Here is a 72,089-nt window from a genome sequence, read left to right on the forward strand (position 1 = left end):
GTCGTACATATACATCTATTCCCATATCCCTTCCCTCTTGCGTCTCCTTCCCTCCCACCTTCCCTATCCCACCCCTCCAGGCAGTCACAAAGCACCGAGCTGATCTCCCTGTGCTCTGCGGCTGCTTCCCACTAGCTATCTACCTTATGTTTGGTAGTGTATATATGTCCATGCCGCTCTTTCGCTTTGTCACAGCTTACCCTTCCCCCTCCCCATATCCTCAAGTCCATTCTCTAATAGGTCTGTGTCTTTATTCCTGTTTTACCCCTAGGTTCTTCATGACTTTTTTTTTTTTCTTAAATTCCATATATATGTGTTACCATATGGTATTTGTCTTTCTCTTTCTGACTTACTTCACTCTGTATGACAGGCTCTAGGTCCATCCACCTCACTACAAATAATTCAATTTCGTTTCTTTTTATGGCTGAGTAATATTCCATTGTATATATGTGCCACATCTTCTTTATCCATTCATCTGATGATGGACACTTAGGTTGTTTCCATCTCCTGGCTATTGTAAATAGAGCTGCAATGAACATTTTCGTACATGACTCTTTTTGAATTATGGTTTTCTCAGGGTATATGCCCAGTAGTGGGATTTCTGGGTCATATGGTAGTTCTATTTGTAGTTTTTTAAGGAACCTCCGTACTGTTCTCCATAGTGGCTGTACCAATTCACACTCCCGCCAGCAGTGCAAGAGTGTTCCCTTTTCTCCACACCCTCTCCAGCATTTATTGTTTCTAGATTTTTTGACGATGGCCATTCTGACTGGTGTGAGATGATATCTCATTGTAGTTTTGATTTGCATTTCTCTAATGACTGATGATGTTGAGCATTCTTTCATGTGTTTGTTGGCACTGACTGTAGTTTTTTAACATGAACGAGTGATCACATGGGATTAAATATTTAATTGTAGTTTTGAAGAATAAAGTTATTAAATTTGAGGTAGCGGATTTTATTGACTCCTTTATCTTTTTCATTTTAATTCAAGTCTTGTACTGTCTTACTAGGCTGTCTTTTAAAGTTATACCAAGAATTAGAAGCAAATATTGTTTCAGTAACCTATGATCTGGAGTGTGAAGGGACTTGCCTAGGTTATTCTGAAAATACCAGTTCACAATCAGAAAATAACAGGTAGGACTTCCCTGGTGGTGCAGTGGTTGAGAATCTGCCTGCCAATGCAGGGGACACAGGTTCGAGCCCTGGTCTGGGAAGATCCCACATGCCGTGCAGCAGCTAAGCCCACGCACCACAACTACTGACCCTGCGCTCTAGAGCCCGCGAGCCACAACTACTGAGCCTGTGTGCCACGACTACTGAGCCTGCGTGCCTGGAGCCCGTACTCCACCACAAGAGAAGCCACCACAGTGAGAAGCCTGCGCACCGCAACAAAGAGTAGCCCCCGCTCGCCGCAACTAGAGAAAGCCCGCGTGCAGCAATGAAGACCCAACGCAGCCAAAAATAAATACATAAAATAAAATAAATTTAAAAAAGAAAAGAAAAGAACAGGTAACACTTTTGTTAGTGGCAGATTAGATTCGAGTTCACTGGAAGAATCATTCTGCCAGCAGCAGGACAGCTGGAGCCTCTCTTTGATCAGTTCTAAAACATTTCTTTAAACCCAAGAACCATAGACCATGAACTCTGCTGACACCTGGCTAAGTTTCGGTTAGGGAACTAAATGAAGTGATTGGATTTAATTACATGTTCTTGATCTTAATCTGTGATTCCAAAACTGTGACTCCAAATAAACAGGTGCTTACATTCATGTTGATTATCAGCTTAAAAAATTGATGTTGGTTATCAGTTTAAAAATACGCCGGACGGACTTTTAGTCCTAGAGGACAGCCATGGGGACATTTGTTAATTCCTCTTTACTTGTCTGACATTTGTGGTTCTCCCTGTTCCACTCTCTAGTTTGTTTTTTTTTTTAATTTATTTTATTGAAGTATAGTTGATTTACAATGTTGTGTTAATTTCTGCTGTACAGCAAAGTGATTCAGTTATACACATATATATACCTTTTTCATATTCTTTTCCATTATGGCTCATCACAGGTTACTGAATAGAGTTCCCTGTGCTACAGTAAGACCTTGTTGTTTATCCATTCCATATATAATAGTTTGCATCTACTAACCCCACACTCCCAATCCATCCCTCCCCCGCACCCGTACTCTCTAGTTTTAACTCTAGCATTCTTTTTCTCAGTCCCTGTATGCAGCAGAGACGGGAAAGTCAAAAAGGTTACTCTTGTGAACACACAGCAAGGGACACAGCACCTGTCTGTTCCTGGGTTTGGTGAGTCTGGCCTGGGCAGTTGAGGTGCATTCTTCTGTGATGAGCTCTGTGCAGCGTGCGCCTGAGGAGACCCGTCCTGCCCTCATCACTTGTTGGCATGAGGATACAGCCTCGCAGAATATGTGCTAGCGTGATGGCAGTCATGCTCATCTCTAAAGGGAAGCCCATTCTTACCAAAGGGTATGTTCCCAGAGAGTGGATCCTGTCAGTGGAAATAATCAATAAACAATCAATCGTCAGAATAGAAAAGAGTTTTATTTGAGCCAAACTGAGGACTAGCCGGAAGCCCGCTTCCCAGGTGACTCTGAGAAACTGCTGTGCAGAAGCAGGGTTTCCAGCACAGTTTTATATCTTGTCAGAACAGAGAACATGAAACTAGTCAGGGTTACATTTCTTCAAGGTTTCAGAAAAAGAACATTCCAGCCAGTACCCAGCAAGTCAGCATGGCCTTGGCCCTTGGGAAGGGAGTCTTAGCCTCAAAGGAGGACCAGCATTGGCATCCCAGGAAGAGAGGCATTTAATCTCTGTTTTTAACACGGACATCCTTTACTTTTAATCAATGTGTCCTCTTCTCTAATAATTAAAACAGATGTCCAGTGTATGTTTGATAGGCCACAGTCTATTTTAGTCAGCATAAAATTCAATGTAACTCATGGGAAAGCCAGAATGACTTCCCTGTATCTCAGTCTGTGAACATTTCTTTTTATCAATCCTCTCTGCGTTTTATAGTTTTATAGTTTGGGCACTGTCAGTACTTTGACTCCCTGTAACTCCCAGCTTTCTTGGGCGCGAGCTGAAGGAAGGCAGAGGCAGGTGTGTACCCACTAAGCCTAGCACAGTGCCTGGCACCTGCTCGACCCTCAGAATGTCCTTCTGGAGTGAACAGATGAGTGACTCACTGAAGGAATGGCGTTGTACTGGGCCCAGGTGTCCTCAGTGATTGGCAGGAGAGTAAGCTTGCCAAAGAACAGAAGAGCCGATGAGGTCTGTGGCCTTAGAATTAAAAGTGTAATAATAATAGTGACTAGAGTGTGTTGAGATCTTTCCCTACGTGCCGGGCACTAGGAACATTACGTCATTTAATTTTCGTCACCACCGTCTGCCCTAAATTCTGATCTGCCTTTCACCGATGAGGAAACTGAGGCTTTGATAGAAGAAGTAACTTGCCCGAGGTGACAGATCCATCCCTTGCTGGTTGTCCAGAACTAGAACACAAATCAAAATGAAGTGGCCCCTATGGGGATCAGGCCACTGCCCTTGACATCATCATCAGATGTTCTGACTGTCATGGAAAAAGTCACAGATGAACCAGGGCCCCTCGAGGACATCAAAGTCACAATTCCAGTACCTTCTCTACACCATTCCTGTTCTAGTGCTACCAAACTGAGATAGGAGAGGCTCTTCATCTAAAACAGGGGGAGAGAGAGGGGGGGAGAGAGAGAGAGAGAGAGAGAGAGAGAGAGAGAGAGTGTGTGTGTGTGTGTGTGTGTGAAAGCTTTCCTTAGGTAGGTTATTTTTGGAACAGTGTTAAGTGTTGGACTCACAGGCAGGCCTGTGGTCATGCTGAGCCATCAACACAGTGATGTATTGTTAACAGAAACAGGGAAGTTAGGAGAAGGAGGTAGATTGGTAGGTTGATCTTATGACAACAAAACCTTGTCAAAACCTTGTTGTGTTGTTTTGTTTAGCAGTGAAGTTTGAGGTGATGGTGGGACGTTTAAGCATACATTTCCAGAAAGGCTTTGGCACTATGGATTGGCCCTGGTGAAAGAGGCCAATTTTGAAATGCAAATTTTAGATATGTCTCCATAGAGGTGACAGTTGAAGATGTGGAAGTATGTGATGTCTTCAAAGTATTAGTATCAAGAGAAAGCAGATTATAAAGGATATGCAAATGGAGGATAAGCATCATTAGAATTAAAGGACAGTGATAATCATTTTTCTGGTCCCATTCATCAATAACGCAAAAGTGGTAAAAATTTTGTAGTTAAAATCCTACTCTCTTCCCTGATGTCAATTAGTTGTTCCTGAAAATGAATTGAAAGATGTTAGATTTTTACATTAAAAAAACTCACTGAAATTTTTCATTTGAGAGATTTTTTAGTAGATTAGAAAATTATGTTTCTAGGTTTTCGTAATGAAAACTTTTATAGACAACAAGCATTGTTTTCAGTAACAAAATAATAATATCAATACATTTCCTAAAATCCATTTTGTGAAATAGTTACCTGATAAAGTATCATCTTTACTTTGAAGGGACAAATCAAGAAAGAAGAGGGTGTGTGTGTGTGTGTATATGTGTCTCTGTGTGTTTTAATATCTGTTAGGTAGCTTACTATCGATATAATTTGTCATCATGAAAAATGTCAGCCCGTTTGAAACAGCTTTCTTTTCTTATAAAAGAAAAATATATCTAGAATATACTTAAATTTCCAATGGTTGGATAATGTTCTAAACATTAGAGTTAAATACTTAATAGAATCCATGCATGCAATAAGATAACTATGAAGATTATAAAAGCAGAAAATATTTGTAATACAACTGAAACATTCTACCCAAAATGTGTATGTTATTATGGCAACCATATAAAGTCTGTTTCTGAATGTTGAATCCTTGGAAGGTAATATAAAAAATAATTACTTCAGGATGATATTATTTTTTTAATTGAAAAGACGACTTAACATTATAAACATGGAAAAAAGAAGCCAATGCAAGTTGGTTAAGAAAACAGGATCCAAAGTATTTACTGGTTAAAAAGAAAATATGTTAAAATTATTTATTCAAGCTCAATAATGTTTATTTGTTTAATACAAACATATGGAGTGCCTAGTAAGTACCAGGGGCTGTGCTAATGATACACAGACAAAAAAGCACAATCTTTTCCATCATTGAAATTGTATTGCTTTAATTTACGACATATAATAATGATTCTTTCAAAAATTGCCCTGTAGTTCACAGTTCCTCTTTCTGACACTCTGATTCCCTAAAACTCAAGTTTCAATCTCTTGCAGACAGCCTCTCTCATTGTTATCTTCGGCTTGGTAGCCTGGTATTTGCTTTCTAGTAAGACAGACTGAAATAGACACCAGAGACACAGTACTTACTCTACGTGTAATCTCATGTTGAGTTAAACAGCATTTGAATGTTGCCAGTGAGCCAGTGGCTTGTTGGGGTTTCTTCTACACCCTGTCCTGCTTCCCAGAAAGGAAACATATCCGTGGGTGTTTTAGGGGAGGAGTGTGTCCGTTTGCAGGTAAGAGAGAACCTGAGTAACGTGAACTTAAATGAACAGAGGTGGTTTGGTCTCTCCAGGTTAAGTCTGGAGACTGATTTGTTCAGGGCCTGTATTTCTGGGATCTCTTGGCCTTTTCCTGATGCTTGTTGTCTCATAGTGGAAAGACGGCCCCTGCACCTCCAGCCCTCACACCAAGGTTCCAAGCGAGAAGAGGGAGGAAGGGCAGGGACAAAGGGCCCTGGTATTGATCCATTAGCTTCAGCGGGAGAGCAGAGCCTCGTGCAGAAGCTCCACCCATTGGACTTTGACCCCCAGCTTAGCAGTGGGCTCTGGGTCAGTGACTTCCCAGCTGCAAGGGTGGCTGGGAACACAGGGCTTTCACTTTCTAGTCTTCACAGGAGAGGTAGTGAATAGCTTGGAGTAACTAGTCCATCGCCTGTCATTTACATCCTCTTTATGAGAATATAATGCCTAGTGAGTCCAACAGTGTGGTATTAGTTAAAGAACTTGCCATGGAATGATAGATCTTCGAGGTACCCTACTCTATTGCTTGGAAGTTCCTGTGTCTTTGACCCAGAAAAGATCATCAGACCTTTCTTCCCTTTTTATTTGGAAGGAGGAGTTGTCTTCGGGCCCCCTACCCCTCCTAGTCTAGTCCAGCCCCTCCTCTGTAAGTCTCATCAGGTTATAAGAAAATCTGTCCTCTTTCCTCTGCCTGCCTTTGATTTCTTCCCTGTGACAGACATAAAAGGCCCTGATCAGCCTTACATCTGCCTCAGGTCAGAAGAAAGAAAACTGTGTATTTGAAGTGTGAAAGGAGGTGAAATGAAGAACTGTTACATCCAATGCCTAAAGTCTTTGAAAGTTCTATGAAGTTACTTTATATTTTTTGCAGGAGGCCACATCTAGGGCAAAGAAAGAAAAGTTAACACGCTTGAATGAAACAACTGAGCAGTGCCTATTACTGTTTAGCTCTTTTCTTATTTAATCCTCTCAACCTGTGAAAAAAGATTCTGGGTCCATTTTACAGATTTGGAAACTAAGGCCAAAAGAGAAGCTTAGTAATATCTCCAAGGCTACTCGACTGACAGGGCCAGGGTTAAAACCAGGACAGTCTAACTCTAAAATACATACTTTTCTTTTTTTCCAGTTTTTCTTGTTGTCTGCCATCTGTGCTTGGTCTTTTTTTTTTTTTTTTAATTGAAGTATAGCTGATTTACAATGTTGTGTTAGTTTCAGGTGTACAGCAAAGTGACTCAAGATATACATATATGTGTGTGTGTGTGTGTGTGTGTGTGTATGTATTATATATATAATATATATGTATTCTTTTTCAGATTCTTTTCCCATATAGGTTATTACAAAATATTGAGTAGAGTTCCCTGTGCTATATACTAGGTCCTTGCTGTTTATGTATTTTATATATAGATGTATGTATGTGTTACTTCATAATTTATCCCTCCCCACCACCTTTCCCTTTCCCCTTTGGTAACCATAAGTTTTCTATGTCCGAGTCTCTTCCTGTTTTATACATAAGTTCATTTGTATCATTTTTTTTAGATTCCACATAAAAGTGATATCATAAGATATTTGTCTCTGTTTGACTTACTTCACTTAGTATGATAATCTCTAGATCCATCCATGTTGCTGCAAATGGCATTATTTCATTCTTTTTTTGTGCTTTGTCTTTACACTTGGTTTCCCCCAATTGCTCACATTAAATCTCAGTTAGAAAAAAAAACAAGCCCTATCTTATTCAAATTGATAATGTCTTTATTTACTAGGGACTCCCAAGGTCCCAGGGTACAGCCTCTGCTGTGTTCACCCCGGAATTCAAACATGATTAGACATGTCTGGAAGCGTCTGGAAGAATCTGGCAGGGCCTGCTTAATTACATAAGTTAACTGGCAGCCTTCTGGGAAAGAACTAATCCTACGCGAAGAGAGAGTGGAGAAGTGCAAGTTTACTTGCACTCAGTGCCTGAGAATAGGGGGTAAGTGTAAGTCAAGTGCAGTATAATTTAGTTAGCCTGGCCTCTGATCCAGTCCCTAGGGATTCCTGGAGTCAGGAGGTTGCCAGTGAAAGCTACTAGTGTCTTCACTAAGATTTGCATGGGTCATTGAGTGTTCATGCTACATCAGCAGATTGAGCAGGACCAGCCCAGACAGCTTATCACCGGGGCCGGTTCATCAGGGCTTGGGTCTTCAGCAGATCTGGGTCCTGCAGGGCCCCAGAGTTGAAAGGGTAAAGGTTTTTTGTCTTAGTCCATTAGGGCTGCTATAAGAAAATACCACAGACTGGGTGGCTCAAAAACAACAGGAATTTCTCACAGTTCTGGAGGCTGGAAGTCCAAGATCAGGGTGCCAGCATGGTTGGGTGCTGGGGAAACCCCAATTCTGGGTAGCAGACCGCAGTCTTCTGGCTGTGTCCTCGCATTGTGGACGGGAGCAAGACAGCTCCTGGGCCTCTTCCATGAGATCACTCCACCCTCATCACTTAATTACCTCTCATTAACCTCACCTTCTGATGCCATCACCTTGGGGGGTAGGTTTCAACATAGGGGTTTTGGGGTGACACATTCAGGCCATAGCACTTAGCAACACAGTGGCCAAGAAGGCTGCTTCGGAGCACATGTGAGAAGCTCACTTCAGAGCTCCTGGAAAGATTGGGGGGAAAGTGGTAGGGGGTGATAGAATTCTATGGTAGCAGTTGGAAGCAGGGTCGGGGAAGTACCAACATATTTGCTTGATTTTCATTTATCATCAATTTGCAGATACATCAACAATCTCATAAAAAAAACATTTGGGCAAAACAAAATACTACATTATGCACTTGCAGGTTTTAAAATTAACTGACAGTAGCCTTTGTTTAAACATAGAATCACATCCAACTGCCTACTTCAATGTCAGTGTCAGTTTTAGAAGGGACGTCTTTTTCGCATTCGGGGTCCAAAGACTCTTCTGAATTATTTAGGGTGTTTACTGTTTCATGTAACATCATAGACACACTCCTTTTTAAATTCATACAGCTTTAGTATTCACTGAGAAGTATTGGTGTTTGATCTACATTCCTGTTTGGCTAAGCTTCAGTTACATTTGTTCCTAAATTAAATTATCAATTTAGTTTGACCTCTTGAATATCAGCTGGAAAACTTTGATGTTCAGCAGTGGGGTAATAATTCTTTTTTTTTTTTTTTTTTTGCCGTACGCGGGCCTCTCACTGTTGTGGCCTCTCCCGTCGTGGAGCACAGGCTCAGCGGCCATGGCTCACGGGCCCAGCCGCTCCGCGGCACGTGGGATCTTCCCGGACCGGGGCACGAACCCGTGTCCCCTGCATCGGCAGGCGGACTCTCAACCACTGCGCCCCCAGGGAAGCCCCTGGGGTAATAATTCTTTAATCATCCACTCAGTTAATATTTTCTGAGAGCCTCCTGTACGCCGGGCCCTGTGCTTACGGAGCTGATACTCTAGAGCGAGAGGTGAGCATAAAAACAAGTAAACAGATAAATAAAATTGTAATAAATTTAACTAATAAAACTTCAGCTTAGGTGGCAAGAGAGGGCTCTCCAAGGAGGCGGCACTTGAGATATCTCATCCTCATGATGAAAGAATCAGCACTGCTGTTACACTAGTCCTTGTACTTGTGAAAAGCCTGGCTGTTCATTAACAGCCGTTTACTAAGTGTCTGCACTGTGCCAGATACCATTCTAGACCCCAGGGATCCAGCAGTGAGCAGAACAGCAGACAAAAATCCCCTGCCCCAGGGGCTTTGGCCTGTGCCGAATTTGTGTTCTAGTAGGACGAGGTGGACAAACAAATGTGTAAAACGACAGTATGTCAGATGCTATGTGCTATGGTAAAATCAAGCCTGAAAGGGAATAGGGAGTTTTGGGGGAGGGAGGCTGGTAAAAGTGTAAAATCGCATAGTCAGGGAAGGCCTCACTGAGAAAGTGAGCTTTGAGCCGGAAATGAAGATCTGTGATCTAGCGTAGAGTTGGCAAACTTTTTCTGAAAAGGGCGGTTGTTAAATACTTTAGGCTTTGGGAACGGTACAGCCTCTGTTACAATGGCTCAATTATGCTAATTTCTCTAGGACGAAAGCGTCCGGGGAGAACATGTAAATGAACGGATGTAATTGTCTTCCAATGCAACTTTACTTATGGACACTGAAATTTGTATCTCATAGAATCTTTATATGTCATGAAATACTATCATTCTTTTGATTTTTTCCCCCAACCATTTAAAAAGATAAAGATTATATTTGGCTGTGGGCCATAAAAACACAGTTAATGGGGCTAGAACTGGCCCGTGGGCCTCCCTGAGATAGAGCCCAAGAGATCCCCTTAATTGCTTTGGATGACGTGTAATGGTGTACGTTTGAAAGATAAGGTGGAATGCAACTCATGCTTTTGCAGGTATCCGCCTGTTTTAGGTGCAACAGCTTTGCTGTTGCTTCACAAAGAAAAGAATGAAAATTCGTCTGTTTATCCAGCTTTTTTTTGTTGTTGTTGTTGTCTTACAGCTTTTATTTCTAGGCTCTGCTGTGCAATAATAGCTTTTATTTTCAATCCATCATACTACAGTATTGCCGAAGACATTTTATGTAGCAGTTAAGAGTTTTCCAGGTAGCATTGCATTGGGATGCAAGCCGTAGAAAAGTTGCTAAAAAGTGGCTTAACTAATTAGGGGTTTTATTTGTCTAATAAGGTTTAGAGTGGGCTGCACAAGACTCGTGTGGCAGCTGTAAGATGTCATCAAGAACCCAGGTTCCTGTCATTCTGCTTGACCACCGCCATTCTTGCATATGGTGTTGTTTTTCACAATTGCCAAGTGCTTTCTGCACCTCCGGGCACCACGGGTGCATTTCTGCAAGAGAGAAGGGAGAAGGGTCACCAAGTGCAAAATGGGCTTTGTCTTTTCATTCATTCGGTGGGGGCTTCCCAAGGAGCACACGCCCCACATCTCACTGGCCAGCACTGTGTTCTGTGATCACCCGTAGCTGCAGAGGAGTTGGGTCAACAAGTTTTTGTAGCTGAGCACATTGCTTTCTAAAACAAAATCAGGCTTCGGTTATTAAGAAAGAAAGGGAGATGGGCTACTGGATAAATAGCGTTATCTGCCATGGCTTCTAAGTGTGTTTGAAGAAAACAGTCACGTGAGTTACAGGTACCGTCACCCATGGCTAAATTGACATGGGTGAAGGCCTTGACTGTCGCCCCACAATTTACTTCTCTTCCACAAATTTCTCTCCCCAAACTTCTTTTGATATTGATTGCAAGGTGCGTTTTGTTTCAGAACGGTTGAAACGTAAATAAAACTCTTTGTGTCAAGGAAGTGACGTTATATGTTATTGTTATCTGAACCCTGGGTTTATGCCGGCCGTGCAGTGCCCTTGACGGCTTCCTCTTGTCACGAGGAAAGCCCTTCCCGTGACCTATGACCCCGGCTTCTCCCAGGCCCCACCTCCTGCGCTGCCCTGTCCCTGCCGCTCATCCCTGGGCTTCCACAGTTCCAGCCGCGTTCACCTGGGAGATCTCAAAACAGCCCTGCTGCCGTTACTCATCTTCCTTCCTGAGGCTAATGTCACAAACATCCCCTTGAAACTTCCTTCTCTGGAGTACAATTTCTCCCCTTTGTTTATCTGGGTGACCTGCTATCATATTAATTTTCTGTGGCCTTAGCTCTTTTTTTTTTTAATTTTTAAAAATTTTGAACATGTGCTAAAATTATTTCTAAACTTCAACAAAAGCAAAGCAAAATATGATAATTTGTTTCACCTTGTCTCAAAAAAGTGAACTTTTCCCTGACACTGCATTCTGAAAGATTTTTTTTAATGTGATGTCAAATAACAAATTCAACAATAATAATTAAGATGTTTTACAGCACTGTTATGTGCCAGGCAATAAATATTGTAAGCTACACGTAATTTATCTATAACCTTCACAATATTCCAGTGAAGCAGGTAATACTATTATTCCCATTTTAAAGATGGAAAAACTGACGCATAGAGAGATTAAGTAGCTTGCTCAAACTCTCCCAGTAAATAAGTGGGGGAACAAGGATTTGTAGCTCTTTTTTTTTTTTCTTTTCTTTTTAATCATCTGGCCTTTCTTCTAAGTGTAAGGAGTCAGGGAGGCCAGCAAGTAACGAAACACTCCAAGTCCAGCTTCATGTCCTGCTGATGTATACGAAATGCCCCTGGTCTCTATGGCCATGGACTCCTGCCCCCCTCCAGGTTGTTTTCTATGGGAGGCTTTCTTTCTCTCTTAAATTTCTTCTCTTTAATCTTTTGAATGTTGACACATTCACACTTTTCCAAAAGGTTTACACACATAGAGTGAAAACTCTTGCTCTCACTTTGTCCCCATCCTCCAGTTCCCACCCCCGCCAGGCAACCGTTTTTGTTAGTTTCTTATATAAACCTTCAAGCATTTTTCTAAAAAATGAAAATACAAGTAAATACAAAAGTGTTCCTATTTTTCTCCATTTTTTTTAAAATGTGCCTAGTTTACACACAGTTCTGCTCTTTTTTTTTTTTTTTTTTCCCATGTATACATCTTGGGGACCTTTTCGTAGCAGTGTTAACAGTACTTACAGAATTTCTCCTTTTTTCTTTTTAAGCTGCATAGTATTAAAGTGATCTCTTTGAAACACAAAGCTGGTCGTGCCTCTCCTGCTTTCCTCTTAAAATACAGATATAATTACTTACATTTCACACCTCATGCTACCATCAGCCATAACCAGTGTTGGTGAGGAACTGTGCTTTGCTTCCTGAGCATTGATAGGGTATAATGATGCATTTGAATTTTTTTCTTAAAACAGCGACCCTTTTTCCCCAGTTTTATTAAGATATAATTGACATACAACACTTGTATAAGTTTAAGGTGTACAGCATAATGATTTGATGTATGTATATATTGTGAATTGATTACCACAATTAGTTAACATCCATCACCTCACGTCATTTGAATTTTAATATTCTACGATGTAACTTTCAAATATTGGCTATAAGGAGGAGGGGTGTTGAGACATGGACACTCTTAGACTAATGGTAATGTAAATTGAGGTGGCCTTGATGAAAGACAGTTTTACCCTGAGTCCTTCAGGAGTCTGAGAAATATCTCTGCCCTTTCACCTGGGTTTCATTCACAGGGCTTTGTCCTAAAGTAGTCTTGAGCGATACCATCAAAGATATATAAAGATGATATTATTTCTAGTGGTGAAACCTACAAGCATGCTAAGTATTCAACAATAGAGTAATAGTTAACTGTATATCTACATGATGGAATTGCCAGGAAGATACTAAAATTCATACTTCTGAAAAATTTTCAATGACAGAGGGCAGCGCTCATGATACATTTATTGTTCAGTGAAAGGGGCAAGGTGCAGTTGTTTACCAGGTGTGATTGTGTGAAAGGAAAGACCAGGTGAGCGGTAGGGGATTATAGTCCAGCAATAAATACCCTGTTTATGTGTGTGTGTGTGTATGTGTGTGTGTGTGTCCCTATGTGTTTATGGCCAGGAGGTGGGGGGAGTAAAGAAGCTGTGTACATGTCTTGATTTATCCTCATATTGAGCCTTTAAGTACCCGCATTTTGGAGTCGTGGTGGATGTTATATGTCTGTACATTATATATGGAAAACCAAGGTTTGACTATGGATAAGTTTCATTTTTGATCATGCTCAGGAACAATTGAAAGGTGCTGGGTATGTAGAGCTCCAAATATGGATATTAAATCCAGACCCTTTCCTCTATTTAAATTTTGGCAGTGGCTGTCTGGATAGTAGGGTTGTAGGTAACTTTTTGTTTGCTTTACAAAGGCCAGTGGGGACCCACTAAAGAAGGATTTTAGGACAGTGACATGATTGTCTTGATAAGAACGCACACTAGGACTTGGATCAAAATAGGTGAACGCCTTCAGCCTCAGGGTCGATAAACTCTACCTGGTAGAGTTGTAAGGGGAGATTAAGTAGGATGGATGATACTTTTTTGCACACCGAAGTTACAAAATAATATATATTCTGAAATTCTATGAGTGAGGAGAAAAAGTTAACTTTTTCAGACATGAGAAATAGCTTAATTCAAGAAATGGAGATAATATCATTTTCAACTTGGATTTACAACCATACAGTAATTCTCTCCTTTTATAATATTATTGTGCTTAAAAGATGTCTTTTTTTTTCTTTTTTTTTTTTTGCGTTACGTGGGCCTCTCACTGCTGTGGCCTCTCCCGTTGCGGAGCACAGGCTCCGGACGCGCAGGCTCAGCGGCCATGGCTCACGGGCCCAGCTGCTCCGCAGCACGTGGGATCTTCCCGGACCGGGGCACGAACCCGCGTCCCCTGCATCGGCAGGCGGACTCTCAACCACTGCGCCACCAGGGAAGCCCGATGTCCTTTCTTGCCAGCCTTTTATTTCTGTCCATACTAACTATGCCGTCTGGTCATTAGTCATTCACAGACTTGAACCCAGTGATCAGAGACACATGTCCCTGAGGCTTTTGGGGAGCCATCGGATTGAGGTGGGGTGGAGGGGATTGGCTGGGACAATCTGTCTGTGAAGGTTTGTTCTTCAGCATTTTATTTTCTTTGTCCAGAGGTCTTTCTAGCTGCTTCACTTCTCAAAATGATTCTTTTCTTTGGCCATTATAACATTTACTTCACCGCTTAAGTTTGTTTTTTTTTTTGCAGATTTCCCAAGATCGTTTAGAAAAAGCACACTTGTTTTCTCATGTTTTACATGCCGTGGTTAAGATACCTGAATACTGTCACCGCATCTCAATGAGTTAATCCGTACCTTCCATTAAGAAGGTTGGTAACATCTGGAAAACCCGCAGATGTGTTTGCAGCTCTTCAAGAGCGTACCTGACCCCTAGTGACTGGAGAAGGAAACGTGCACCATCAGGGGAAAAAGAAGGGTTAAGACAGAGAGTTCACAGTAGGATGGTGCTTGTTGTTTACTCTCACCTTGGAAGTGGAGAACACTTTACTCCTGTGAATTGATGAAAGGATGCTTTCCTGACAGTGGCTACAGCTGTGGAATATCTGAAAGAGGCTGCTGAGGGGAATAAAAATGTTGCCTCTCCCAGGAATCAATGAAGTGTTGACATCTCAGATGGGCTCTCTGTGGTTTTCAATTGGTTGGGGACAGAGAGGGCTTTCGTGACTGTACATGTCAACTTCTGGGGCTGGGAGTGGGTAGTGATAGCCCCCTGAGAACTAAGTGAATCTCCCACCTCAGACCTCGTCTGTCCCTCCCAGACTGGCGGAGTTGTGCCCCAGAATTCTTGGAGAAATCACTGTGTCAGCACTTGCTGAGGCGTCTGCTGGAGGATCACCAGGGAGTGGACAGCATGTGCCGTCTGCAAAAATCACCTCTTTTTTTGGCTCAGTGGCCTCTGACGATGAGCACTCACATCGAGTTCAAATCGGAAATATTTCCACTGGGTTTTGGAGGAGCATTTCTCCTTATGTGTTTGTCTTCTGTCTGCAGATAAAGAAGCAGCAGCAGGATGTGGTTAGGTTTCTGGAAGCCAACAAGATAGAGTTTGAGGAGGTGGACATCACGATGTCGGAAGAGCAGAGGCAGTGGATGTACACGAACGTCCCCCCGGAGAAGAAGCCCGCCCAGGGCAACCCTCTGCCGCCGCAGATATTTAATGGGAACCGGTACTGTGGAGTAAGTAGCAAGTGATTGTTATCTCATCATTTCTTTGCCTGATTCAAAACAGTCGTCTGGAGAGCAGTTGGGTGTTTTTCAACGCAGACTGACCTCCTTACCTAGTACCTAGTCAGTTCCACCAACAGTGTGAATTCGAGAGGGTGTATGAGTCCAAGGTCACAGACTATGCCTTCCTGTTTGTTGTGGGAAAAGGGGGTGGGAAGGGAAGCCGCGTATGTGTGTGTTTACTGTGTTCTATATATATATTTTTTTTTTTGCGGTACACGGGCCTCTCACTGCTGTGGCCTCTCCCGTTGCGGAGCACAGGCTCCGGACGCGCAGGCTCAGCGGCCATGGCTCACGGGCCCAGCCGCTCCGCGGCATGTGGGATCTTCCTGGACCGGGGCACGAACCCACGTCCCCTGCATCGGCAGGCGGGCTCTCAACCGCTGCGCCACCAGGGAAGCCCTGTGTTCTACATTTTAAAGCGTATTTTTTTATTAATACATATTGGGGGGCAGAGGGGAAGAGGTCATTATTCTTGAATATTTATCTCTCTATAGTGTAAAAAAACTGCTAATGGCTGATTATAAACCAGAGTTTCACTTTTTTATGATCATGAGCCAGATGGATCACGATGAACGACTAAAATACATCAGATGCCTTCCTGCTGCATGTGGCATTGAGAAGATGAAGGCACTTTCGACTAATTATTTTCCTTCTCACCTCTTCGGTTTAGAAAAAAAAGTGAGAAATGTCTCCCTAATGAGTAGTTAGGATTTGCTTTCTGCCATAGCTTTAAGTATGTAAGTCAGTGTTTATTTTGAGACCTGAACTGCAGTTCTTTAAGGGTGGCCAGGAGAAGGGGAAGGGGCTACAATGCACAGGTGCTCAAGGTGAAATAAATAACCTGGTGCTCGTTAGGGTGGAGAAAAGGGATAACGGTGCTTTTGGTGGCTGGAAAGGAAACAGTTCTCCAAGAACATGAGGGAGAATGAAATGCTGGAACATAAATCCATAAAGATTGTGCCCAGTGTTTTTACATGTCATGAAGAGAAAACCGAACCCGGCACTAGACACAGGTTTGAGTTCTAGTACTACTTTATGTTGGCTTGACACCTTTGGAAAGTCACTTATCTCTTTATATCTCAATTTTCTCATCTTTAGCAAAGGACGATAATATCTATCTCACTTCCCAGGATATTTGTCACTGTTTCTAAAGTACTCCTAAAACTCTATACCCACCCAAACTGCCATTCAACTGTAAGACCAGAATAAAGGCATTTTCACAGCCGCAAAGTCTGAGGAACAGAGAACCAGTGGATTTTTGTTTTAAGTTTTCTAGCACTGTTTGACTCATAGCTTTATTTTGAACTGTACAGCTCACACACATTTTCATCTATGATCTTATTTTGGTCTGCAGGCACAAAAGGACATTTTCTAGACGCTGTAATCATGAATGGGATACACTCTTGGTAACCATATACTTTCCCCAATATGAGATCGTGATGTAAAAACATTGCGCAACAATAATAACCTTTATTCTTATCTAATAATGCAGCCTATTTCTTGTCGAAGCTGCTTCTGCAGACACTGAGGTTTGACCATCCTCTGCTCTTGACTTCCCTCTCCATTTCTCTACCCACGTCCTGCATACATGGTTCAGGGCTGTTGACATCTCCCAAGTTTATTTTAAAAGTGGAGTTGTTGCTGGTTTTTTTTTTAATCCTTGTTGTTTCATAGACCTCTCAAGAGGAAGGAGGCAGAAACATGTTTGCTCTATCACCATAAAAGCCGAAGTCTTCAGAGCCCTTTGAGGAGAGGAATGTATTCAATGAATAAAAAAGAACGTGATGTGAAATAAAGTTAATTCCTTCCCTTTCTTTCCACCTCTTTATGACTTTCTAAATCTCTGTGTATCTTTGCCCTATAGAGTCTATGGAGGTTTTTTCAGGTAGACTGGGAGCTGGCTAGAGGCTTCCATATTGATTAAACTGTGCCAGATAAATGGCTGCTCGAGCAGTGTCAGTCCCATGGCAGTATGACCGCAGTGGTGGTGTATTCCTTCTGTCTTTATAGTCTGTTCTGGCAGGAGTTTTGAAGACAGTGTCTGCTCTTACCAAGGTCAAATAAATTCGACTTGGGCAAAAGCAAAAACATTTGAGGGCAATGAACCATGGCCTCGTGCGTCCCACCTGCTTCTGTGCACCTTGCATTGCCCGGTAATAGTTTATGAGTGGTCGTATCTGGTCAGATAACCTGTGGAAACCTGCCATATTGCAAGTGACAGGATCCAGTAAGCATGAAGATTCTCCTGTTTCCTGGAATTGGCTGGAAACTTATTACTTTGTTTTAAACTGGATGAGCTAGGCATGTGAGACATACACAGCTGCTAAGCTGCTTGCTAACCAGTGTGGACAACTGCCTTCTCTCTCTCCTTTAGCACATGAAAATCCTGCCTATTGGGAGGAATTCCCCACCAAATGGAAGCTCCCTGGCATGTCCAATCAGTTCTTCCCACCCCAGATTTGGACACTGAGGAAATGATGCCAAAACACAGCATCAGTTGGAGGTGGCTCAGTGAGTGTCCAGGGGTGATGGAGCCAGGCAGAGCCTGGTGGCTGGACACCACATGGCTGGTGTCCTAAAGAGGCTGATCCTGGGGTGTGGCCTAGGTGTGTTCTTGGTTCCCCAGACATGGAAGTTCCTCCTGTTTTCTAAACTGGTCCTCCAGGCTTAATGTGGATTCTGTGAGCTCCCCGCTATACCTTCATACATTCTTTTCCTTTTAAGTTGCCAGTGTCTGTTTCAGTTGTCTGTAGGCAAGAACCCTTATTGGGGCAGACTGGTTGTCCTTGCTGTTTCCCTGAAGTGTCCTACTATAAGCACGATTCTTCTCTGGAAATGGGTTCCTAAAGGTCAACATCCCAATGCCTATAGGCTTTTCTCATTTTAGAAAGCTCAGATCCTCACATTCAAGGTTTAAACTCTGTTCTCTCTCTCTGTGGAGCTGGCATGTGTGGAATGCACTAGAAATAAAAACACACATATCTACACAAAAGGAAAACATTTCCTCCCATTTCTTTTCTACCTCCCCATTCAGAAGAAAAAAAAAATTGGATTTCTTTATATTTTTTCTTATTTTTTATTGAAATTTTTTTATTGTGATAAAAACATACATCATAAAATGTATCATCTTAACCACAATTAAGTGTACAGTTGAGTAACGTTAAGTGTATTCACATTGCTGTAAAACAGGTTCCCAGAACTTTTTCATCTTGCAGAACTGAGACTCTATACCCATTAAATAACTCCTGTTTGTCCCCTCCCCCCATCCCCCGATAACCATCGTTCTGCTTTCTATATCTATGAATTTGACTACTTTAGAGACCTCATAAAAGTGAAATCATGTAGTATTTGTCCTTTGTTTTATTTGTTTTGTTTTTGTTTTTTGGCCACGCTGTGAGGCATTCGGGATCTTAGTTCCCCAACTAGGGATCGAACCCGTGCCCCCTGCAGTGGAAGCGCAGAGTCTTAACCACTGGACCGCAGGGGAGTCCCAGTATTTGTCCTTTGTGACTATCTTACTTCACTTGGCATCATGCCCTCAAGGTTCATCCATCTTGTATGTCTTAGTCCATTAAGGCTGCTATAACGAAATACCACAGACTGGGTAACTTACAAACAATAGAAATTTATTTCTCAGAGTTAAGTCTAAGATCAGGGTTATACTAGGGTTGGGTTCTGGTGAAGGCCCTCTTCTAGGTTGCAGATTGCCAACTTCCTGTAGTATCCTCACGTGGTGAAGGGGGCAAGGGAGCTCTCTCAGTCTTTTTTTTTTGGCTGCGTTGGGTCTTCATTGCTGTGCGCGGCGTTTCTCTAGTTGCAGCGAGCAAGGGCTACTCTTCGTTGTGGTGGACGGGCTTCTCCTTGCGGGGGCTTCTCTTGTTGCAGCGCACGGGCTCTAGGCACATGGGCTTCAGTAGTTGTGACTCATGGGCTCAGGAGTTGTGGCTTGTGGGTCCTAGAGCACAGGCTCAGTAGTTGTGGCACACTGGCTTAGTTGCTCCACAGCATGCGGGATCTTCCTGGACCAGGGATCGAACCTGTGTCCCCTGCATTGGCAGGTGGTTTCTTAATCACTGCGCCACCAGGAAAGTCCCAGACCTCTTTTATAAAAGGCATTAATCTCATCCGCGAGGGCTCTGCTGTCGTGACCTACTCTCCTCCCAAAGGTCTTTGGGCATCTGCATTTCAATGTATGAATTTTGGGGGGATACAAACATCTAGCCTATAGCATTGAAGCATGTGACAAGATTTCCTTCCTTTTTAAGATCTCCATTGTATGTATGTATCACATTTTGTTTTTCCACTCATCCATTGATGGACTCTGGGTTGCCTCTACCCCTTGGCTATTGTGAATAGTGCTGCTGTGAACATGAGTTTGCAAATATCTCTTCAAGATCCTGTTTTCAATTCTTGGGGATATGTACATATTAGTGGGATTACTGCATCATGTGGTAGTTCTACTGTTAATTTTTCGAGGAACTGCTGTATTGTTTTCCATAGTGGTTACACCATTTTATAAACCCATCAATAATGTACAAGAGTTCTAACTTCTCCACATCCCTGCCAACACTTGTTATTTTCTGTTTTTGTTTTGTTTTGAGAGTAGCTATGCTAATGGGCATGAGGTGATATCTCACTGTGGCTTTGATTTGCATTTCTTTGATGATTAGTGTTGTTGAGCTTGTATATAATCTTTGAGAAATGTCTATTCAAGTCCTTTGCCCAGTTTTCAATTGGGTTATTTGGCTTTTTGCTGTTGAGTTGTAAGAGTTCTTTGTATATTATGAATACTAACCTCTTATCACATATGTATTTTGCAGGTATTTTCTCCCATTCTTAGGTTGCCTTTCACTCTGTTGATTATATCTCTTGATGAACAAGAGTTTTTAAGTTTAATGTAGTCCCATTTGTCTGTCTTTGTTTTTGTTGCATGTGCCTTTGAAGTCATATCCAGGAAATCATTGCTTGCCAAATACAGTGTTATGAAGCTTTTCCCCTAGGTTTTCTTATAGCAATTTTGTAGTTTGGGGTCTTAAGTTTAGGTCTTTAATTCAGTTTTAGTTAATTTTTATGTATGGTATAAGATAAGGGTCCAACTTCATTCTTTTGAGTGTGGATATCTAGGTTTCCTGTTAGCATTTGTTGATGAGACGGTGCTTTCCCCATTGAGTGGTCTTAGCACCGTTGTTCATGATCATTTGACCATATATGTGAGCATTTATATTTTTTTGGACTCTATTCTGTTACACTGGTCTGTGCCAGTACCACAGTTTTTATTCCTGTCGCTTTGTAATATGTTTTGAAATCAGGAAACATGATTTCTTTAACTTGTCCTTCTTCAAACTTGTTTTGGCTATTTGAGGTCCCTTGAGATTCTGTATGAATTTTAGGAGGTTTTTCTTTTCTATTTCTGCAAAAAATGCCGTTAGGATTTTGATAGGGAATATGTTGGATCTTTAGATTGCTTTGAGTAGCGTTGACATCACAACAATATTAAGTCTTCCAGTCTATGAACATGGGTGTCTTTTCATTTTTTGTGTCTCCGTTCATTTCTTTCAGCAATGTTCTGTAGTTTTTAGTGTACAAGCCTTTTACCTCCTTGGTTAGGTTTATTCCTAAGTTTTGTGGGCGTTTTTGGTGCTATTGTAAATAGAACTATTTTCCTAATTTCCTTTTCCAATCATGTATTATTAGTGTATAGAGACACAAGTGATTTTTATGTGTTGTTTTTTTGTCCTGCAACTTTGCTGGATGAATTTATTAATTCTTTCATTTTATTAAAAAAAAAAACTTGTAGTTAGAAATGGGAATGCAGCCAAATTTTATTTGACTGGGGTCACATTAGCCAGTTTGTGGATTTGCCATCAAGGGGGAAGAACACAATGACCATTCAGATAATCAAGATGAGCTGGTGCATGTTTGGCCAAGGATGCCAATACTTAGAACTGGGCTCTGGGTGAAGGTGGGGAGAGAGGTGAAGTGAGGTAGGATATGTGGCTGGAGATACTCATGTAAAGTCCTGTCTAATGAAGAGAGGACAGTTCAGCTGAGAGACAGAGGGCAGACTTTTATAGAAAAGTAACCATTTGATTATTTTCCAGGAGGCAACTTACAAAATTATTTATATTTTAAAACTGTTGAATTACTTTTTTTTGCACTTTTAGATGATACTTGTAGAATGTTAAATTTGTGCCCAAGCATTGGGTGTATTGCTAGCCAAATAAGATTACATTAAAGCTACTGACTAGTTTTGTTTAAGTAATGATTTGGGGGCCAGCTATGGCAGCCTTTCCCCATATTACCTAGGTTAATGGAGCCTGAAAGTAGACGACAGACAGGTTAAGACTAATCTTCATGAGGCACAGAAAAGCTAAATGACCAGCAGTGGTTCTTTGTAGAGTATCCTCTCCTTTTCTTTCTTAGGTATGAAAGGAAACAAGGAGATGTGTTAGCATTTTCTAACCACTGGTAGGGGTTCAGAAGCACACCACAAGAATACCTAAATGTATGCAGTTGTATTGTTCCCAAGTGCAGTGTTTATGTAAGACTCTTGAGAAGATTGTCTCTGGATGATATATTTTAAGTGTGTTTGGGGATCTTTTGTGAAGCTGAAGAACCAACTCCCTTAATTATTAGTTTTACAAATCCCTGCCTCATACATATAATTTTATTTTTAAGAAGATTACACACAGGGCTTCCCTGGTGGCACAGTGGTTGAGAGTCTGCCTGCCGATGCAGGGGACACGGGTTCGTGTCCCGGTCAGGGAAGGTCCCACATGCCGTGGAGCGGCTGGGCCCGTGAGCCATGGCCGCTGAGCCTGCGCGTCCGGAGCCTGTGCTCCACAACGGGAGAGGCCACAACAGTGAGAGGCCCGCGTACCGCAAAAAAAAAACAAAAAACAAAAAAGATTACACACACAACACACACACATACATACACATACCCTTGGTATCTGCAGGGGATTGGTTCCAGGACTCTCCACGACTACCAAAATTCACAAATGATCATAGTGTACATACCATTTTGTGCCCTGCTTTGTTCTCCCAACAAAAATAGCTTCCATGTCATTGTAAACTAATTTTTTAGAGGTTGCCTCTTATTTCCCTGGGTGGATTATTAGAAGTAACTTAATCATCACCCACCTATGTTGAAGTCCAACTGTCTGCAGTAATTAATAGAACTTTGTTTAGAGTCCATAAGAAAAAGGAAAGTTAAAGTCAAAATTTTTCATTTTCCACAGGAGATGTGGTCTGTCTCTAAAGTAGGGATGTTATTTATGTAGGTTCAAGGCAAAGCCCTGAAAGTCACCCGACACACATTTTCCTCATCTCCATACTCCCTTGGTCACCAAATCCTGTAATTTTTACCTCCTACATAATTCTCTCCTGTTTCTCTTTCAAAGCTCAATTCAAACGAGCCTTGCCATTGACTCTCTCTAATTAACTAGGACTCTGGTTATTCCTCCCCCTCCCCCTCCCCCTCCCCCATGCCCAGCAAACCTGCGTGTCATTACTCCTATTATGACCTTTAGTTCACAGAATTTCTTTTCATGTCTTTGCCTTCAGCTGGTCTCTGAGTTCCCTGTACTCACCCTCAGCAGGGTACGTGGCATATTTGTCTTAGTATCTGGTACCTATCAGAAAGCTGGGAACACAGAACATACTTAACGAAAATTGGTTCTAGAAGTGGCTGAATAGCTCCACACATTTTCAGCCAAGCAGGTAGCTAACCCATTCTCTTGGGTCTCGCCTTGTCAAGGTTCTGAGCATTTCCATTCCTGTTTATTAATAAAACTCAAAGCCAGATCTCTCAAAAGCAAGCTTATTGAAGCTTCTTCTAAATTTTACAATGAAATCTCTTTGGTATATCACCTCTATTAGAAGCTTACCTACCCCACAGGTAGAATTTTCTCAGGAAACTTGTGATCTGAATTTGAAAATCTGTATTCTGAGGTTTTCTGTCTAAAAGATCAGTTATCTAATCAAGGAGAATCTTCTCCTTCAGATGTTTTACTATACGTGATCTCATGCGGCATCCTCACAGATACTAGGAAAGGGTGGTGGGGAAGGGAGATATCAGTTCTCTTTATCGCTGATTGCTGGATGCCCAGAAGCATAGCAATTCAATTAGATATTCTTTGCAGTCTTATCTCTTCTATATAACCCTAATTTTTATTCTTCTGTCTATAAATGTTTAATCTCCCATTTTCACTTTACTGAGATGTTTGTCTCAGTATTCCACAGTGATGAATCCCTAGGACATGTCTTTCATGAAAACTATGGTTTGTGTTCTGAATATTGAAATATTCAATATTTCAGTATTCGTCCAGACAATTTCAGGGCACCCCAGTTGCATGTTTAGCCGTGTATCTTAACTAATATCCAAACTGGCAGTTTCCCCTTTGTTAAAATTTTCCTCTTTTCTGAGCCTTACACAGTTTAAGTTAATGAAAAGAAAACAAAACTGTTAAAACACTAAGGCCATGTTAATATCAATGTTAACACAATAAAGTCTGTTGACGGGAGGGTACAAAGTGAAAAGTCAGTCTCCCCCAGATTCCCAAGATGTAGCCTCTTTTATGAGTTTCTGCTTTGTGGTTTTAAGTTACCACCACTCTGTGTTTCATAGACTAATATCTATATTCCTTGATTTTTTTTTATTTTTTTATTTTTTGCGGTATGCGGGCCTCTCACTGTTGTGGCCTCTCCCATTGTGGAGCACAGGCTCCGGACGCGCAGGTTCAGCGGCCATGGCTCACGGGCCCAGCCGCTCCACGGCATGTGGGGTCTTCCCAGACCGGGGCACAAGCCAGCGTCCCCTGCATCGGCAGGCAGACTCTCAACCACTGCGCCACCAGGGAAGCCCTATATTCCTTGATTTTAAATTAGACAGTATTTACTTTTTTCTTTGGAAGATGGGAAACTTGCATTCTTATAGCTTCCCTCATTTCTCCCCCGTTTTGACTTACACACATGTGCACGCACACACTGCATTGCTAAAGTTTATAACAATCACATACTCATCTGTAGTTATAATAACTATTGTATACTCTGTAAATATACCACATTTATATTGTTATAAACATATAAATATTCTCTACAGAACTGTTTAGGTGTGTGAGTGGTCACAGAGGAAGGTGTATAATCCTATTTTACTAAATTCCCATGGCTTGAAGAACGACACAAATATTTATGAGATTTTTCTTAATTGATTTTAGCCTTTTCACTTACTCCTCTGAGTATTTCTTAAACTTTCATTGCTGGTTGCTTTTCCTGTGTTTAGCACAAAATTGTTTCCCATCCGATTTCAGTGGGTGCTTGGGTAGGTGTATTTGCTTGCTCCGCCATCTTGTATCAGAATGGTCAGAAGTGTTAAATGTGTTAGGAATTTTAAATCTTCAGCTTTGGACTTATTCGCATTTTTGGTATTTGGCCTAAAAATTGCTGAATGAAGCTGTTTTAGACAGCTACATCTTATATATCCTACCAGGATTGGAGCTGTCAAATATTTTTTCCTTCTCTATTAAGATTTCACAAAATGGAATATAGCATTCATGGTCCTTAACCACTGAATCAAAAAATTCTGCTCAGAGGCTACCCTCAGGCTTGAAAGAAATTTCAGGAAGAAGGAGTCTCTGCCCATTTGCAGCAGCAGCAGTAGCTCTTGTAGTCTTAGGAAGAATTTTTTTTTTTTTAATTTCTCCTTTGGGGTAAACCAACTTTGCTTTGGCTCATTTAGAAGTGCTTGCTGCCACCATTTCCTTGTGGGCCACGTGTTGTTTTTGTTCCCTGCAACCTTCTGTTTGGAAAGGCCCTTGGCATGTAGAAATAATTTGGGTCTGTCACTTGTTATCGACTTAGTGTGGGAAGCGATACAGCTTTTCAGAGTGGCTACTGTGGGTTTTCCTCGCCGTTCTCTGAGGGAACGCTAAAAGGGCAAAGAACTTTAAGGCCTTTGTCTCAAATGCTTGTCCAGTCCATAATAGTCTAACCGTAGTGAACGGGTGATGTCCTTAAGTAAGCTCTCTGAAAGAATGAGACTGCTGTGAGCTCTACCTGTTGTAGATTTTATCATGAGCTTATAAATGTCTCTAACATTGGTTTTCACTTAAACGCAAACAGAAGTATAGGTAATGGAAGCTTTTTTTTTCTTTTTCTTTTTAACAGCTGTTTAGCTTGCTTTATTCTTCTTAAAATTGTAGCATTTAGATAAATATTCCATTAGTAACAGTGCTCAGTTATGCTGATATCTTTATAACCCAGAATTTTTTCTTTTCATTTGGCACTAGAAACAAAGTGAATTTTTCAGCCTTTGTTTTAAATATAGTTAAAAATATTCCAGCTTCTGAAACTGAATGATTTTTTTTTTCTTGAATATGCTTTATGTATTTGTACTCTCCTCCAAAGGTGATTTTAACTGATCGTTATATTTTATAGTCACAGGAGGTTGATTGTCTTACAATGTGCCATTTGCAGACATGTATTTGCAAACACTTCAGAGAGTGTCTTTGACTATAAGGAATTCAGCAAGCCTATTTAGAAACTTTATAGTGAGTTTTAAAAATACAGCGACCGGCTTTGCACCTGCACCTGAGCTCGGGCGTGCGCAGGCCGAGCGGGGAGGCCCTCAACACTCATGTCCTTTTGTTGTCCTTCCACACCACTCGGACCATAAAACTCTCCTGTTTTACTGCAAAAAAAAAAAAAAAAAAAAAAATACAGTGCTTTTAACTTTTGCAGTATGAGTTCTAGTGTGGTTTGTTTCTTTTAAAATATAAGCCTGATAAGTGAAATGAATTTGATAAGAAAGCAGATCTTTCTCTTTTACTGGGGAATGTCTAAGGCCAGAATATAAGAGAACTTTCTATCTTAATAGAAAGTGATTTTAAGATTTCTAATACTATTTTACTTATATTATTTCACATCATAGTATTTAGTTTATTACCTCTAAAAGAGGGTATTCAGAACTTCTAGATTTTAAATTATCAATCATCTACTCTTTGCCTCAACATGACAAAGAAGATGATTTAACTTCTTACAATTTGAGATTCATCAGGCCATTCAAAAGCTTTTGTATGTCAGAAAGTAAATTTTTTACATAATTCTTTAAATCGGTAAGCAATAGAGTAGAAATAGGATTTAATCAGATTACATTATTAGCATGAGATTACCTAAAACATGGCATGTCGGTCATTAATTAGCAGACACAACTCATCACCCAGTTTACCTGGTGTGTGTCAGGTACTATTCTCACGTTGACTTTTAAAAATGATTTCCTTTAAATTATTCTGCTTTTAAAGTTAATTACCAAATTTTATGTTTGTCACTTTGGGAGTTAATTACCTTGGGTGACAATTTCTAAACTGTTGGGAGCATCCAGTTTAATATTCGGTAAGAAGTCCCCCAGCCGTGGTGATGTGGCACTGAGTTAAAGGTTCATAAACTAAAAATAGTGGTTATAACTTTTATGACAGAAATACAGTTCAAGAGAATTTTTTATACAAATTATAAATGTTGCCATTCTGAGATTTCTTAATATCTGACATTTCTAAATACCTTTGTTGGTGACTAAAGCCCAGTGCCAGTCTTCTGAGAGGTCCAGCTTGTGGGGTGGAAGGAAGAGCATGAATTGCGATTTAGACCCATTATGTTTAATAGTCTATTATGCACAGTTAGTTGCTTACCTGGAACCAGAATAGAGAGGAGAATCAGAGCTAGGGATCTGAGTTTAATTAGAGCCGTGGCTGCGATTGAGATTCCCTAGGGAAAGAATTTAGACCGAGTAGTGGCAGAATATGGTGTAGAGAGAAACAGGTACACCAGTTTTCATATGGTGGATATCTAAAAGGGTAACTGTAGCTTAGCTCTCTTCCTCTTGTTACCACATTGAACATAAGCAACAAACGATCAGATAGAGAAAGTGTGGGTCAAACAGGGTTATTTCTTGAGCCCAGGTCAATGAAATGCTACTCAATTATTTGGAACTGTCTTTGTTACAAAGAATATTGGTAACAACATTTTCAGTTCATGGGATTTTGCCTAAAATTCTACATCAAATTGAGACATAGTTTTTCTTATTAAAAGTTATACAATTTTCCATACATTTCTATGAAACCTGTAATACCTAGAGTCGGTCGGAACCTCTAACTGCCCCATTGAGATCGTCTTCACTCAGTGTCTCATACAGTTTCTCAAACTTAACATTTTAAAACTCAGCTCCAACCTTACCCTCAAACCTACTTTTTCTCTGGTCTTTCCCATCAAGTCACAAAGCTCAGAGCTGCTTTAGATTTTTTTTCCCAAAAATTTTTAATTGAGGTATAGTTTTTACAATATTACATGTTTCAGGTGTACAACGTAGTGATTCACAATTTTTAAAGGTTATACTCCATTTATAGCTATTATAAAATATTGGCTATATTCCCTGTGCTGTATGATATATCCTTGTAACTTATTTATTTTATAATAGTAGCTTGTACCTCTTTATCCCCTCCCCCTACCTTACCCCTCCCCCTTCCCTCTCCCCACTGGTAACAACTAGTTTCTTCTCTATGTCTGTGAGTCTGTTTCTTTTTTGCTATAATCACTAGTTTGTTTTATTTTTTAGATTCCACATATAAGTGATATCATACAGTATTTGTCTTTCTCTGTCTTATTTCATTAAGCATAATACCCTGCAAGTCCAATGGAAAAGATGTCATTCTTTTTTATGGCTGAGTAGTATTCCATTGTGTGTACATACATCTTCTTTATCCCTTCATCTGTTGGTATGGACACTTAAGTTGCTGCCATGTCTTGCCTATTGTAAACAGTGCTGCAATGAACATTGGGGTGCATTAATCTTTTTGAATTAATGTTTTCGTTTTCTTCGGATATATACCCAGGAGTGGAATTGCTGGATGATATGGTAGTTCTATTTTTAGTTTTTTGAGGAATCTTCATACTGTTCTGCACAGTGGTTGCACTAATTTACATTCCCACAACATGAGGGCTCCCTTTTCTCCACACCCTGGACCACATTTGTTATTTGTGGTCTTTTAGATGATAGCCATTCTGACAGGTGTGAGATGATCTCTCACTGTGGTTTCCATTTGCATTTCCCTGATGATCAGCGACGTTGGACATCTTTTCATGTGTCTGTTGGCCATCTGTATGTCTTCTTTGGAGAAAGTTTTATTCAGGTCTTCTGGCCACTTTTTAATTGGGCTGTTTGTTTTTTGATGATGAGTTGTACGAGAGCTGCTTTAATTCTTAATTCTCCCTAACCCTCTACATCAATTACACAATTGAGTATGATCAATCCTCCTCCAAAATATACGTCCAGTCTGTCCTGTCCTGTATTTATGACAGGGGCTCTGGTTCAGGCTGCCTCTGTCTCTTACCTGAACTCCCCCAGTGCACTCCTAACCCTTGTCCCTGCTCCTCTTCTTGCTGCCCTCTCTCTGAGCCATTCCCCACGCAGGCAACGCGGAGATTTTCTTAAAGGAAATAGGTCATTCTACTCCCTTGCTCAGAACCCGTCCGTGATTTCCTTTTGTACTTAAGATAAAATTCAAAATCGTTGGGCTTCCCTGGTGGCGCAGTGGTTGAGAGTCCGCCTGCCGATGCAGGGGACACGGGTTCGTGCCCCGATCCCGGAGGATCCCACGTGCTGCGGAGCGGCTGGGCCCGCGAGCCATGGCCGCGGAGCCTGTGTGTCCGGAGCCTGTGCTCCGCAACGGGAGAGGCCACAGCAGTGAGGGGCCCGCGTACAGCAAAAAAAAAAAAAAAAAAAAAAAAAATTCAAAATCGTTGTTTTGGTTTAGAGTCTGGTACATGCTGATCCCGGTCACATCTGCCAGCTTCGCTCTTCCCCGGTGCTGTTTCCTGTCTCAAAGGCTCCTATCCCAACCCCTTACTTGGCCAATTCTATTCATTCTTCACATTTCAGCCTAAATGCCATTTTCCAAGGAGGTATTTGCTGAGGGTCCCCCTTCAGATGTGTTGCTTCTTCTCGGCATGGTCAAGGAAGGCCTCCCTTTGCAGGTGACTGGCATCAGGGCTGACCCGAAATGACAGCAGGAGTGACTGCTACAAGATCTACAGAAGGAGCAGTGCCTTCAAGGCCTGAGGCTGAGATGACCGGGAATTGCAATCAAGCTGCCTTCAAACCACACGAGGCTCAACAATTCAAAGATTTTTCTTCAGCTGAGGCCTGCTTTGCAGGAAGCAGATCTCCACTCTTAAGTCATCAACTCTCATTTAGATCCCTAAACAGGTTTCAAAAGTATTTGTAATGCCATTGACCCAGCTCAGCAGTGGGTTTGTGAGGGCTCTGACTGATACGCTGGGTGCCCCATACCTGGTTTCCTCTTGGGCAAGAAGCATCATAGCATACAAAAAGCATTGATTTCGGGCTTCCCTGGTGGTGCAGTGGTTGGGAGTCCGCCTGCCGATGAAGGGGACATGGGTTCGTGCCCCGGTCCGGGAAGATCCCACATGCCGCGGAGCGGCTGGGCCCGTGAGCCATGGCCGCTGAGCCTCCGCGTTCAGAGCCTGTGCTCCGCAATGGGAGAGGCCACAACAGTGAGAGGCCCGCGTACCACAGAAAAAAAAAAAAAAAGCATTGATTTCAACACCAATGAAACTTGGGCCCAAATCTCAGCTTTGTTACATATCGGCCGTCAAACTTGGGTACCATATTTCTTTGCTCTGAGCTAGTCTCTAACCTGGTGGGCGGTGGTTGGGATTAAACAATGTGCTGATGACCTGGCACTAAGCACAAAGCAGTTGCCTACAGATGATTCTGATCTTTGTCTGCCCGTGATATTTACCCTCTGCCTAAAGTTATCCAGGGGATTTCTCTCAAATTTTAAGACTGCTTCACATCAACTTAGCAACTATGTACAATAGTATTACACATGCAAGCTTTTGAAAAGAAAACAACTGATGAACATATTGGCCAGAATTCCTTAATGGCTTCTCTCCTGAAAGAAGGAAGAGAAAAGTGATTCTGTGAGGTAAAGATAAATGTTATAGAGAATATAGTTTCCTCTAGTTTTTATTTGATCTTTTTATTCTCTCTGATCTGAAGACAGTCTCAAGGAATGTGGAAAACTTCAAAAGCAGAATAGAAGCACTCAACTTTGACACATGGAGACCTTTATGGCTTTTCTGTTTACACAGTGATTTTTTTTTTTTTTTAAGCCCTAGATAACAAAGTATCAAGAGTGGAATTGGGAGGCAGCCTTCCAGATTGAAATGCTTAAGTAAAACCTTAGGTCACAGTGATTCCACACAAATAAATGTTAGTTTGACACTCCAGGGAGCATGTTCTGATTTGATTTCTGTCCTCAATGTTTTACATTTTAATCCTGTCACAGATTTTGGATTAAAAAGTTGTTACCTTTATCATCATGCTCAAATGTTGAGGCTCAAACAGAGCAAATCCAGTAAATTTATGTAGCTTTTCCCTGGCCTGGATGGAGTAGTGGTACATTTTTTATTTACATAGAGACTTTGTCAGCAGCACCAAATACAAAGACAATTGTTTGCTTTTGTTTATTTTCTCCTTCTCTTTTTTCTAGGATTATGACAGTTTCTTTGAATCCAAGGAAAGCAACACAGTCTTTTCATTCTTAGGCCTGAAATCACAGTTGGCATCAAAGGTAGGTCAATCTTTTCTTGTTTTAAAATGTATCTTTCTTGGGGCTTCCTGGTGACGCAGTGGTTGAGAGTCCGCCTGCCGATGCCGGGGACACGGGTTCATGCCCTGGTCCGGGAGGATCCCATATGCCGCGGAGCGGCTAGGCCCGTGAGCCATGGCCGCTGAGCCTGCGTGTCCAGAACCTGTGCTCCGCAACGGGAGAGGCCACAGCAGTGAGAGGCCCGCGTACCGCAAAAAAAAATTTAAAAATAGATTAAATAAAATGTATCTTTCTTGAGTTGTTCTTAGGGATTGAGGTTTAAGGAGTCCATATCTAGTCTCCTAAATTTTCAGCTTTTGCTTTCTCAAATGCACAGTTAGGACTGCTCAGGGTAAAGACGCACAAGGAAGCCAGGTTTTTTTCTTTCCCATTTTCAATTGTTGCTGTATAGTAGAGTTTATCTTTATTTAAAATTCAGTTTATTTATAATTTATATCTCCTTCTTCCAAGAAAAATTTAAGGTAGCAAAAAATAGTAGGTGCTTTTTATTTTAAAGTGCAAGTTCACATTACTTTACATTTTTTGAAATAGAATCAAAGCCACGTTTTTAAGGTCGTCTGCAATTTAAGTCATTTACATTGGAAGGGACATGGTTTGCAATAATAAATGGTCAACCTTGAAAAAAAGGGCAATTCCTAAACTAATCAGAGTGTTTTTGAAGCCACTTTATTATGTGATATGTCTTTTAGCAAATGTAAAAGGCTCAAACTTTTCTAATATTTAGAGCTATAGATGATATATATTATGGTAACTTTGTGAAGCACATGGATTCACTTTCAAAATAAAAACTAACATTTCTTTATTAAATAAGGCAGTATTTTGATTGTTATTCCCACTTCAGAAATACTGTTTTTTTCTGATTATGAAAGTAGCCTAGGCTCATTTAGAAAAATTGGGAAAATGCAAAAAAGTATAAAGTAGAAAATAAAAAGTCACCAGAGAAAACCACATAAACATTTTTGGTGTATTTCCTTGCAATCTTTATATACATAGCAATTGAGGTTTTGACTGTATTTCAAATTGAGACTGAATTCTAAAGCTTCTGTTTGTAACACTGAATTGAAATGAAGGTACATTGCTGGGAACTTTGATATCTGTAAGTAATAGGTCTTTTGAGGCTACCCAGGATTTGTGCCATTTCTGGAACACTTGTGGGAGGAAGGCAGAGACTATCAATAATAAAAATGATACAGCAACACCTGTAGTTCCTCGCCGATGTGAAATCATGCTTTATTATACATCAGTAAGTCCACAGATGCTTGTGGGTGGTTTCTGTGCACATGTTTTAAACAGAGACAAAACCCACACAGAAAACCCTTAAAGGCTCTTAAAACTATCTTTATAAAGATGGGACATTGGAATACTTAGGAAAATGAAAGTATTTTTGTAACATGTTTCATGCAAAGACATGTAAACCATCCAGATTTATCTTCAAAGAACTGGAAAAAACTGGGGTAGGAGCAGTCTAACGGATGCATAAATCCAGCGGACACCAGCGTCTGTGCAAAAACCTTTGAAAAATACTGTGTGCTTTTGCCATCTTGGTTCTCATTTTCCCTGAAGATGTAGGTTCCTTTGAGAGGCTTCGGGCTGACCTTTGTACTCTTTGAAAATATTTATTCTCTTAGAAATTTCTCAGGAAACCTATGACCTGTAGAATGTGCATTCTCACATGACTTAACGGTCATGGGATTGGAGTTGGTTTTGATGCCATTGAGGTTTGCTTGATTGCAGGAGGCCATTGCATGGTCAGTGAGGGCGCTGACCTCCATTCAGCCATTCAGCCCCCCGCTTTCAGGCACCTGAGTCAGTCAGACATGGGCAGGGGCCCACAGAACCAGAGTGGAAGGCCACAGTGCCAGTGTGTGTTCCATCCCCTTTTGTGAGCCATTCGGGGTCTTAAGGGTTAATAGCAACTCATACTTCTCTTCCATAGGAAAGAAGTGCAAATATCTTTTTTTTTTTTTTTTTTTTTTTGCGGTACGCGGGCCTCTCACTGTTTTGGCCTCTCCCGTTGCGGAGCACAGGCTCCGGACGCGCAGGCTCAGCAGCCACGGCTCACGGGCCCAGCCGCTCCGCGGCATGTGGGATCCTCCCGGACCGGGGCACGAACCCGTGTCCCCTGCATCGGCAGGCGGACTCTCAACCACTGCGCCACCAGGGAAGCCCTGCAAATATCTTTAAGAGCAAGTCAGCATTTCCCCCCTTTCTAGTTATTCATTTTGTACCTTGGTAGTAATTCATTATACAGTCTACCCTCTAAGGCCGAGACGGAGCATTCACGGGTGTAATGTACCAAAAGATGGAGCCCCCTTTCCTGTCTCCTTTCCTACCCTCTCTGCAGTACACACACGCAAGACCAGGCGAGCAAGCCCGCCAGGGGTCATATAAAGACTCCATTAGCATCTAATTGCTGTCACACAGTGAGGGGAGAGAAGGTCCGTAGGAAAAGAACATTCCCAGACCCAATTCTAGACCCTGGGCAGTTCTCCAAAGTGGACGGGGCAGAGGAAGGTAGGAGGTCACAGAATGGCGGCCTGCAGGCCACATTGGCTCTGGATGTGTTTGTCCTGCACAGACTTTTTTTAAAAGACTTCAGGTGGGTTGCTGATATTTAAAATACAGATTGCCCACTTTTCTCCAGAATTTGAATTGTTGCAGCCTTGGTGGGGGGTGGAGGGGGTCCCACATCCTCCTGTGGCCGGCTGGAGCCCACCGTGGTACCTACCGAAAAGAAAAGAAGGCCTTTTCACCAATACTTTTCAGGTAGAAAATCATCAGTTTTCTTATCATAATAGATTCAAAGCAGAGCCTGAAATGGCAGTTTCTGCTTTCGGATCCCTGCCATTCAGGGGTGATATTGAAAATATGCAACCACCAGTAAACCTTGAGCGCTGACCAGCCGGGGAGCAGGTCTCAGAGGCCCACTCCCAGCCGATGCCAGGGGTCAGCCATCCAGTGGCTGGATCATGGTAGCACTTGGGGGAGAGTGGTATCAGCTATTTACCAATAGGTATGGCCATTCCAGTGCCGTTCTTCCCCTCAGGTCACCCTCCGCAGGGCCCCTGAGTAAGGTAACCCCCGGCCACACCACTCACCCAGGTGTGAGTAGACCAGTACCTCAGAGGAGTTTCCTCAGTTGTTGAAAACATGTGGCTTTCTTTCCACTTTTATATTTGGCAGGTCAGGTGGGTGTGACTTAACTCTGGGCTCTGATCCCTAAACCCAGGATATATTTGCTCTTATCCATCACGTGGCGGTGATTTATTGTGATTTCCAACATCTCTGTTCCTGACATTTAAAACATCACCGCCAGGGTGAAATTTCTTGCCCGCACAATGCAATAACCGGCTTTTTTTTTTTTTTTTTTTTTAATAAACAGGCAGAACCTTAGCGAAGACAAGCGGAAGAGGACGGAGATGCATTTTTGGAGCGCCCCTGGTACTCAGCGCACACCTGCTTACCTAATGCATCACTGTGACAGAAGCCACATGCATTATCAGTAACTTTGCTTGCCGTGGAAAAGGTGTTTTGGGAAGACATGGGTCCAATGGGATTGCATGAGTGCTTGAAACCAAATCAGGACCGTGGTGGGTTTTTCCCTTGTTTTCAGAATTGCCTGCAGTTGCCTCACTCACCCGGAGGTACTGTCACCTGTTAACAGGTGTGCCTCCTGAACAACTGAATGATAAGCAGGTGGCACCATCAGAGAGAAAATAACTGGATCTGCCCTGGGTTGTAGTTGAGGCCAGGATTGCTCAGACCTGCTTCTCTTCAGGCTGCCTAGGTGGTGTCCTTGAAATTAGTCTGCCAGGCTATTAGAATATTTTGATCAGAAAGAAAAAAAGCAATGTTGGTTGACAAAGGGCTAAAGATCTTTGCTGCAGATTCACAAGCATCACTATTCCAGTGCTTTGTCATAACTGTAGAAAAAGTTAGATGTTCTAGCCTCCTTTTGGTAATGGAAATTCTTACCCCCATAAATCCTCCAAGCCCCTACAGATGTTTCCAGAAATCACTGTTGCAACAATGTGTGATCAGGACCAAGTGACAGGGATGAAAAGAATTGCTATTTTGAAAAATACATGCTTCTTTATCTCTTACAAAGGAAAAGTTTCACCTAATGTGTAAGATGACTTAAAAGATACATTTAAAGAGGTGCACTGATAGTTAATTTATAGGGACATTATCTGACTCATACCTGAAGGCATTTCAGCTCTAGCAACTTATTATGCGTAAGTGCACATATATTTTTAAACGCAGCTCCCCTAACTAATAGCTGCCTATATATTTTGCAAAGGGATTGTATTTTTCGAGAAAGGAAGATCTCGGTTAGATATATTTTGTGACCCCTTGATGAGGCATATTAAAAGATACTAATATTGCTGCACAGTTTAATTTTTTTTCCTGTTACTTTTCACTGGTCCTCTGACTCTGCCAGCTCATATTTCTGGCCAATGCACAGTTCCGGATTTTCACAGTAACATAGATACATGTTCTCATTCCATATATGAACACCAGTGATTTTCAGAACAGAGCACATACAAGAAAGGGGCTGTCAGAGACTCACTCTGAATTGTACTTGGCATGTGAAATCTCTCCTTCCTTTGGTGTGGATGCTGATAAACACTGAACCTGTCTACTTCGTTAGGGCAGAGGCTCCTTTTCTGCATCCTTGTCCCTGCTCACATTTTTTTAGAGTGTTTAGTTGCCAAACCTGGGAATAGTCTTGAATAGAATAAATTCAGAGGGCTGCCTAAGATATTCTGCTATTCTCAGTGTCCTGATGGTGGACCTGCCCTTTAGATTCTGAGCAGGAAGTTTGTAAGAAGTGGAAAGAAAAGAAGAATTTAGTCCCTGTCACCTGGGTTCTCTCTCCCTCCAACTTGCTAAATGTGGACTATTCTAAAGAACTTCTTGAATGCTAAAGCCGACATCCCAGCCTGAGATTTGCATCCAGGACTACAACCAGAAGAAAAGCATGCCGCTGATTCCTACATGACTGGAACAGATACATAATCCACAATTTTCTCTGCAAGGAAAGCTGCTGTAAAATCATGGCTATGACTGTTTAGTTGGCATTAAATACGATCCAGGTCAAATTCCACTTGATAAATCCCAGGGACTATCCAGGAAATTGTTTTGAACTGGATATCGTGTTAAAGTCTAAGAAGACTTAGAATTTCTTTTTAAGATACAGCAATTTTTAAAAAGTTAATGTTGCAGAGGTCTAACTTACACTTTGTCAACTCTTGCCAGTGAGTACCAAGAAGCAACTTGGTAAGATTGAGTCTTGGGGTTGTAGGATCAATACAATACTTGCTAGACCAAGAAAGCTACTCAGAATTATTTGTCTCAAAACCTCTGAATTACTCTGGTTGTAGTAGGCCCTGTATGGTTGTCCTAAACAGACTAGATGAATAGGAGTGCTAAATTATTTACCACAGACCATCTACCCCACCCCACTTTTTTTTTTTTTTTTTGGAGCAGCAAAGAAATAGGAGAGACCAGCTTCACCTGGTATTGTACTTGTTATGAGCAAGCTAGAAGCACATTGTGCGGCATTTCCCTCAGTACCCAGGCTCTGCAGAGTCCTAAGGTATTGCCCTCTGGGACCACACCGTGTTCAGAGAATATTGTGTCCTTACTTGTGTTTTACCAGCTGAATTCCAAACCTGTAATGGTTTTCTTCATCCCTTCTTTAACTAGCTGCCTTTAGATCTGAATAATCACAGTCTTAAAAATCTAGGAAAGAAGTGGATGGGAATTGCAGGCATAGATGTAATATCAAAAGCATTTTAAGACAGAATTTTTATTTCCTATAGTAGGCTTGTTGGGGCAAAGAAAATGTGCTGCTAAAAATCAAATTATGCCGTTTTAAAATGAGATAAAATACAGAGTGCCATCCTGCTAGGTATATGCAGACCAAAAGAAAATTTAGTTGGGGAAGTACTTGTTTTTCCACATTCTGGTATTCTATTAAAATCAAAGAGGAGAAAAGGAAGATTTTTTTTTCTCTCAGGCTCTAATATATTTCAGATTTGTTTCTGTTTTATAGATGTATTCAACACTCCCACATAGATTGTTTTTATATTACATGAATTTAATAATGAACTAAACTTATTTTTGTCCTTTGTTGTTGAAGGGTACCAAAGCCTCTTTCTGGTTTGTTTTGTTTTGTTTTTTAATTCGATTTTGCTGTATAGGGTTTTGCTTTTTCTAGAAATGCTCACATCTTTTCTAAAGTGTCAGAGCCCACTTTGATCTGCAAAATTCTTGTGTTCAGATTTCAATTTGTATACATTTGTCTCTAAAGGCATTGGTGAAATCTCAGATTTTATATTCAGCATGAAAGAGGAATAAATTACAGAAAACACATATTCTGAAAATGGAGTGCTTGTTCCCGACCATTTCTTACACCTTTTCTAATTTTGTTTCTGTGTTCGGTTGAAACCTTGTTGTTTAGTTGGGATGCTGTATTTCTGCTCCCATCATGAACCCCATACCTGAAAGCTGCAGATGTCGTTGTAAAAATGCAGATGGATCATTTGAGCCCTTGAGGAGACACACTTGTGGTTGTGTGTGTGTGTGCGTGTGTGTGTGTATATGTGTGTGTGTGTGTGTTGGAGGTGACTGCAGAATCATCTCAGATAGTGACCAGGACAAAGGATAGCGTTAAATCACTCATCCCCTGGTTGGCTCAAATAGATGACGGTGGCTTCCTGAGTACAATGAAGGCATGGGCTGTGGATTCCCTTCCCTAATTTCGTGCAGGAGAAAAGTACAGTGTAGCCACAACCCTTAATAGCAGGGCCGCCTTCGCTGCAGTCACCTCTGAAGGCAGAAGACGTTTCTGAAAGCAGCGTCTGAGGTTCAAGCCCATCGCTGAACTATTTCTAACTTAAACACCAAGATGAGGGAGGCTGAAGGAGGAGATAAAGAGAACAGGCTGTCAGTTTCCAGAAATGCACTAAACTGTGAAGCCAAAGAAGCCAAGTGATCCCCGCCCACTTGTAACCCAGATTTTCAAAGTTTTCCTAGTTTTCTAGAAACGCGGGCCAGGCTAGTTTGGTCATCCCATTAATCAGCATGGGTTGAAGCCCTAGAATGTGACAGGGACTGTCTGAGCAGGACAATAGTCTCTACCCTCAAGGAGGAGAGAAACGGAGAAGCATTAGCAGCAGTGGCAGTGGCAGTGACTTGAGAAACAGGTCAGTTCACAGTGTTCCAAGCGATGGTTCGTCATCTGAAACGTGATGTATAGTCTTTTTCTTTGTATGTTTCAACCAGTCCAATTTTTAAAATTATTTCATACGTGCAACGGAATAAATACGTACACACACACGTATATAATATATACACTGACATATAAAGAAAAATAAACAAACCCCCGTGTGTCTGCCACCAGCTGCCTGCCTTCCTTTGGGGCTCTGCGTGCTCCCTCCCTGACCCTGTCTCGTCCCTGTTTGATAGCGGGAGCCCCTCCTGAACGCCATGTTGATCGTAGCCTTCCTGTCCTTTATTATTTTACCTTTGTGTACATATCCTTAAAAACTAATAAATGGAATTAAACTCTATTCTTCTGTCACCTTCTTTCTTTGGTCATTGCATTTGGGCATAATCATTTTGAAACACGTGCCCTAGCTTGTTTATTTTCACTGCTAAGTATTATTTTGTTGTATATCACACTTTTTCCCTTCTCCTGTTGCTGAATGTGGAAATACATCTTTCTTTGAAATAGAGAAAGGAAATGTTGCTACAGACATTCTTTTATGTGATTTCTGGTGCACATGCACAAGTAGATGTATACCTTGAGTAGAATTGCTGTGTCACACATGCAATAAAGCACATCATCAACCTCAACAGATACAGCCAAATTGTTTTCCAAAGTAATGGTACCAACTGACACTCCACTGGTGTACTAGAACTTCTGGTACTCTCAGTGTTCACCAACATTTAAGATCATCAGACTCCAAGTTTTGTCAAGCTGAGGTGTGTATCTGGTTGTGGTTTCATTTTGCATATATTTGTTTACTAATAAGATGAACGTGTTTTTACTATGGGAATTACTGTTTCTTCCTGGAAACCCCCCCTCGTGTCTTTTACCATATTTTCTATGGTGGTGTGTTTTCAATTATTAATTTTTAAAAGTTCTTTATACTTAACCTTTTCCTGGTTAATGCTCACCTATTAGAGAGAAACCATATTTGGAGTGAAAATCCTCTGAAACTATTTCCAGAATTATGAAAAAAAGCATGTGAAACTTTATTCTACTTGGAGAAAATAAACACAGATATTGTGTGTTTTTACTGTATGCTAATTTTCACCTTGTCAGCGTATCAGCCAAGAGAAGATACACCTTGGAAACCTCTCTATGCTCTCAAAGGGTCCCTTCTTTGAAGAGATTTCAAGGCTCATCAATTCCAGTTATTTGGTAGGAAATTAATGTCATGATTTGGTTTTCTGCTACAGAATGAAACCAGAAGGAAATCTTTATATAGACTGCATGTTTATATATGCACATTTCCTTACTATGTTAACATAGAATAGGCTTACAACAGTAGGCCAAAATGATGTTATACTTAAAAGGACATTTAAAAAATGATTAATTTGCAGGACACAGTTTTGAGAGCATTAGCCCGCTGTGGCCCCCTTTGCCTGGCAAAGCAATAAAGCTGTTCTTTTCTACTTCACCACCCGCCCCCCGCATAATGATTTATTTGAGTTATAGGAGACTGGATTGAACCTATACTCATAATTAACTAATTCTTAATCTGAATGAAATGTGACCATCATGTGACTATAACCCAGTATGTTGTGGTAGTAGCATGTTTTCATGTGTGTAAACTGGTTGGCAGGTATAAGAACAGGAAACTACAATGCAGTCTTCTTTTCTGAGGCCCCTGCTAATCAGGGGACAGCATTTTTAATAGACCAAGGACCCTGACATTTGAAAGCATATTAACTGAAAACTTGGTACTGCTTATAATGAACGGCACAAAGATGTAGACCTTTTTATTAAAACAGCGGTCCATACTCCTGCAATATACATCCTTTGGGGTTCTATAATGATAAAACTCACTGTAACCAAACTTTCCACTAAAAAAGCTCTAGTGCAAATATCTATCATCATTAATGTAATGGAAATGAAAGCTCTGTAGTACAGAACAGCGCTGCTCAGCGTGGTGCCAGCAAGCCACATAGAATTATTGGACACTTGAAACGTGGCTCATTGACTTTGTGATGTGCCATGAGTGTGACATATGTTCCAGATTTTGAAGACTTGGTATGAAAACTGTAAACTATCAATTTTTATATTGGTTATGTTTTAAGTGATAATATTTTGGATATATTGGGTTAAATTAAATATTAAAAACTAATTTTGTCTTTTTTTAATGTGGCCACTAGAAAATTTTCAGTTACATATATGGCTTGAGTTATAGTTCTCTTGGACAGTTCTGTTCTGTTCCCGCCTCTTTACCTGAATTTCCAGTAGAGAAAGAAATACCTTTAAATGCTTTTTTGGATTTTGGCAAAATATCTCCTTTTTTTATTTGTTATCTGAAAGGAAATGTGAACCTCTTCTGGAATATAATTTTCTAATACTGATGCCAAGGACAAATGCTTTATCTCATTTTGCTTTTTGTCCCCCTAGCTTGAAGCATTTTTGTCGTGAAGGGGGAGAGTGTTTTTTTCCTGGAATAAAAAGAGTAGTGTGTGTGCCTTGTAACATGGGACATCTCTCTGTGTCCAGCCTCTCGTTCCTGTATTGTCACGTAAAGTTGATGTCCCCTGTTGAATCGGTCCACGCCTGTGAACTAAGTCATGGTGGCCTTTATCTGTTTTTTCTTTTTTTTAAAAAAAGAGGGGGCTTCCCTGGTGGCGCAGTGGTTGAGAGTCCGCCTGCCGATGCAGGGGACACGGGTTCGTGCCCCGGTCCAGGAAGATCCCAAATGCCGCGGAGCGGCTGGGCCCGTGAGCCATGGCCGCTGAGCCTGCGCGTCCGGAGCCTGTGCTCCGCAACGGGAGAGGCCACAGCAGTGAGAGGCCCGCGTACCGCAAAAAAAAAAAAAAAAAAAAGAGGGACTTTAATGAGTCACACAGGTACCATCTATAATCTGCAGAACAGTGATGAATATTAATAGGATTTTGTCATAGATTTCCTAAAATGTTAGTTCTCTGTATCTGTAAAACTCATTTGAGCTCGAAAGAATATATGCATAATATGCTTTTAAAAGTTTCATTCTGGTCTCGTCAAAGATTAAAACAGAATGTGAATATTAAGGGGAAATAGCTTCCTTTCCCTGCCCAGGGTTTTTAACCATTTTCTTTTTGCTACTCTCTTAGCAAAATAGTTTGGGGGGAAAACCTGTATTATTTTTATCATAAAAACAATTGGTGGCAACAGTACTCATTAAGTGGTAGAATGTTTCTTTGAATCATTTAGTTTGGGACCCTTCCCTGAAATAAAAGAGTGATTGTAGTATAGCCTTTGCCAACCAAGAGATGCCAGCCATCTGTGTTTCCTGTAGCTGCTTTTGCATGCTGCTTTGGGGCTCTTTATTTGTCATTTTAATGAGCTACCACACCTAGGAAGGATTTAGCCTTTGGGAATGGGTGGAACAACTTGAGATAAATGATAGACACATTTTTCATGCTAATTTGATTTAGCTTATTGATATTATTTTCCCATCTGTTCAGTTGGGATGATATTTTTCTCTTAATTTTCTCCCTGTCAATCCATTTCATGTCGTGTGCTAATATTATCACTAGGTTAAAAGACATGGGCTCTAGGACCGTCCACAGCTAGACTCAGAGATGACTCTGAGATCAAGAGCTGGGGCAGAAACACCACCAGTTCAGCACTGACACTGTTTCCCTAGTCCAGACTCGTCCTTTTCTCTCTCCCTGCCTGTCTTTCGGGATAAACCACTCTTACACAATCCGCTCCTAGCCACATCCTAACCAACATGTACAGGGGGAACAGGGTGATGAGAACAGCAATACTATTCCTCTCCAGATTGGCAACCAGAAGGACCCCGGCTGCTTCTTCCCGTCCTGTACTGTTCTACAGGCCTAAGACATATTTATTCTACTGGATCCCAGTCATAAATGAAAAACCAAACACTGACCTGTTTCCCATCCTAGTCATAAGTTGGCTGGGCAAACAGAACGTTTAGCGGTTACATATTTAGCAGGTAAAATGACCACAGCATTCAGACTTGTGGGCAGTCTCTGAACGACGACAGCAAGAAACCAGTTCCCTACCGTTGACTCATTTAGGGACCAGGCTGCCTCTTAGACCATCCAGAGTGACCCAGTTCTCTAGGGCCAGCTTGACCCGATCCCCAAAATGTAAACAGTTATATCTTCAGTGAGGATGGACAGGTATTACTGGAATCAGGTAGTGCAGACAAAATGACAAGTGGATGAAAGGGGAATTTGGGTGATGGAAGTGCCTACCCAGGGAGACAGCTATCTTCCTAAAAATGGGTCATTTTAACAGAGCATGGATTTTAAGTTTTCTCCAGTGTTACTGAAAACTGTTTATTAGTCATTCTCACTGGGAAGGAACAGAGAATCCTGGACTAGTCATCAGATGGCCCTTTACTGGGTAGTATTTTCAATATGCTATTGTTATAATGTACATTTTAATTTTCTGCTGGTTGGAACAGCATCCTTTGTGTGGTGACATAAGTCACCGAATAAGCTGTCCAGCCAAAGCCCAAGAACTCTATGCTAATAAGTCGTGGGTTTTTTTTGTTTGTTTTGTTCTTTGTACGTTGGTTTGTATCTTTTACCTTTTAAACCTCTGAGAGAGTACAGAATAACCCTTTCCTATTTCAGCAATGGCATAATCACCAATCACCAGTTAAACCCAAATATGATGTTATAAAAACCAGATCCATATCTCTTATCTTGTATTAAGACCATCGTGTGGGGCTTTTTGATAACTACACTGGTACCTGTATTGATATTTACATTTGTGTGATGTAGTATTCTTTGTACCTTACCCATGAGCATAAATGTGTACTGTTGAGTATCTCAGAAGCTGATTTTTTTGGGTGTTTCTTATCTTATACTATTTGGTCTGGGTCAGCTTTGTATGAAGAGAGAGGAGTTCCTTATATGTCCTCTTTTTACTTCGATACAGTAAATTTGTTAGATAAAAGCTGACCCTACAGTCAAATGAAATATATGGTTTGTTAGTGTGTGTTCAGTAGTCTATTTGATAGATAATTATATGGCCATGTACTGAAAAGTCTAGTTTTTTTCTTATGGTATCACTGGTAACTTTGATGCCTTCTGTCTTTTCTGCTGACAACTACTGGTTGCTAAGTGGGAAACGTGTTGTATTAGACTGTGACCAATCAGGAGATACACACCCCATGGTGATTTAAACAGGGGAAGTTAAATATCAAGAATTATTAAACTTTGATGAAAGGGTAACTCCCAGATATAAGAAAACTATATTTTACCCTGGGGCTGAAGGGGAATACCCAAGGAAGGACAAACTTGGGAGGAAGGGTGGCTGGGTTTCAGAACTTGTTGTAGTTACAGCCTACTGGCTGGCTGAGAGGTTCACGGTTCCCCCTGGGCGGGGCTGCTCTACGGTTGCTTGGCAACAGGAAACAAACCCCACCCCACCCTCCCGACCCCCACCCCGGAGTGTAGGCGGGGCCAGGTGAGCCCTGGCCAGCAGGTGCTTGCAGATGGAGATGAGGTGCCAGGCCTGAAGCATGTGTGTCTATGTCAAGGGCGCTTGCAGGGAGGTTGGTCATCACCAGCCAGAGCTACAAGGTCCCCGAGGCACCAGGTGTTCTGGGAGCCCGAGTTAAAGCAGCACCATCAGACCGGAGTATCCCCTTGGTCCTGCAGTGTCCCTCCAGCACCCTCTACTGAGGACGCAACATCGTGCTCACTGTGCAGGAAAGATGCTTAAAGGAGTGCTGTCCATCATTACGGAACATGCGTTGGCGCATGAATTTGGAGCTAAGACCCAATAAAGTGATAGCTGCCACATATCATAAAAGGATTCTCTTAGTGACTTTTCATCTGGAATTAGCCTTGTACTTTAAGAGCAAAGGATGATCCACGTTTTGTGAAGTGTAGGTAGTTTAAGTGAAAACTTGCAGTACAAGCAGTACTGATGCCTGGCTAACAAGTATCCATTGTGGGAAGCTAGCAACTAAGTTGCTAACTAAGCTGGTGAGTGTCTTGTCACAAACATAAACGTTAGGGGAAGATGCAAAGCTCAGGATGTCACCTTGACTTCCAGTCAGCCTTACTTTGTGTTTCTCAGTTTTATAAAGCTTGAAATTTAAAGGAAAAAGCATAATGCTGAGGAATGTATTTAAAGCTTCTAGAAATGACTCTTCATGTAATCTGTTCCTTAGAGGATATTCACCAACCTGTTTTTAGAGCATTGTTCTTAGCCTAGCACTGGAATTTCTCTTGAATTCCCAAACAATAAATACCAAGAACCAAATACTTCCATAAAGAACAGACCCATTAGCTCTTTTTGTTTTTAATTTACTCCTGTGGCAAACAGAAAATTGAAAAAAAAAAAACCCTGTGAAGTCTGACCTATTTACTCACCCTAAAAGATCTACCTCTAATGGAAAACAAGGCAGAAAAGCTTATTAGGAAACGGTAGGCGCCAGATCCAATTAAATCCAGTGATTAGGTGCTTTCCCAGACCCTCAGTCTATGGTGGCTAGTGATTAAACGGATGGGTAAATGAAGAGATGGATGATCCAGCCAGCGAGCCTTCTTTATTAACTTTTAAGTGAGCTTGAAGTGAAAGAAAAATTAATTTTACTGAGAAAGTAATTGGCTTCACAAGATGACTAGTCCAGGATTCTCTGTTCCTTCCCAGTGCCTTTCTCGGCTTGCTGCTGGAATGCTTGTTTTCTGTTTTGATTTGTCAACGGCATCTGAGGCGTTTGTGTGCCATCAGGACATGTTTACTAAATCAAGAGTAACAAATAGATATTCAGAGTACCAGCGCCCTTCTGGACTTTGTTGGGAATAGAAAAGTAACTTCTAGCGTGGCTCTGTCATTTCAGGAGCCTATGGTGTTGATGTCACTGTGGTGCCACCAAGCCCACTTGTAGAAAAGGTTTCTGTGGCTCAGAGGAGCCGCCCCCGACAGCCTCTGCACCCTTTTAATTCTTAGTTTCTATGGTGTGGATTTCACAGGTGTCTGTAAATCAGTGGTAACACTGGTGTTAGTTCCGGTAGTTAATTACCCTGACCCACAAGCCCAGACTTGTCAACTGTTAATATGTATGCCAGGGAGGTCGGGGACTTTATTATTTTACAAAAGTATTAGTTAAGGAAACATTCTAATTTCCCCAGTAGCCAAGTGGAAGGGTCACTGCTGGCTTACCATGGAAGCAGACCAAAATTTGATACTTACTTTTATTGTGTAACTACCCACTTTCTCAATTTTTTTTTTTTTTTTTTTTTTTTTGCGGTACGCGGGCCTCTCACTGCTGTGGCCTCTCCCGTTGTGGAGCACAGGCTCTGGACGCGCAGGCTCAGCGGCCATGGCTCACGGGCCCAGCCGCTCCGCGGCATGTGGGATCTTCCTGGACCGGGGCACGAACCCGTGTCCCCTGCATCGGCAGGCGGACTCTCAACCACTGCGCCACCAGGGAAGCCCTCAATTTTTAAAAAAAATTATTTTATTGAAGTATAGTTGACTTACAATGCTGTGTTAATTTCTGCTGTACAGCAAAGTGATTCAGATATATATATATATATACATATATATATATACACACATTATTTTTCATATTCTTTTCCATTATGGTTTATCACAGGATATGGAACATAGTTCCCTGTGCTATACAGTGGGACTTTGTTATTTATCCATCCTATATAAAATAGTTTGCCCTACTTTTTCAATTTGATTGCTATTATTTTATATACATACAGAAAAAAACAACACCAAAAACAACCCTTCATTAGCACAGCCAATTCATTCACTAACATAGCCTTTGGGTTGTTTCTCTGTTCAAGGAAAAACCGTGGCCTTCCTGGGCTCCTTATTAATTTTAGCTCCAAAGTCAAAAAATCAATGCGAATTGTTTTTAGAAGCCTGACAGAAACCTGCCAGTTTAGCAGTAACTAGATATAGCCCTTAATACGAGCTCTCTGCTGTTCAGTATTTTTCCTGGGTAGAGCAAGGGGGTGGATGATAAAAACAGCATGTTCTCTTGTCTTACAATAACCTTGATTACAGTCAAAGTTCTTTGCCTAACAATAGCTTTGGTTACATTCAGAGCTGTCAGAAAACGACTATCTAAATTTGAAATGTAAGACTTAGAAAGTTCCCATTTATTTATGTGTATGTGTATGTGTGTATATGCAAACACATGCATACATATATATCTTAGTGGAGATTTGTCTCAATTTTTAGCTCTACCAAATCTTAGTTTTAAAAAAAAGAGAGAGGCAAGGAATATCTTTAAACAGAATGTTCTTTCCAGTTATTCAATTTAAGTCTTGGCCTAACCTATGAAATGTGACCTACAGCAGACATAAGAAGTCAAATGCAGGGCTTCCCTGGTGGCGCAGTGGTTGAGAGTCTGCCTGCTAATGCAGGGGACACGGGTTCGAGCCCTGGTCTGGGGGGATCCCACATGCCACGGAGTAACTGGGCCCGTGAGCCACAACTACTGAGCCTACGCGCCTGGACCTGTGCTCCGCAACAGGAGAGGCCGCGACAGTGGGAGGCCCGCGCACCGCGATGAGGAGTGGCCTCCGCTTGCCACAACTAGAGAAAGCCCTCGCACAGAAACGAAGACCCGGCACAGCCAAAAATAAATTAATTAATTAATAAACTCCTACCCCCAACACCTAAAAAAAAAAAATTAAAAAAAAAAAAAAAGTCAAATGCAATAACTACAAAGTCAGGACCGAGAAGAATCATGGGGAGAGAGTGACAGGTAGAACTGCAGAAGCCGTAGCCCTGCCGTGGCTTCTATAAGGACCCAGGAACACAGGAGGCGGTTCTAGCATAAAGAGAAAAAGCTGAACAACTGAACTGATGATTTTTGTAAAAGTTTGTCATATGTTTTGAAATCAGGGCGGACACATCTTCTGAATAGGCAGCTTAGAGGGAAACTTCACAAGATCACAAAGGAGCAGAATCGGAGGGCAGACTTTCGACCCTTGTGAACCCTTCTGAATTCTCCCACCCAGCATTCTTATTTCAGATTCCAAATACCATATATGTCCATTTCTAAGTTGTAAAAGTTCAGAATGTGGAAGAACCAAATGTTAGTGATTAACTAGTGAAATTTCAGCGTGTTTCCAGAACTCTAAACGCGTCCTCACGTCCATGTTTGCTGCTTTCCACTTTCTGTGAAAACCAACGCACAGTAGTCTCCAAAACTGCATGCGAATCCAGAGGAAGAGAAAACACTGACACCATGTTGTATGAGAGGAATTTTGTGCGTGGTGTCTGTGGAACTCGGTGCATCTTTAATGAATATTCTGGTAGCCAAACAAAGTCCAGGATTTTCCAGTGCTGATGTGGAAAACAGAATAAAAGAATAAAATTTAACAGTAGCCAGGTACATCATTTACTCTCTTAGCTTGAATTTTGCACAGAAAACTAGAGCTGGAATGGAATGGAGGAAAAAGCCAGTGTTCTTTACATATATATGAAATCTAGGCCAAGAAAATATATATTATATATATATAGTATAGGAACAAATATATGCATTGTATATATAATACATATTATATATACAATGTATATTATATGCATTCTTTTTTCCTGGATAATTTGAAACAATACTGAACGTCTAGCACGTAGGTGCTAGGGCCGGCCCCCCTCTGATAACAGGACTTGGGTGGTGGCGACACCTAGAGGCCCGACGGCTGATTGCAAGTTACAGAGTGGACTTCGTGTTGCATCTTAACCGTCGCCATAGCAATTCAAAGACCTGTGGAGGTAACTGTGAAAAGGAAATCTACCGTTCCAAAAAGGTCTTTTTCAGTATATATTTACATACGTTACATTGGAAATGAAGGCTTTGGGAGGGGAAAATTTTGCAGTGTCTCAGAAGGTTACCGAAGTGGGTCAGGAAACCTGGGTTCTCCAAGGAGGTAGGCGGTCCCGTCTTCCAGGGGGAGAAGGGGAGCGTGGAGAGACCCGGTGGAGGGCGGAGGATCGCCAGAGGTGTTTTGCTTGAGTTTACCTTGTTGCAGTACTCGTTCTCAAGGAGTTCTCGAGAATCTTAAAGTATAGACCTAATAAGATTCCCCACGGCACCAACCGCTGGGCCTCGCACCAGTAGGTGATAGAAAATACTTCGTGATGCAGGACTTTGAGTTTGGGTGGAGTGAGAACGTAGGCAGCCCCTTCCCATATCCCCTCCCAGCCCTGACCCAGCTGGGCCAACAGAACGCCATGGGGTGGGGGTGGGGGCGTTGCGGAACACCTATGGGTGTGAAATGTATCTCGGTCAGGTCAGGAGGTGAGCCCCGAGGCATTTTCCTCTTCCTGTATTCTGTAAAAGAGCATTGGTTGAGCACTGTATTAGTTTCCTTTTGCTGCTGTAGCAAATCACCCAAACATAGTGGCTTAGAACAACACAAATATATCTTAGAGTTCAGGAGGTCAGAAGTCCTTAAATGGGTCTTAGCCACCAAAATCAAGGTGCTGGCAGGGATGCATTCCTTTCTGTTGGTTCTTGGAGAAAATCCATTTCCTTGCCTTTTTCTGCCTCCAGAGGCCTTAGCTCCAGACTGCATCACTCAACCTGTTTTCACCTCACATCTCCTTTTCCAACTCTGACCCTACATCCTTCCTCTGAGAAGGATCCTTGTGATGACATTGGTCCCACCCAGATAATAATCTAGGATAAACTCCATTCCAAGATCATGAGTTCCATCTTCAAAGTCCCTTTTACCAATGGAAAGCAGGTGCGGGGGATTAGGACATGTACATCTTTGAGAGGAGATAGCATTCTTCTGCCCACCACAAACACCATGTAATTCAACACTCTTACAGCCGGGCACAGGAGATATAAGGTCCCTGCCTCTAATGGGGTGGGAACGGGGGTCATGCAAATAAATCAGATTTTCCACATTACAAATGGCAGTCCTCGTAGGTAACTCAGTAAGAAGCTATCTCAGCTGAGGCCATCAGCAGCTCAGGCTTCCTGATCTAGGTGACGTTTGACCTAGTTCTGAAAGATCAGATGAGTTAGCTACAGAGGTGAGAAAGGGAATTTTAAGCAGAGCGAATAGCATATGCAAAAGTACAGGAATGTGTAAAAATAGCTCAGCAGTTTGCATGACTAATAATACGTTGGGTTGTATTGCTGGACATGGTGGGAGAGGAGGCTGAACCTAACAGCTCAACTATGTATGTGGTGAGAGGTGTTTCTTCTACAGTAGGTTCTGTACTGACTCAAGGAACAAGGAGGTTGATTTTCTCTCACATAAATTAGGAGATTGGGATTAACATATACACACTACTATATATATAAAATAGATAACTAATAAAGACCTACTGTAAAGCACAGGGAACTATACTCAATATCTTGTAATAATCTATAATGGAAAAGAATCTGAAAAAAAATATATATATATCTGAATCATTTTGCTGTACAATGAAAACTAACACAACATTGTAAATTAACTATATTCCAATAAAAATTTTAAAAAGCAAACATTGCTTCCCAGTATTCAGGGTGTTAGGAAATTTTGTTCAACTCTGGTCAAACAGCCGAATGTATTTTAATCTACCTTTTTATTAGCCACTTCTAACGATAAAAGAAAAAGAAGCTATAAAGCTAGAATGAAGATAAGCAACTGACAATCTCATGAAAATATTAAAAGAGTATCTAGAGGAAGATGTATAATATATTTTTCATAAGACTCAGTATAGTTTTGTCCTCTTACCACTGGCCTCATGAAAATTTTAGTGAGATTTTCATTAAGAAAAAAAGATTACCATGGTAAAGACCCAAAGGTGAATTGTTAAGAAATTTGAAACAAATGTGATATTGTTGAACCATTTCACACTAAAGAGCCTGTAAAACACGTATTGCCTCGCTATTATGGAAATTTGATTTTATCTTTTGAATATGGACTAATCCTCAGCGGGTGCTTATTTCACTGGCTGGCAAAAGAAATGGGAAATGTGGCTAGAAAACCATGAGGGTCCCTGGATTGAGGTGGAATGAAGGTTTGGAGCCCCAGAGGTTTGACAGGTAATTCCTGGGCAATGTCAGGAATTGCAGATGTAATGTGAAGCAGAAACCAGACTATCAGAGGCTATGGGATTTGGACGTGAACTTGGAACTCTTGCTACTCAAAGTGTGGTCCAAAAGGCTGCAGCAGCAAGGGGAGCCAGCTATACACCCACCTCATCAAAATCACATTTTAACAAGCCCCCAGATGATTCGGAGTCACGCTGAAGTTTGAGAAGCACTGCTGCAGAGACTAGAAGGCACTGAAGGGTTGAAAGCGAGAGTGCCAAAGAATCATATCTGCATTTTCAGAAAATTACAGAGTTGGCCGTAAGAGAAGATGGGGTGTGGGGAAGGGTGATGATGGGAAGAATAGAGGCTGAGAGACCAATTAGAAAGTTACTTCCGGGATGATAAGGGCTTGGACTAGGCTCATGGCCATGGAGATGTCTCATTAGCAGTCGGGGAGAGGGAGGGTGACACCCACAGTTTCTGGCTTGGTTGATGGATGCAGTTTAACAAAACAGGGGAGATAATGAGGCTGCTTTTGGATACTGTGAGTCTGAGGAGCAGGTGAAACACCCAGGTGCTTAAATTCACCATGGGACAGCACAGTGGCTGTGATGAGATAGTGTAGGAAGTCCTGGAGAACAGAAAATGAAGGACCACCTGGAGAAGTAGGAAAGCCAGGAGAAAGCATTGACTGGAAAGCTGCAAGAGAGAAGAGTCTCAAAGAAATGTCAGATCAAACAAACACTCAAGTATATCCTATGGATTTGATATTTTGGAAATTTGGGGTGAGCTCCTCAATTATTTGTATGCTGAAAAAGTGTAAGGAAGAATTGCCGAAATTGGGAGATAGTCACTAGAAATGGAACAGGACCCATGAATGCTTACAGGGAGTCACTAAAGAAAAAAAATCTGAGTTGGGGCAAGTGGACTTGTAGTAGCAGGTGTGATTTTAAGGGCTCTCCTGGAAGCAGGTAAGCCACTTGAAAAGAAGAATCCTTCAGCAAAAATCTTATGAGAGCCAACTGAAGCATGGGGAACCCAGGAATAAGAAGAAAACTGGAGAAAATGGAGATCAGAGGTGTTAGAGGCTCTATGAAGATTTTTACAGAAGGAAAACAGAGAAGAAAGTTGGAAATAAGTGATGGAGACAGGGTGACTCTTTTTCAAACTGTGGTCATTAAGGGTGTCTTCAACTGAGTGCTTTCTCATTAACAGCAAGTATATGGAGTTAAACCTACCCATTAGCTTACATGACTAATTGCTTCTCAGTTGGGTGCTCATGCCACACAACGTGTTGGAAACTCTCTGTACCCCAGGCCTCCTGTTACCTCTCCATATTTCACTCCCAGATGTAGTTCTTTAGTGCATTAGAAACCGGGGGTGGAAGTAGGAGTGGGGCTCCATCAAGTTCTTGTACTTTCTTAGTGCTTCACAGTCCATGAGCTACAGAGAGATGGGTTTTTTTTTTTTTTTTTGTCTCTTTTTATTTCCTCTCTGATCTTTATTATTTCCTTCCTTCTGCCAACCTTGGGCTTTGTTCTTCTTTCTCTAACTCCTGTAGGTGTTAGGCTATTTATTTGAGATTTTTCTTGTTTTTTGAGGAAGGCCTGTATTGCTATAAACTTCCCTCTTAGAATTGCTTTTGCTACATCCCATGGATTTTGGAGTGTCGTGTTTCCATTTTCATTCATCTCAAGGTATTTTCTGATTTCTCTTTGATTTCTTCACTGACCCATTGGTTTTTTAGTAGCATGTTATTTATTCTCCACATATTTGTGCTTTTCCCATTCTTCTTTCTGTAATTGATTTCTAGTTTCATACTATCGTGGTCGGAAAACATGCTTGATGTAATTTCTATTCTCTAAAATTTGTTGTCACTTGCTTTGTGAACTAGCATGTGATCCATCCAGGAGAACATTCCACATGCATGGAAAAGAATGTGTGTTCTGCTGTTTTTAGGTGTCATGTCCTGTAGATATCTATTAATTCTAACTGGTCTATTGTGTCATTTCAGACTACTGTTGCTTTATTGATTTTCTAATCAGATGATCTGTCCATTTATGTAAGTGGGGTGTTAAAGACTCCTACTATTATTGTATTTCTGTCAATTTCTCCCTTTATGTCTGTTAGTATTTGCTTTACATATTTAGGTGACCCTGTATTGGGTGCATATATGTTAATGAGTGTGATATCCTTTTCTTGTATTGATCTCTTCATCATTGTATAATGTCATACTTTGTCTTTTGTTATAGCCTTTGTTTTAAAGTTGATTTTGTCTGATCTGAGTATTGCTACCCCTGCTTTCTTGGCACTTCCATTTGCATGAAATATCTTTTTCCATCCCCTCACTTTCAGCCTGTGTGTGTCTTTAGCTCTGAAGTGAGTCTCTTGTAGACAGCAAATAGAAGAGTCTTTTTTTTTTAATCCAATCTGCCACCCTATGTCTTTTGATTGGAGCATTTAGTCCATTAACATTTAAAGTAATTATTGATAGGTAAGTACTTATTGCCATTTTATTACTTGTTTTCTGGTTGTTTTTGTAGTCTTCGCTGTTCATTTTCTTCTTTTTGTTTTTTTCCTTTGTGGTTTGATGATTTTCTTTAGTAGTATTCCTGTGTTCCTTTCTTTCTAGTCTTTGTGTGTATATTGTAGGTTTTTGATATATGATTACCATGGGGCTCATATATGTTGACCTGTAACTGTATCTACTTGTTTTAAATTGGTAGTCATTTAAGTTCAAACACATTTTAAGAGCTTCCCTGGTGGCACAATGGTTAAGAATCCACCTGCCAATGCAGGGTACAAGGGTTCGAGCCCTGGTCTGGGAAGATCTCACATGCTACGGAGCAACTAAGCCCGTGCACCACAACTACTGAAGCCCGTGCGCCTAGAGCCCATGCTCTGCAACAAGAGAAGCCACTGCAATGAGAAGCCCATGCACCGCAACGAAGAGTAACCCCCACTCACCACAACCAGAGAAAGCCTGCGCACAGCAAAGAAGACCCAATGCAACCAAAAATTAAAAAAATAAAAAGACACACATTTTAAAAGATCTACATTTTTTACTCCATCGAGATCGAACCTGGGCCACTGCAGTGAAAATGCCAAGTTCTAACTACTGGACCACCAGGGAATTCCCTAATTCCTCCATTCTGATTTCAGTTCTCCTTATGCAATCTCTGGAAGGAATTTGTCTTTTCAAGTAGATTGTCCAACTTCTAAGAAAAAAATATACTGATCAGAAAACACAATATTCTGGATTACTTAGCAGCTATTTTCTAATTTCAAATTGATATATTGGTAATCTGATTTTTACAACATGTGTGTGTGTGTGTGTGTGTGTGTGTAGTTGTGTGTGATGTATTTGTTTCAGTGAATCAGATCAGTCCAGCATATACTGAAAAACTTCAGTTTGGAGCTGGACCTTGGAAAATGGTCACCACTGGTTGCTCTATCCTGGGTGGCCCATCTAGGAAAGCAGGCAGCATCCCTTTTTCAAGCCCTATCCGTTTTCTGTAGGGGCAAGTGATTGATAGTTGAAGTGACTGAATAGGAAAAATGGCTGAAATCTGACAGAGACATTGCATTCTTGGTACCAAAATGATGGGTTCCACTCCACCCTACTTTTTGGTCCTTTTAGGTATCACTTTACTTCTCTATCCATCTCTTCGCACATAGGCTGTCTACAAAGATGGCTGCTAACACATTTTCCACTCTTGTACCTGCAGACCACTTGCCCCACCAGGGGGTGGAGCCTATTTCCCCAGCCTTGGAATCTGGATTAGCCTAGTGACTTGCTTTGACCAGCACAATGTAGTGGGAGTGATGCTGCACTAATCCCAGACTTTATAAGTCCTGGCAATACTGCTTTTGCTCTTGTGGGCTCTAGCTCCTGTGTAAAGAAGCTTAGTCTAGAATACTGGATAATGGCAGATGAAGTGGTGAGACCCAGCCAGCTTTGGCTGAGGTCCAGATGTGAGTGAAAACATCTTAGGTGTTCCAGTCCCGGCTGAGGGCCTGGTTGAATGCATCCACCTATGTAATCACTGTGTAGGCAGAACCTCCCAGTCTAGTTGATCCATCCCACACCATCACGGGAAATAAGAAATTGTTGTTTTAATCCACTAAGCTTTAATGTGGCCTGTTTTAGTCGACAACTGAAACACATCATCTTCTCTCTCCTTACCCCTCTCCCGAGCAGAAGGCTTCATGCTCTGCCCCTCGCTGCATCAGAGCACAGCAGAATGGAAGAGCAGGTAACTCAGGAAACCTCCCCAGGTGATCCTGATACTCCCCTCTCTCACCTAAGGATAGTATGGGCTGCAACTAGTAGGCAAAGCCCTGGTTACAGTGGCTTAAATGACATGGAAGTTTATTTGTCTCTCATGTGAAAACGAGAGATACTTTGTGAAATAACTGCTGAGAAACAGTGTAGAGTGTCACAACGTTTTCTACTTTGGTTGAGAACATGCCTTTTCCAACATAGTAATTCCACAACTTTATCTGCCCCCCAACTGGCATTTTTCATTTCAAATAGTATTTAAAATTAGTCACTGCATTAAAAAGACCTTGAAATGCCCTGAAATCTTACAACATGTATATGGAAGAAATTTGCTAGAAATTTCCTAAAAATATACAAGCCATTACCAATAATGAGGTGTGAGATTTGAAAAAAACTTTTCTAAGCTATCAACAATTTTCTAAAAGTTCAATCAAGTATGCCAGAGGAAAGAATGAATTATTTCTAATTTCTCTCCAGAAAATTGGATTTAAAAATAATTTTCATATGAAGTGATCAAAGAATATACAATAAAAAATGTAGGAAAATTTATGATAGAGATGTGTTAGGCACTTAATTATAAGAAACATCCTTTCTTTTTGCATTTGGGAATGTTGGTATTAGTCAAATTTTACATGTTATCTTTTCTCATTCTAACCCATGTTTATTTTCATACCTAATTTTGTATTCTTAATTTTGTATAAGTTCCAGGACCCATAAAATTTGAATGCACCCCTGAACACTAGAAGAAAATCTCCATCCGTTTAGCTGACTAAGAATAGCCTGTTGTCCCAGAAGAACAAGGCTTCCTGTTATGTTGTGTCGCTGTGATGCTGGCAGTCCAAGATGGCACTCTGGACCTGCAGACACATCTTCCCCAGAGCTGTAGGAGGCGAGGCTCTGGGCTGTGTGGAGACTGTATTGTCTGGGGAGGGTCTATCTACTGGAAAACATTCTTTTGTTAATATTCTGGGAATTGTTGTCGCTCTGATAGGGACAGTTCTAGTCTGTTGAATTCCACATTCTGTTAGAGCGAAGGGAACCTCCCTAAGACACATCCACAGTCCGCCATCTCAGTGGCTACCCCTGCTTGCCAGAGAGCTACATGCTCTGCCCTGACGTGGGTTCTGTCAGCCAGTTGTGCTATGTGCCCTCGTTTCTACCTCTGGACTCCTTAATTTGTGGTTGAAACACCAGTTACTTGAAATCAAAGATGGTACTTCTTTTTTCTTTCTTGTTTTTCTAGCCAAAAAGTATTAGATAAATTATCTGTGTTTTACATTTAAATTCCATCTATAAGTATATCTTTACCCCATAAACAGTGAACTTGGTTGTCTTTACCTTCATTTTCCTGATTTGCTGCTTTAAAATAAACACTTCTTTAAAATAAACATGTATAACAGAATCATTTTGCTGTACACCTGAAACGAACACAACATGGTAAATCAACTATACTCCAATATAGATAAAAAATAAAAAAATAAAAATAAAAATTTCTCTCAGAGCGATTCAGTTTTGAGCAGAGAAGAGAGAGACATTTAATAATCAAGATTAATGATTACCCAAAATAAGTTCTCCTTTTCATTTGAGTGTGTATGCCCTGGGCAGCATCTCGGCTCCAAATATGATAGCAAAAAATGTCTTATGCATCACCCTCTAATTAGGGCTCAGGAGGTGGTGCTCCCAGTAGATGAGTAAAATATTATTTTAATTTTACATTGCACCATTGTTGAATTTATGGAGTTGGAGAAAGCACCAGAATAACTATTCACCATTCATTAGTATTCACTGCAGGAACGGACCTGCACTTCATGATTTTTAAAATAACCTTTTAAAGAAACCAGACATTTAAATGTTTTGTTTTCATTTGAAAGGTACACAAACAATTTTTTCAGAGCTGGCAATTTGTCTTTCCTTTTGAAGTTTTGTTTTTTCTTTACTTTTGGAAGAGTTTCCTAGAGCTTTCTAATCAATTCTAATTGCCTAAAGAATCACATTAAAATGTAACAGCGGGTTTCCCTGGTGGCGCAGTGGTTGAGAGTTCGCCTGCCAATGCAGGGGACACGGGTTCGTGCCCCGGTCCGGGAAGATCCCACATGCCACGGAGCTGCTGGGCCCATGAGCCATGGCCGCTGGGCCTGCGCGTCCGGAGCCTGTGCTCCGCAATGGGAGAGGCCACAGAAGTGAGAGGCCTGTGTACCACAAAAAAATAAAAATAAAATAAAATAAAATAAAATGTAACAGGAAGAATTTAATCTGGAAGTTATTTTTTAAATAGAAAATGTAAAAGCTTTTACAATAAACTAGTTACATTTTATTTTCAGGTTTAACCATTTATCTTCCCTCTCTTGTTAGAAATAAATCATGTGAAATTAGATCATTATATCCCTTTATTTTTCATAGAATTTAGTTCATTTAGCAGTATAATCACCTTATTTTACAGAAATTAGTCTAGAAACATGTTTCAATTTCAGTGCTGTCAATTCCTGTTGATTCTAGTTAGTCATGTAGTTGTAGATTAATTAGCAGAAGGTTTAGATGTTTTGGACACCTTCTTAAATATAAAACTATATAGTCTATGTTTTCTCACCATCACACTAAATCTACTTACACATAGAGACAATTAATTCTGGTCATCAGAAAATAGTGGTTTAAAGGTTTTGCTAATTTTTTTAACAAGCTTGTTTCCTCAAGTGTGCCAGGTCAATCTGATAAATGATTATCTTCTATTTCATACCTACAAGAAGCCATCTTAATTGTGGAATAATTTTTATTTATTTATTTTTCCTGTCATTTTGTTCTCATGCAAACAATAAGTGCATCTACGGTCAGTGTTGACAAGAACCTCCATATTAGATGAACCTGGCCTTTGGGTCATTCATCCCAAGCCAGTCTGATCTGCTCAAATCAGGGCTCACTTTGGGACACCCAAAGTCCCAGCACCACTGGGACTCAATGACTCCTAGTAAAAACCATATAAAATGCTAAATCTGTTGATAAAACTAACAAAATTATTAGTCTTCCATCTATATAAGATAATTTTTATTGTATGAACCAAGATTTTTAGGTTTGGTCACCAAACTAAATGGTAAAAAATCTTGGTTCTTAAGGGCAGTATAAAAACAGTAGCATCGGGCTTCCCTGGTGGTGCAGTGGTTGAGAGTCTGCCTGCCGATGCAGAGGACACGGGTTCGTGCCCCGGTCCGAGAAGATCCCACATGCCGCAAAGCGGCTGGGCCCGTGAGCCATGGCTGCTGAGCCTTCGCGTCCGGAGCCTGTGCTCCGCAACGAGAGAGGCCACAATGGTGAGAGGCCCGCGTACCGCAAAAAAAAAAAAAAAAAAACGAGTAGCATCTGCTGCTAGCCATTTTAGTGAAATCTCTGAAATGGAAGTCCTCGGGCTCTTTTTATCATTTTCATAGACAGGGGGTCATGGACCTTCATATGTGTACTGAGCATCCCTTATGATGGTCTTCTCCAAGTTTCATGGCTCTGATTACTGTTTCTCAACGTTACCAGTGAGAATGTGGCCACCTATCAGCCACTGAAGTCGGTGTCATAGCCATGATTTCACTCTAATTGTTGCCACACTAAAATGGTCAAGAAAAAAGATGGGGAAAAAAAAACGATGGTGATTATTCTGTGTGTTTTCAACAGCTTCCCTAATAGTAGAGATTTTTTTTTTTTTTTTTTGACTCACTCTTGAGCATTACACTTTCTCCACTCTTTTTTCTCCAGGAATGTGCAGAGAAGCTCTGTGAAGGCTGCGTCGGGAGAGAATACGAATATTACTCAGGGCTCCACTCAGAATGTCTCTCCTTTCCCCATTCGGGGTTGATGGTTTTACCAAATGTCTTCTGAATCTCTCCCGTCTTGAGCCACTTTCCCTTTTTATTCTAATCCTTTGTTCAAGAGGGTAAGAGGCATCTCTGTTTCCCCAGTTGATTAGGACACCTTCTAAGGAGCCAGTTGTTTATGCCAATGCTTCTACTCATTATCTTTTTTAGAAGCTCATCAGATCCTTGTACAAATAAAGCCATTGGCTACGTGGCCAGCAGTTGGCCATGCCATGATGTGCCTGAATTCACAGTGCTGGCTGTACAGTTTCCATCTTTATTCCTGGACTCTTGTTGTATTCTGTCTTCAGAAGCTCTAGATGATGTGTCTGTTAGGACTCTTTCCCAGCTTGTAAAATCTAAGGTGCACAGTCTTACTGCTCATCTCTCTCCTACTAGAATATCATCAGACTTGTCTGTTTTCTTTGTGCTTATAACTCTTCTCTGTGCTATAGCTTTGAAAAATACCAATTTCTTATCCTTTCTCTTTACATAGACACACTATGTTGCTCCATTGTCAATCTGGCAAACACTTCATCCTGGTTTTCAAAAACCTTCCCAAACCCCTGTCCCTGCCCTATTCCTCTCTGTCTGCAGCTTCTCCCCATCAGACCCACCTGCTTCAGCCTGGCGGATCTCCCCATTTTCTGGAGAGTACCTTTCTCACACTCAATGCCAAGCCATTGCTTGTCCATTACCCCATCCAGAATGCCTTTCTTCCCCTCCCCTCTGCCCAAACAGCTTTCAAGCTCTAACCCAACTCCGTCCTTTCTTCTTTAGGAGGACTTTCTTGACTACTTCTGCTGATTTGTAGCTCATTCCTTTCTGAATGTTTTCATAACTTGTTTCCAGAATTTCCCATTTGCCACTTGATTATCACCAATAATCTAATATGTTTTATCTCCCCAAGGAGATTACATATTTTTTGGAGAATAAGGGCCAACGTTTAGGCTTCACATCCTTCCCTCCCACTGACTGTAGCACAAGGCCTTCCCATGGGAGGCACTAAATAGGCATTTGTTGACCGAATGAGCTACAGATCTGGTGCTGGACTCTGCTGTATCACAGATGGACATTTGCCTGATGTTGTACTGATCCTCAGAAAGGTTAACTGATTAATTGGTCACACAGTCTTCTGTTTATCTGTCCAATTTCCTGCTATCATTATGAATAAAACCCTAGCAGTTTACATTTGATGGGGAGGTCTTTTTTTCCTGTTAAGTAATTCTCTACTCCTCTCACCATCTCTAATCTTTTAAAAACTTCTCTTGTTCTGGTTTGCCATGAGGCAGCCATGTTTTAGTGCAACCCATTCCTGGACTCAGTGTTTTGTGATATCTGGTAGATCCCTTTTCTCACTGTTGATCATATGGTACAGGGGTTGGCAAACGTCTTCCATAAAGGGCCAGAGCATAAGTATTTTAATTGTTGTGAGCCCTGCGGTCTCTATTGCAACCACTCGACTCTGCCATTGGAGCATGAAATCAGCAATAGACAATACATATGTAAACAAATGACATGGCTGTGTTTCAACAAAACTTTTTATGAACATTGAAATTTGAATTACATATTATTTTCATATGTCATGAAAAATTCTTTTTACTTTTACAATCACTGAAAAGTGTTTAAAAACAAATTCTTAGCTGGTAGGCTTCACAGATACAGATGGTGGGCCAGATTTGGCCTGACAACCACTGATGTAGTATATTAAAGGGCAGTTTAGACATCAGCCAGGGTAATTTAATTAGAGGCAAAATTGGCTTGAGCCCAGTTTCTGGCCTGTGGAGTTTCAAAACTGTCCCTAACGTTCCTGTCTGTTCTGGGTGGATATATGACCCCCTCAACTTCCTGCCTCCTCCTTCCGTATGTCTGGCTTCTGTTCTATATCCTGCTCACCCTCCTATGAAATACAGCCCCTTCACTGAGCAGCTCAGAAAAGTCCCTACCCACACAAGCCTTCTTGAATAAAACAGACTTTACCAAAGATTTCAGAGGAGGCATTTGTTGCAAGTCTAAGCCATGTCTAATGGAATCATGACATTATACTCTTACAAGGTGGTTCTATCACTTCACCACTGGGTTGTTTTCCTCCCTAATAAATATTATATCTTCTTTAAGAGGACTGGTTCAACTTTTTACAAAAGTGGTACCTTTTATCCCCTTTCATATTTGGGGCATTCATTTGTTCATTCAATTTATTTATTGAATTTTATTTATTTATTGAATGTCTAATACAGTGCTGTCTAAAGAAACTCTCCACCATGAGGGAAATATTCCATATCTGTACTATTCAACACAGTGGCCACCTGTGACTACTGAGCACTTGAAATGTGCCTAGAAAGACCAAGGGAGTGAATTTTAAACTTTTTTTCATTTAAAGTAATTTAAATGTAAACAGCCATACATGGCTAGTGCTATCACTCTGGGCAGCACAAATCTACTATGTACAGGCCACTTAGACACCCTTAGAGGTTCTATTAATACTCAGTTCCTAAAACTTAGCACCAAGTTGGGACTGGGCTTTCACTGCTAGTGTGCAGGATTTAATTAAAATTCCATGGTTTATCATGGCTGCCTTGTAATCAATAACCTTTAAAGCTTTCACTCTTCACTTCTGTCGTGTAACTGAAGATAGTCCCTGGCTTTCAAGGTTCCCTTCTATTTTCCACTTCAGTTGCACACAAATGCAAAGGTTCTTTTCCCCCAAGGGCATATTCCTCACACAAAGCACTTCTTCAGCCATGTGTCCAAATGCTGTATTGATTCCAGCTGTTTCTTTACCAAGTTCATAGACACAACAGCTGGTCTTTGTTTTTAACACCTCTCCATTTAGGCTAAATATTTCATTTTAAATGCTGTTTTAATATGTTAACGTGGGGGTGATCCATATGGAAACTATCCTATGGAAATATTGATGGTTTGTACACAAGAGGATTGATCTATCTGGATTAGGAAGATTTTGAAATAGTGCTGGAACATTTTTCAAAAATGTCAATGAATACTTAACTTAATCACTGTAGATAAACACAGTCCCTTTGGAAATGAAGCCAAACTTTGGCACAGTCCCAAGGATGTAATTAACCTGTGTGTTATAGCAAAGCTGGAATCATTGTTACCAAGCCACTTTGAACATTCTGCCAGAAAGTGTCGTGTCCAAATCCACATGGATCTAGGAGAAGCTCGGATCGACAAACCTAGAGGCTAAATTAGTGGAATTCACTCCAAAATTATGGCTCAAAAAGAGGTGATATTTTAGAGGGCCAGCATATTCAGGTGACCAGTTATCTCTAGTGTTCCCTAGTTGTTTGAGTCACTTAGCAAGTGGTAGGAGTGCAGGGGTCAAGATGTGAGATATTGATAACTACTTTCCAGATTAAAAGATAAGATTACATATAAAACACCCAGTTTGGACCTTGTCATATTATAATCACCTGACAAATGTTAATTCCCTTTTCCCCGACTTTGCTACCTGGCCTTTGAGATTTCAGTCACCAGGGAGGTGCCACATTGAAAGCTGCCCTCTCCCAGGGACGCTGTGACCAGACAACCTTCCTCCATGGAATAGAGGTGCCCTGGAAGGATTGTAAGACAGTACAGAGGTGAGAACTAGCTCTGACCAACTGCTCCAAACAAGGGCACAACAGCAGGAAATGATATTGTTCTCTACTGTAAGTGATGCAAACCCAGAACACAAAAAATTCTTACAGAAGATGTTCTGGGAAACATGAGCTCAAATTAAAAACCATTTAAATGCAAGAGGAAATAAACTACCATAACCAAGAGAGCAGAAACAGCAAACTGCAGAATTAGAGGTTTGACATTAGAGATATTTGATACCAGAATATAAAATAAAGTATTACTATGCTTAAAGAAGTATAAAAAGTATTGAAAATATGAGTGGAACAAAGATACTTACAAAATGACCAGGCAGGGTTAAAAAATAAAACTTTTGGAAATAAAGAAATATGTAATTATTGAAATGGGAAATTCCACAGATAAATAAAGGAGATTTGTGAACTGGAAGCTAGATAGATCTGAAGAAATTACTCAATTAAGTTAGAGATAAACAAGATAAGAGGTATAAAAGGAAGGTCTATAGTAAGAAGTTTTAACTATATTCAATCCAGAGTTTTAGAAGAAGAGAATAGAATGGAGGAAAGGCAATACCCAAAAAGGCACTGAAAATTTCCAAAATTGTAGAAAGACTCAAATTCCCAGATCCAGGAAACCCAAATAAATCCCAAACCAGATAAATAAAAAGTAATTTTTATTTAGACACATTGATGTGAAGGGACACAGAGAAGTTTATAAAAGAATCTAGGCAGATGATACTAAAATTAGGTTAACAGGTAACTTCTCAATAGCATCAATGAAACCTAGAAAGCAGTGGAATAACTTCAAAATGCTGAGAGAAAATAACTATCAGTTTAGAATTGTATGCTCACAGAAGCTATCTTTTAAGAATGAGAGCAAAATAAAATTTCAAACAAATAAAAACCAAGATTGTTCATTACAAACTCTCTAGATAGCCTAAAAATAACATGTAATGTCTAACTCTAAGGTAGTTTACAAATTAACCCCAATGAACATATACTATTTCTATAATCAGAAAACAAAACTACCATTTATAGGGCCTCCCTGGTGGCGCAAGTGGTTGAGAGTCCGCCTGCCGATGCAGGGGATGCGGGTTCGTGCCCCGGTCTGGGAGGATCCCATGTGCCGCGGAGCGGCTGGGCCCGTGAGCCGTGGCCGCTGAGCCTGCGCGTCCGGAGCCTGCGCGTCCGGAGCCTGTGCTCCGCAACGGGGGAGGCCACAACAGTGAGAGGCCCGCATACCGCAAAAAAAAAAAAAAAAAAAAAAAACTACCATTTATACATGTAACACTGTAAGACAAAAGATACTCCCCCCATTTTAAATTCTGTGACCAGTGCCTAGCATAGGGGCTAGTACAGGATAGATGGTCAATGAATATTTGCTGACTGCCTGACATCATTTATTGTTTTTCCATCTTTTTAACTTTTCCCATTTGGGCATTTATATAAACATGTCATTTTCTAAAGCTACCGAACATATGAGGGTTCTGTTGGTTATCCTCTAGTGGCTAATTGGCTTATCTCAGATTAGAGAACTAATAACAACTATTTAAAATAAACCCAGTGTCAGTTTACATTGGAAGATAGTTGCTGGTAATGCAGTGGGGAAGAGAGAGATTTCAAATCCCACCCTATATATCAGAGCTCACGTCCAGTTCCAAGAGGGTCTATAAATACCCATGGAAGTATAGTACCAAGTACTGCTTTGCTGGGGGAACAAAAGAGATGATTTCTAACTACATTTTGGCATAAGCCCAAGTAAGACTTTGACTAGCAATAGAGAGTGTGGCGGAAAAACACTACCTGGTAATCAGGAGAACCAGGTACCAGCTCTAGATCTCTGTGAATCCAAGCAGATCACTTGGACATGAGTCTTCATTTTTCACTTATGAGCCATGGGTCTTGAAGTAGGTGGTCTCACGGGAGTTGGGTGCCTTTATCATTCTATAATATTTTACTACACGATTGATTTTGGAAATAGCTTTATTATCCCTGTTAACAAAACAGCCACAGCAACATCTTTAGCCGTGTTTTCAGAAATACTATCACTGGAGTTCCTCAACTCTCTTTGTAGTCTGAGTCTACCATTAGGGCAATTGATCCTTTACATACAGTAGACACAATGGGTCTCTTTTAGAGACCCATGAAATATTTTAACTTTAATTTCTTCTAAAACCGGAAAAACAAATGAACGTAATAGTGATGAATGTGTAATAATAAATGCAGCCTTGATTATATCTTTATACCAACTCAGTCATAACATATAATTTTTAATTTTTTTAATGGAGGAAAGGGCTCACCAGTCATAATGTGGTCCTATCCACTATAGGTCCTGATGTACAGGAATTTCCGATTAGATGAAACCTAAGAGAAACTAGAAGAGTCTCTGTGTTCTAGGTCTAGTAGTTGGTACTTGGTGGTGATACATAGAAATAAAGTTACATTTAAGAGTTAAACTAGTAAATCAACACAATGAATAATATCAATAGTTCAGAAAAACTACTTAAAATACAGGAAGCCTCCAGGAAGAGCAATGTTAGGAAATCTGTGATGTAATTAGGACCACGATCGAGCATTTATGATGCACCAGGTGATGTACTAAATGCACTATCTCATTTAATCCTCATAACAACCGTGTGAAGTGAGTATTATTATTATGAACTTCATTTTATAGGAAGAAACTGGGGCCTATAGAGACGAGTTTAACTTGCTGAATGTCGGATATTTGGTAAGTGGCAGAAATAGAATTTGAGCAGGCAGTTTGATTTGGGACAACAAAATAGTACCCCCAACAAAAGCCTCTCACCTTGTAAAAGCCTACCACACCTCCACGGCACTGATGCGTCGTTCAGCACAGGTAGAGTGAGTCTGTGTGGGGCACTGAGGAGAAGCCCAGACAGGGTGGACTCCAAATGGATTAAACCTACACATGAGAGGTAAAACTTGAAGGTACTTAGTGGATGAATGGATGCACTCAATTATGAAGAAAATGCCATTTTATTTCATGACCAAATATTAGATAAAAACCTCTTAGCACACAAACCAGTGAAACTCTAGCTGCATATCAGCATGATTCTCAGGTAAATAACTATCGATGGGTCTTTCATGAGAAACTCCAGAAAAAAAAATTAAAGTTAATAACAGATTGACAAAGTTGTAGAAATACAGTTGGAGAAAATTTGCCTTCCTAAAATCTAAGTTTTCAATGGTTACAGATCAAGACAATAAACATTTTTTAAATTAGTTATAAGGAAGATAAAAAAAAAAGAGCATTCCTACAGACTGAGGAGATCATAAAAGAGGGGGTCAGCAGATGAGGAAATATCAGGACTGAGGTGGAGAAGACAAAAAACTAAAAACTTCCTTTAGCCATGCTGCTAAGGGTCCTAGGAATTCGTAGTGAGACGACATTGGAGATTATAAATATCACTGTGCATAGTGCTTATAGTCTGTAGTGAAGGATTATATGCCCAAGCTAATTTAGAGTAATGTGTTTATAATTCTTATTCCATATGGTCTTCATTAAGCTATTCTCAGTTCCTCCTTTTGTGATCTTTATTAAGGGTTGAGTGAATGAGCTTCTCTAGTGTTAATGTCTATATCTGATTGATCTCGATTGGTTTATTAACCGTGACTTTTGCTTCTGATGCTTTGACACCTTGAGACCTTGCTGACCCTGGAGGGACTGCCCGGAGATAGCCAACGACTCACCTGTGAGCACAGCTTTCCTAAGGAGACTAGCCAACCCAGAGCCCACATCCCTCGAGCACCTCCTTGGTCAGGTTCTCACACTTTGGGCCACTATCCACCTGCCCTAATCACCCCAAGGTCAGGTACCAGACAACCAGGGTTAGCCCCTGTGTCCCAGGGGCTGCTGATATTATTCAAACTAGTCAATCCTAAACCTGTAGACTCCACCTCAACCGTTTCTTCTCACAGGAACTACAATAAAAGGCTGTTGCTCCCATTTTCCCCTCGCTCCCTCTGCCTCCTGACTAAACCTGGTCCTTCCCCGTGTGGACCCCCATGGCATGGCATGCCCCCTCCTCTTGGGATCTGCAAATATAACAGACTAGCTCTGCTATGGCAGATGTCTCTTGATCTGTTGACCTTGCCGTACCTGAATAATAATAAAACCTATATTGTACAATGATTGGCAATTATCCTTAAGATTCTGATAGCCTGGGTGGGAAGACCAGGTTAGAAACTCTCTTGACTAAATACCACCTTGGCCAGGTTTATTCTTCTCTGGATGTGTGATACACATTTCTAAAGACCTTGAGAGTGTTCTTTCCATACTGCCCGTGGAAGAAAAACACATGATCTGGCTAATGCTGATATTCTGGCCAGTTGATAAAGAATTCCTGTGGTTGGGTGAAGTGGGTGAAATATAACTGTACCCAAGCCGCTTCCATAGCCAGGGGAGGAAGCCAAGGAGAAGGTAACTTTGGACACAACCTCTTTCAGGGCTGGCCAGTGAGTGGATGCTTAAGTATACACCACAGAGGTGGGAGGTGTGAATGCACTCAACAAATTGAAGTCAGAAGTATTACACAAACTAAGGGTAAAATATTTAAATAAAAGAAATATGAATCGCTCTCATGGGCCAGATGGAGATTTGGAGGGTGGGACAGGAATCAAATTATATGTCACAGTGTGATGTGTGTTTGATTTTAGATATTTTAGGAGAAAAGGAGCCCCAAGCTAGATTGGAAGACCCCACTGGTCCTCCTCCCTCTACATCACAGAACTAGAGTTTCTGCTTCCCTCCCAGACCCCAAACACCGCCCCCACAGGAGTCAAGGGATCAGAGGGCAGTTTTCTCACTTTTCCTCGGGGAGCCAGGAGAAAGCTGCAGAAAGAGCAAGCCCGTCACCATGAAATGGAACAGTTACAAGGTATCACAGTGGGGCTGGTCCGTCACTATTTCTGCAGGGAGCAGCGATGCCTTGGTTTCCTCATCAGTCACCTTGGAGGGTTGTTGTCAGTTGAGAGAAGCCTGCAGAGAGCTGGGCACACAGCCTGGTCCACAGGGTGTTCACTAAGGGATAGTTTTTGCTGTTAACTCCGTAACGTTTCACAGAGGGAACTGCAGCTTTAAGAGAGGCTGCCTAACTCTCCAGGGGTGATTGTTGGTAAATGGCCCCTCTGAGCTCAAACCCAGATCTGACTGATTCCCAAACCCACCCGCCCATCACTATGGCACTTCGTCTCATGCAACAGAAGGCAGGCATTGCCCTTGTGGGGCTGAGCTGAGACCTGTGTGATTCAGCTTTCTGACTCCCACCTGCCTTTGTTCCAATTCTACGCCCGCCAAACAGCCTTCTGGTCCTTCCCAGGATCCTGGCGGCAGAGGGGATGCTCCTGTGGCGGAAATGTATGACCAGGGATTTTCCTGACCATTGATCTCAAGATTAAAAAACTGACATTGACACATAAAAGGTTTTTTTTTTTTTTTTTTTTTTTTTTTTGCTTTTTGTTTTTTGTATCACTCAAGCCTGATAGCGCTGAGAGCACTGGGAAAATTCAGTGTCTGATGCCACAGAGCTGGTACACAGATGCTGGTAGTAGTGACCATAACAAGGACTCACCCCACTGCACACTGCCCTTTGGCTTGGTCAGTCTTTCTACCTCATCACTCTCGATCTGCCTCAGGCAGCACGAAATTCTTCTGACAAGGTCCCAATTAATTTTGCTTTCTATGTCAGTCTATGATCTTAAAGTGGGTCAGTGTTAGTATTCTTCTTGGCACTGAAGTAATTTTCCATCTCAACAGCTGTTCTTTTCACTCTGATGAAAAGTTTTAAATGTGGTCATTATTTCTGCCTTTTCACAGTGTATAAAATTTCTCAGTATTATTCATAGAAAACGAAAGCTACACTTCTGAGTGAGGGGAAGAGGAAGGGAAGGGAGGCCGCTATGGGAATCCTCCAACTCTTGGGGAGGAAACACAGGTATTGAGTTAAATGATGTGATTTATTTGTTTTCTTCCAAGTTTGTGAGAATATTGGGAACTATTGTCTGTAATTGGTGGCCTCATGGTGACTGGTTTTTCTCATGCACTTAAATTCAGGCCTCAGCTAGGATGTGTTGGTAAAAGGAAGACAGCACACCTGCTCAGTCTTCTTTCAGAGAAGGTTTTCTATCTCTTTTTAGAGGGGAGAGGCATTCTTTGCCAGTTGGCTCTAGCACTGTGCTTGGCAATGGTAGGCACTACATAATTGTACGTGGAAATTAAAAAAAAAATCTCTCTGTGGGTAAATGAAGAAAAACATGCTCACCTAACCTATTCTAAAAGATGATAATATGCAGCTGTGCCCCAATCTAAATGAATTTAAAAATCCAATCTTTTTGCAGATAAACGGGGTCATAATTTTCACTTTACAAAGTTAATTCTTCGCAGGAAGAGTCCTTTAAAGACTGGATATTGGTTTATACTTAAGCACAACTTTTGATAAATCTTCTTTCTTGTGTCCTGTGCTTATATTCTAGCCACACAACATGATTTCTTGTTCCTAAATCCTCCATCCCGGTTCATGCCGCTGGGCCTTTGCACAGGCTGAGCACGCTACCTGGAACACCCTCCCCCCCATTCTACCTGTTGGAATTCTGCTAGGATTTCCAGGCCCTTTCCAAACTTTCACACCCACATGGCGCCTATATTAATCAGAATTGATCTTTCCCTTGTGTCTTTTCACAGATTCTGTTTGTGTTCATTGCGAATGTATCTTCTGCCTCCTAATTGTAAGCTCGATGAGTAAGAGGAACATGGCTAGACTGTTTGTACTTCTCAGTGCTATGTGACTAATCACTTATCTTGCATAGAATGTTCTCACATTTTCCCCCATGTACCACTCATAGCAGAGGAGTATATGCCTCAAGACTGCTTTAGGATGAAATTTCTTTGTGCTTTGTCTTAAAAATTCAAGTAAATTTTACATTCGAATCTATCATACAGTATTAGTAATTTTCATGAAAAAATGTTTAAATTGACTCCTGTGTAAAATTTAGATTCCAGAAACTGCCCCAAAGTTTTTGCTTTTTAGCTAGCTAGATTTTCCAGCACACAGCCCTTGGGATATACATTTCTCAGGTAAAAAGAGTATAAGTAGAAGCTTTTAAATGTTTATTGAATTGAATTAAACACATGTAGCATAATGGAAAGTGAGGTATTTGTTCAAAATGCCAAATAATTGAGAAAATATAGTCAAGACCAATAAAAGCCACTTGTCATTAAGAAGCCTAGAATAATATTTCAGAGAATTATTTAAAATTAGCAAAAGACCCCCAGAATGCATTGTATTCATTTGCTGATATTTCCTCCTTCAGTTCAACTTGTGAAGTGATTACGTTAATATGTTTACATCCAGTTGTTCTGAAGACCCACAAACACAGAGCGTCCCACAAAAGGAAAATTGTCCCCCCAATTTCTCTTTGGCAGGTATTTTAGCCTATGAGCGTCTGAATCCATGTTTATTTTATGATTATATTAGAATAAAAGCTGAAAAAACTTTGTAAGTAACTGACACCTAGAGTTAATACCTTATCTAGCTGCTGAGGAAATATAATTCAGTTTTTAATGGGCATGCATCATAGAGATTTCTAAAATGGCCTGGGAGAATACCAGATTAACAAAAAGCCTTAGGATAGAAATAAATTGCCGAATTTGAACATATAAATAAATAAAACACCCCCTAACTCTTACCCTCTGCTGAAATAGATCCTAATGCTCAGGTACTTGGAGAAATCACTCCCTAAACAACATTCTGATGGCCCCAAAGATGCTAAACACCTCCCAAAGTAAATATCTCTAAGATGACATAATAATAATGGAATCTAGTAACATATAGAATTCACTGGAGTCTGTGGGAAAATGTGTTCAAGCAAGAACCAGACATTCTTCATTGTAGCCTCCAACTGCAATCACATCCATAATGATAAAGGGTATTTTTAACCAAATAAGGCCGCCTGAGCACAGGTGTGACCTGTGCATTCCCTTTACATTCTCTATATATCCTAGCAAGATCCTTATTAATATCTGCTGAATGAGAAGGGAAGTGATGGAAACACTAAAAGCCAAGGTAATTCTGAATGACTTAGCAATTTGTCATGGAAACAAACAACCTTGTGATGGAATTTTCTTTCCCTGTGGTCGTTCCTCCCTCTATAGCTCTTAAATTCCTCATTTAATTTAGTATGGTACTTGGGCCAGCTGTGAAAAGAGTGCTTTTACAGTTTTCTCTTCTTGAATGTTTGCTTGTATTTTTCCTTCCTAGCCTGCTTACAAACCCAGCAGAGACATGATTTTCTTTAGTCTGGCTTTGACAATGGAATGAAATGCCAGGCGTCCATTGCTCCTTTCTTAAGGCTTATCAAACTGCCCTGTGCCTTGCATCTCTGAGAACAGCCAATCTGTCATTTACGGCTTGGCTGTCTTTCCGGGGCTGCCCTTACTCTGAGTATTTTCTGTTGCACTTGTCTGAAATTGTATATATGCAGTAAAATCACCGAACTGCGGAGGATCTGCCTGTCTGCTGCTCCCTCAAGGCAAACAGCCTCTGCAAGGGCAACCCATCATGGATCCGATGATATTTCAGTCACACTGTGACTGCGCATGCAGGTTTAATCAACTGCCACAGACGTAATTCACGATGGATCCCTTTTGTTTCACTTACCATCAGAATGAATACACACAGGAAGCTCATCTAGCCTTCAGCATTCATCATCGGCTGCCGTATTAAGACATTGATTTTATATTCCCAGGTCAGAAATGATGAAATCAATATCTAACATGGCAAGTTGTGTTTGCTCGTGCCTTTTTGTTCAGATTCCCTGACAAACTTTAAGCATTTTACACTGCATTCATTTTAAAGATTAAATGTGTGAGCTTATAGATTTAAATGTCAGTAAAGGTTAAGAGTTAATTGCACATGAAACTGACTGCATTACATTTTAATGTGAGAAGAGTTATTATTAAATACACATGGAGGTATTGCATTATTTTATCGCTATGATCCACTAATTTATTCATTAGTTAATTTATTATTCTTTTGACATATATTAATGCGGTATTTAGTATTTTTCAGAGATCTTGAAAATAAAAGGTTAAGTATTAACATATGAAAGGGTTTTCAAACTGTAAAACTTCATAAAACTATTATACCCGGAAATACTTTTTGTATTTCAATTCATTCATTCATTCACAAAATGTTAGGCCCTCCCTGTGTATGGCCCAAGCCCTGTGCTGCGAACTGTGGATTCACAGACAACTAAGAACTAGCCCCACTCTCTATGAGCTCAGAGTTTAGTGGGAAAGAAACAGGCACAGAAAAGAAGAAAATTGACAAAGAAGTCACTGATGAGGTGATCTCATGCATGGCAACGTCATGGTAAGTGGTTTCCTGCTCCATGGGCTCCACAGAGGGGCAGAGGGAGCAGAAACCAGAGAGAAGAGAAAAGTCTGCTCTGAAAGGGCTTGAGGTGTTCAGGAATGTTGAAAAACTATAATGCCTAGAACAGGGTTAATAAGGAAAGTGACCAGAAAAATGTAAGGGGGAGCCAAGGTGTGGAAGGCTATGGTGCTTAGACTTTGTGCCTCAGTCATGGGAAACCACGGGTGATATTTATGGTAAACAGTTGTGTGGCACATCAAAAGTTGTTACCCTGTACCATAGTTAGTTACGTTACTGAATGTGGTTTATTTTATGGTAAAGTTAATAATAGTAATGACACATCAAGGGTGGTACCATAGACCTCATTGATTTCCACAGGTCTTCCTTTGGTCTTGGACCTTACTATTCACATTACTATTTCTTTGAGAGTGCTGTGAGCACTGTTTTAGATTCAGAAAACTCGAGTCCAATTGCCATTCAGAGCTTTGTAACCTTGTGAGCTTGTGTAAACCACTTGGTTTCACTAAGATCTGGTCTCCTTATGTAATAAATGGGGGTAATGATACCATACTCCCAAACTATCTCACAGGATTGTGATGAGATAGTTTGGTTAAATAATGTATGTGCATCATTTTTAAGACGGTGGAGCATGACACATGAGGAAGGTATTATCATTAACATTATAATCATCATCATCATTATTATTTTTATTACCATAAAAGCCAAGGTAATTCTGAATTAGTTAGCAATTTGTCATCAGAAACAATCTTCTTTTCTGGAGCACCAGATAGGTAGCTGCTATCTTATAGACAT

At 41.0% G+C, this 72,089-nt stretch overlaps 1 protein-coding gene across 1 annotated transcript; it reads left to right on the forward strand.

Annotated features, from left to right (window-relative positions):
* The first annotated feature begins 3,535 nt into the window (after positions 1 to 3,535).
* Positions 3,536 to 34,367, forward strand: SH3BGRL2 (SH3 domain binding glutamate rich protein like 2). Its single transcript, XM_060114562.1, has 6 exons — positions 3,536 to 3,643; positions 5,502 to 5,552; positions 5,692 to 5,775; positions 15,025 to 15,210; positions 30,828 to 30,908; positions 34,330 to 34,367. Exons 1-6 carry the CDS (start codon positions 3,536 to 3,538, stop codon positions 34,339 to 34,341), a joined length of 522 nt encoding a protein of 173 aa, XP_059970545.1. The 3' UTR covers positions 34,342 to 34,367.
* Positions 34,368 to 72,089: the final 37,722 nt, after the last annotated feature.

The sequence above is a fragment of the Mesoplodon densirostris genome, chromosome 12 (assembly GCF_025265405.1).
Source record: "Mesoplodon densirostris isolate mMesDen1 chromosome 12, mMesDen1 primary haplotype, whole genome shotgun sequence".
NCBI lineage: Eukaryota > Metazoa > Chordata > Mammalia > Artiodactyla > Ziphiidae > Mesoplodon > Mesoplodon densirostris.

What these genes read in the sequence shown, in the direction of transcription:
- SH3BGRL2 (XM_060114562.1), top strand. Translation starts at nt 3,536, where the DNA reads ATGGGGATCAGGCCACTGCCCTTGACATCATCATCAGATGTTCTGACT. An exon ending in AGGAGTGTGTCCGTTTGCAG is followed by an intron (nt 5,553 to 5,691) that starts GTAAGAGAGAAC and finishes GTTGTCTCATAG; the next exon opens with TGGAAAGACGGCCCCTGCAC. An exon ending in GGCAGGGACAAAGGGCCCTG is followed by an intron (nt 5,776 to 15,024) that starts GTATTGATCCAT and finishes TTCTGTCTGCAG; the next exon opens with ATAAAGAAGCAGCAGCAGGA.